Below are 72,089 nucleotides of genomic sequence, written 5' to 3' on the forward strand. Positions count from 1 at the left end.
GGCCAAGAGCAACGTACTTTAATAACATCAAAGAAGATATGGGGATAAAATCGTATGAAGAATTGAAGAGGCTCACAATGGAGAGAGGGGCGTGGCTAAATCGACAAGGCACAGCCTTTAGTTTGTGATGAGATAAACATTTGCTTCATACCCGCCTAACAGACAGTACCCGCTCCCTCCAATCTACGTAAGCGTAGATCAGATGCGGTTTAAATTCAAAGAAATAGTGTCGACGGCAACTGAGAAATATTTACCGAAAGATTGATAAGAGATGGTACTGATCCCCCATGGTTCATAAAACAGATCAGAATACTGCAGCAGAAACAACGAAAAAAGTACGCCAAATTTAGAAGAACCTAAAATCCCCAACATTGGCGATGTTTTACAGACGCTCGGAATTTAGTGCGAACTTCAAAGCGAGACGCTTTTAATAGTTTCCACAACGACACTCTACCTCGAACTCTGGCAGTAAACCAAAGATATTCTGGTTGTAAACTCCCCCTCACTTATCGACCTTCATGACAGTAAAAATTAAACCGCGTGTACCTAATGGAAATCTGGGAAAAGCAATCGTCACCTAAGTTAATCTGTCGGTAAAGAGGGAGGAAAGGGTTACATCTAAATGAAAGGAAAAATGCAAATGAAACTGGTGGAAATTAATTTTGAAAAAGGGTAAAGATAATAAAGAAAGTAAATGTGCGGTCGCTACGTTAACAATTAACTGGCGTTAATTAGATATTTGAGATTTCCGGAAAATTACGGTCGCCAGTCCGATGGACAACTACTATGATAACAGAAAAAGAAAGGTTATTGCACATATAATTAGCACTAAAAGCGTGGCAACTGAAGGTTGACACGTGTTGTGTGAAAACTGAATGTTTGTCAGAAGTAATAAATTTCGCTACACTCTGACTTAATTTAGCAAAAGGATTAATAAAACCGGAAAATTGAAAGTTAATTTAGTGACTGAAATTAATAGTGAACTTTGTTTCTGAAGCACTACGAAATTCAATAAAATAAGGTTAGTCTTGGGCTACCTCAACAATCATTTCAAGAGCTACTTCAATCTACGCAATTTAGAAATAAGAGATTTAACTTTGAACTTGAATTAAATGATACTGAACAATTAACAATATTAAAATTTAGTACGTACCAAGCTGAGCTGCAGTCACAGGTAAGCTAAAATATGGTAACAAAACTCGCACTTTTAATTTGTGCTTGTGTAATCTAAATATTCTAGCCAGCTATGAATACCTTAACTGAACTTTGAAATTAAAGCAGTGATATCGAATGATATTACTTTAATGCTGGCGTTTGAATTTCAACGACACTCGAGTTCATTTCGGAAAAGGAAGGGGTCCTGCTTGGTAATGCAATTGGGACAATGAGCAACAAAGGTTCATGTTAAGTTGCTGTATTTTAGTGATGCTAATGGAATAGTTTGAAAAGCTGAGGTCTGCCATTCAGTTCTAAGACTTCACGTGCTTTCAGTCTTCCTTGTTGGTTGATTGAAGGTTTGAAGTCGTCGATCGAGGAGGTGGCGACAATCACTCATTGTCGGCCGTAGCTGTTGCAGAAGCTGGATGTTGAAGCGTCTTCTTCTCGACACGGTCACCAGGCGAAACGGGCTCTTGATGTGTGCCTGCTAATATATATATATATATATATATATATATATATATATATATATATATATATATACAAATAGTAAAACAATTACAATATATAAAGACACAGAAATGTCATATCTTCAGGTAACAAAATAAGGAAAAAATTTATAGTACAATAGATGGAAATAGGAGGATATGCATTTCCGGCATTACATGGTCGTAGGTAAAGTACGGCAGTGGCAAGACGCAGTCAATAGACTATCTCGAAGACAATGACTTATTGACAGATAGCCAACAAGGATTCAGGAAAAAATCATTCTTGGCGAAACACAACTAGCTCTTTATTCTCACGAAATAATGTGTGCTATCGACAGGGGACGATTTCATATTTTTAGATTTCCAGAAGTCTTTTGACAGCGTTCCTCATAAGCGACTTCTAATTACATTGTGTGCCTGTGGAGTGTCGTCTCAGTTGTGAGACTGAATTCGTGACTTCCTATCAGAGAGGTCACATTTCGTAATAACTGACCGAAAATCATCGAGTACAACAGAAGTAATATCTGGCGTTCCCCAAGGAAGTGTTATAGGACTTCTTTGTTCCTGATCTACATACACGATAAGAGAAATCAGAGCTCGCACGGAAAGATTTAAGTGTTCGTTCCTCCCGCATGCTGTTCGACAGTGGAATGGTAGAGAAGCAGCCTAAAGGTTGTTCGATGAACCCTTTGCGGGGCAGTTAATAGTGAATTGCAGAGTAATCATCTAGATGCAGGCGTAGATCTGTCTGGTGCCTCGTTACTAGGTGATAATGCACTTATGATTTATTAGGTGTTACCCAAATTACCTTTGTTTCTTGAATATGCCTTCAGAAGAGTGAGAAAGTCTGCAATATCCACCCATCACAACGTGAACACAAAACACGGAGTAACACAACAACCTTCAGATAAAACACGTTCACTTTTCACCCAGTCTGTTCAGTACGTTCTGTCAGTGTTCAGTACAGTATGTAACATATACAAAACTGCTCCCTTACGCCGATACTGTTCAGAATGTCGACCGGTATAATGACGGTCGAGTTCACAGCGACACACGGTTGACCATCTTACAGACTCTAAGAATCGCAAGACTTTGGCGCACTACTTCCTCTGCTGCGGCAATCCTAGGAATAAGGTGCTTGTGAGTATGAACTGTAGTCTCGCAAACTAGTTTCTCCTTGAGCCCCAAGCAGAGTAAATATACAGGTGTCATCTCTGGTGAACGAGGTGGCCATGGAACAAATTGGAAATTCGTGGTAAGTTCCTATGGGACCAAACTGCTGAGGTCATCGGTCCCTAGGCTTACACACTATCTAATCTAACTTAAACTAACTTACGCTAAGGACAACACACACACCCTTACCCGAGGGAGGACTCAAACCTTCGATGGGGGGAGCCGCTCGAACCGTGGCAAGGCGCCTAGACCGCGCGGCTACCCCGCGCGGCGCCATGGAACAGAACCATTACGATCAGTCCCATGCTGTCCAAATCGTACAACCAGTTTGACCCCTAACATCAAGTGCAAAGTGTGCTGGGCCCTCTAGTGTTGAAACCACGTAACCTGATGAATTATCAGTGGCACATCTTCTAGGAATTGTGACTGGACACACTGTACATGTCATCGAGAAGTACATCAGGTTCACTCAGATAATCGTTAATAATACCAGCCCACACATTCACAGCGAAGACGTATTGGTAACATGGACGCAACAGTACGCGTGAGTTTTCGTCATCTCATACTATTTAAAACGTGGCTTCGTCTGTAAACAATATGACGGTAGGAATACTGTGTATTGTTCCGGACATATATATAGGAACCTATTTGCACATTGCACTCAACATGGGAAAACTGTTTGCAACAATGACTGCACCTTCTGTGGATGATACGAGTGCAGTTTCTATTAATGTAAGATACTCAGAACCATGGCTTGGCTTCTGGTCAGGGCTCTTGCGACGCACGTTCTACTGGTTATTTGACTGTTAACGACGGCATTCTCTTCCAGTTCGGACGTTATAGCGTACCTCGCACTGCTCATATCTTCGGTTTTAACATGTAAAAGTATGGTTTCTTCTAGGTGCATATGCGCAGATGTCAGAGTACTGTGATGTTCCCGACGTCACTGCCGAAGCAGCTCAACATAGGTCATTGTGACTGTCTTCCTTTCTCTTCATTGAGCCTATACGAGAGGTGAACATCGACCGTCAGTAAACATATCCATAGTGTTTTGTATGACTGCTAACGTACAACTATTAGTGCTAGAGAAACAAATATGATACAGAAATGAGAAGTACTTTAATCTTGTTAGCGAAGAATTATGTGGGAATGCTGGACCACCACTTAGGCTGAATACACAACTGCAGTCTATATGAGGGTATCAGCTTTACTTAATTCACTACAGAAATGAAAAAAAGTATTTCCTCTCGATGCAAAAAGAAACTCGTAGATTCAATAATGCTCCCCACAATTGATATGGTGATGCTATGCTTTTGTGTGAAAACTCAAGCTGGCTAGAACTGACGTTGAAGGGCTGAGTGCTATTCATGTGTGTCGTTTGCTGTTTCGATCATATCGCTCTGCCTACAAACGTGACTGCGTGCCATTAAGCGAAGAGACTATCATACCCTGTAATTTACTCTATCGTGTTCTGAATCATTGCACTCTTACAATACTATCTGAATAGTACAGAACAAGTACCCCATCCCATAAAAGTAAAATCCTCACTATACCACCATATAACACATAAATTTTCTGAAAATCATTTCTCGTATCATGAACCTGAATTTGAAATAATTTTACTCAATGTATCACAGAAAGAAAATTCGTTTCAAACTTCAAAAAATAACTAATGCTTCACATGTCCACCTTTTATCAAAATATACTCGTCCACAGCTTGCTCTTGTAACACCTTCTCTTTCTCCACTTTTCCCTCCTACATGTCTCACAGTCCTCTATCCTTTCTTAACAGTCATAGCCACTGTCACTATTTTCGTGTCCTCTTTATTATCCCCCCTGATTTTGATAATTCTGAGGACTGCTTCAAATTTGCTGAACTAATCAATATATTGTTAATCTTAATAACCGTTATTGTTATTACCATTATCGTCAACACCATTATAATAATAATAATTATTATTATATTCTTATTAATACCATGTGTTATCGTACGTGTATGTATTCATACGCATTAATCCTGGTCCGATGTAAGGGAGAGCTTAATAAATAAATATATGTATGATGTCTGTTGCCGGCCGGCGTGGCCGTGCGGTTCTAGGCGCTACAGCCTGGAGCCGAGCGACCGCTACGGTCGCAGGTGCGAATCCTGCCTCGGGCATGGATGTGTGTGATGTCCTTAGGTTAGTTAGGTTTAATTAGTTCTAAGTTCTAGGCGACTGATGACCTCAGAAGTTAAGTCGCATAGTGCTCAGAGCCATTTGAACCATTTTTGATGTCTGTTGTTTCGGCGATATCCGAAAAAGTAGATACTATTTCGATTCTACACCCACTATGAATCAAGACACAAAGGAATTAAACACATTAGCTATCAATGAGCTTTGATTTATATTAGTGGGGAAAGCTGAAGATTTGTGCTGGACTGGGATTCGAAGTCAGGTCCCTGCTTACTAGGCAGATGCTGTGACATTGCGTCATCTGGACACAGTGGTCCCACAGCCACACAAGCACACCGCCTGTCGGATGACCCAAATTCTCAACTTATACCACACACTACGTGTTGAAACCTTCCCGTCGCCTCTATATCTCTTTTGTTACGCAACCTTCCCATTTACAATAACCTATGAAACCTTCCCTTAGGATTTCTACCTCTTGCTTAATAATAACAAATGAAATCTTCCCTTTGAAATAAATTCTCTTTCTCAATCTTCACATACAAATTTAAATGCTGCTTATTAAAAGTGATTTTCAGATTATTTCGACGATACATAGAATGTGTCGTCGTCGTGGCCCTCAGTCATTACCTGTATAAGAGAGCAAGTTGTGATGAATTGGAAGAAATGCATTGAGAATCTATAAGAAAATGGTATGGCCAAAAAAAGTATTTTGAAAGAGGATATGAACCAAAAAAGTAGGGTTTAGGGACAACAGGTTTAGGTAGGATTTTCTTGGAAATAAATGATGAGGTAAGATAATGGAAAATAAATAATGAGGTAAGAAATGTGTGAACATATAAATACAGAAAGCACGCTTAGATAGAATTTTTTGGGTGGAAACAAATGTTGAAATAAGAGGAAAGATATATGGAATGAAGTTTTGGGCTGGACTGAAGTACCAAATGTCACACTGAAAACAAACCCTGTCCTGTATTTTTGTGTTATTACACTATGTGAATTTGTGTTTTCCTGTCTTAATGTGTTTAGCTAATAAGAGTTATGTTGTAGAATTTTTCTGATAATATGTTATTTTCTTTGTAAAGATGTTTAGACATTATTTATTCTGTTCTGTTTTAATGCTCATGTGTGAAGTTGATGTTTCGAAAGTTATTCTGATCTTTTATGTATGTACTCATGTCATAATTCCTGTAACACTGATGTATATGTTATTTCGATTCTTTTGTAAAGCCTGTACTACAAATGTTATCTGTATTGTTTTGTACCTTTGTAATTGTATTTTTATGTTATAAAATTGTAATTGACACCAGTTCATCATATTATTAACTTGTAAGTTCCATTTTACTGCACACGTTTCTGTTGGTCATAGTATATGGGCAATATGTGAGAAGTAGGGACTGTTAGTGTTTGCACGTGTGATAGTAATTCAGCAAGGGACTGAATAACAGCGTTGCTGGTTCTAAGGACAATTCCAAAAACTTTGTGAGTGCACAAGTGGTGGTTATGGACTTGCTATATTATCCGCAAGACTCTCCAATGGTGATTGTGCACTTGCACAGTCACAACAGATGGCTGCTGGCCATCTCTACAAGGACTACAGTGGGTCTGCATCTTTGATGACCCACCAATACCATTATTTCTACAAGGACTGCAGTGGGTCTGCACCTCTGGTGGCCCACCAATACCGTAATCTCTAACAAGACTACAGTGGGTCTGCTCTGTGATGACCTACCTACCAAGATTCTTCAAAACTTCGACTGACTCTGCGGTGGGTTTGTTCTGTTGTGGCCCATTACCTGTCAGCATGTCAAGAGTCAGCACTGTCTTTCCGTTGGAAGGACAACACTACCTCTTCAAGACTGCATGGAAATCCACTACTTCCGTGTGCATTGTCTTTTACTGCTCAGACTTTGAGAAAACAAACTGCAGTTTTACTGTTATGAATGATCAGGACTGTCTTTATGGACTGTGAGAAAATTTTAGCTTTTGACCAACATTGTATCAATAAGTGTGTGCATTTGATATCTTTGTTATTGTAATTATGAAAATTTTTATCAAATCATTATTGGCCACTGCCCAAACAATTTGTAAATTTTTTTGTGGGGAGCGTGGGGGCTATGTAAGTAGGCTGTTTAGGTTCTTATATTGGTAACGCCGCCGCCACGTAGCGCTCTGTATGAAAATCACTGGCTGTGCTGTGTGCAGTTTGTGGCTGGTTGGCATTGTTGTAATACTCGCCATTGTAGCGTTGGGCGGTTGGCTGTTAACAGTGCGTAGCGTTGTGCAGTTGGAGGTGAGCGCCAGCAGTGGTGGATGTGGGGAGAGAAATGGCGGAGTTTTGAAATTTGTAAGACTGGATGTCATGAACTGCTATGTAGATTATGATTTTTCAATACTATTAAGGTAAATACATTGTTTATTCTCTATTAAAATCTTTCATTTGCTAACTATCCCTATCAGTAGTTAGTGCCTTCCGTAGTTTGAATCTTTTATTTAGCTGGCAGTAGTGGCGCTCGCTGTATTGCAGTAGTTCTAGTAACGAAGGTTTTTGTGCGGTAAGTGATTTGTGAAAGGTATAGGTTAATCTTAGTCAGGGCCATTCTTTTGTAGGGATTATTGAAAGTCAGATTGCGTTGCGCTAAAAAATATTGTGTGTCTGTTTAAGCACAGTCTTGTTTAATTTTTCTAAGGGGACGTTTCACCTGCAATAACCTAAAACTGTTCCTTACCTTATTTACTATTACTGGATGCCATCTGACTGCTACATCGAACTGCGACATGAATATACTTACTCTGTTTTAGTATACTCTATTAGCTGCTGGTGGGCTGTCATAATAAGTGGCTGTATTTATTACGAAAGCCGACGTTATTCTTTAATAGCAAAGCTGACGTTATTCTTTAATTAATTTGACTGAAGTTACGCAATTCATAGTTACACTTTTTCTTGACAACAACAAAATTTTGCAAAGTTTTACGTTGATGGTTTTTGGGATGGATTATAATCAGTAATGCAACATTGCTGGCAAAAACTAATTGTATTCTGAAAACGCTCCTAATATTACCGTTGGTAATGAAATGGGGCACTCGCTGCAGCAGGCGCCGCGTCAGGCTCGACCTTCCCCCCCCCCCCCCCCCACCCCCCACCCCCCCCCACCATTCTCAACGACGGGCAATGCCTATGAAGCCGTCTTTCGTTTCGCATTGAGATGTTCTTTCCACGTCCGTGCCTCGGGGCTTTGGTAGCGTCGGGCAAAGACCCCTTCGCGTTCGTGACCAGAATCAAGCCACTAGGGTGTCGCTTATTTTCTGACTTCTATATTTTTGAGCGCTCACCCTCCAGTATTGTTTGAATGACTGTACAAAATTTTGTTTGCGATCGAAGCACTGCCGACTTGAGAGCGAGCTTGCATGAGGAATGTCATCTCTCACATTGTTCGCAGACGTCGCGCTGACGTCACCTCAGCTTCTCAGTACGCGCACGTCCAGTGCAGTCAGTTGTTTATTGGGAAGAGGAATTCCGCCTTATGCAAGACACCTTTTTTCTGTTTAGTTTCTCACAGTCATGTTTCAGCACATTTTGTGGTATCTTCAGTGCGTTCTTTTTTTATTTTTCAATTTACATGATACTTGGCAGTTTTTTCAAAGAAAATGCCTTTTCCATGCTGCACATAAAATTTGTGTTTTAATTTATTCGCCCAGACGCGTTTCGCCTTTTTTACAAGGCATCTTCAGTGGGTGTCCTGAAATATTACATGATTTGTCCTTTTTACACATAGGTTATGGTTTCAAAAAGGACAAATCATGTAATATTTCAGGAAAACCACTGAAGATGCCTTGTAAAAAAGGCGAAACGCGTCTGGGCGAATAAATTAAGATACAAATTTTACGTGCAGCATGCAAAAAGGTATTTTCTTTGAAAAAACTGCTATTTATATACAGCTGCTGCGAAAATGGCCACTACAAGAAACATGTTACATGATACTGTTGAACATTTATTTTGGTAGCTATTCTGCAGCACAGTCGACAATTTCTCATGGTTTTGATATTGTGGTGCTTTCTCACATGTTGTTGGCGAAGTTAATAGGCGGATTTCGTGACCTATGGTCGCTTGACATTGCACCTTCTCTGATTTTTTTAAACAAAGGTCCGTGTTTTGAAAATTGGAGAAAGTGGAGTGTCAAGCGACCATGGGTCACGAAATCTGCCTATTCACTTCGCCAACAACATGTGAGAAATCAGCACAATATCAAAACCATGAGAAGTTGTCGCTTGCGCAGCAAAAAAATGGCTCTGAGCACTATGGGACTTAACATCTGTGGTCATCAGTCCCGTAGAACATAGAACTACTTAAACCTAACTAACCTAAGGACATCACACACAGCCATGCCCGAGGCAGGATTCGAACCTGCGACCGTAGCAGCCTCGCGGTTCCGGACTGCAGCGCCAGAACCGCACGGCCACCACGGCCGGCTTTTACAGTCGCTATCTGTGATATCACATCAATTACGCAGTGCCAAGGAATGCGTGCTTTTTGACGGGAGATATAAAACACCAAATAACTGGAAACAGATAACTATCGAATAGGCTAGTTCTGAAAGTTTTATTTTTTTAATACACAGGAAATGAAATTAACCGTTAGTGAAATAGCTTATCTCGCGGTTCGCGAGTGCGTTATACTACTCGAGAAAGCAAGAATACGGAAAAGAGCTATTCAGATTTGTTCATGACAACTTATCAATTTGTATTCGAAGTGGATAAAATTGCAAAAAATTCGCAAGGAAGTGCCAAGATGTGTTTAAGCGGCGCGAAGAGAACTTTATAAATAATTTGAACAATTTATTTGATATCGTACATGCCAATGTTCTACAAAAATTCAAGTGGAAAGAAAACAGGCTGCTCTTTCTTCAACAGAGAGAGCCAGGGCGTAAAGGATACCTTGCAGCAGTAGTCCGAATACTTGCAGATGAAGAAAAATGGGCTAGACGACAAATCTGGAAGAAGAGAGGCTACAGAAACAAAAGTGCACACCGTCTACTTCTACATCTTCTGCTGCACGTCCTTCTTTGCCATCTGAAGAATCAGATATGGGATTTACAGGTTCCGATGAAACTGACCTTGGAGACGGTGAGTTTTTAGAACATACTTCTTAAAGTAGTTGATTGCAGAACGCTGCAAGATAAGCTACTTATTGCTGAAAAATTAGCGGTTGAGTTGGGTAGACGTCAGTTGAGTGTGAGAAATTTTGTAGATAATTTTGAGACGACGGCCGAGGCGCTTGGGAACAGTACTCAGGAACTCTGTATTACTGAATCTTCTGCACACAGAATAAGACAGAAGAAGAGAATGGTCCGAAACAATAACAATCACCTTTCAAGAATAATATCCTTGCTCTTCTCACTGTTCGTTGGGATGGTAATCTGTTGATAGCATTAGATATCTAGGACCCAGAAGAAGAAAGACTTCCAACCATTGTTTTATTTGGGGACAATGAACAGCTCATTGGTGTCCCAAAATTACAGAATGATTCTGGTAAAGAACAAGCGAACGCTCTGTAGAATGCATTAACATATTGGCATATTGTCGACAATATACAAATTCTCTGCAGCGACATATCTACCTCAAACATTAGCCATCTTAGTTGGATATGCCTCTACTTGAACACAAACTGGACAGGGAGTTGTATTTCCCATGCCATCAACGTATGCATGAACTTATTTTAGAAAGTATATTTGAATGTAAAGTACATGGTGTATCAGATGTCCTGACGTACAAGTTTCTCAACATCTGAGGGCAAACTTGGAAAGTACCTATGTCCGTAATTTTCACACTGGCAAAAAGGTTGTGGGTTTGATTTTTAATGAATCTGAAATGAAGAAGATGTTAGACTTTTATGAAAATGATTACCGTGAAGTCACAGAGCTTTGCGCAATATTTTTGGGAGGAGACTTTAGAAAAAAACTGAAAATATACACTCCTGGAGCAACACATCAAGCAAGATGCATGACAAGAGCTGTTTATTACTTAACAATGTTGCTGCTAAGATGACGTCCGCCCTCCGGAAGCTGAGTGGTCAGCGCGACAGAATGTCAATCCTAAGGGCCCGGGTTCGATTCCCGGCTGGGTCGGAGATTTTCTTCGCTCAGGGAGGGACTGGGTGTTGCGTTGTCCTAATCATCATCATTTCACCCCCAACGACGCACAAGTCGCCGAAGTGGCCTCAAATCGAAAGACTTGCACCCAGCGAACGGTCTAGACGACGGGAGGCCCTAGTCAGACGACATTTACATTTACATTTGCTAAGATCACACCTTAAAATATACGTTGAAAATAAAAACGCTTTGAAAGCTGTTTCTCTTTCCATTGCAAGCGTTTGTCAAACCATGCTTTCAGTACAACGGGGCTCTAAAAGCTACTTCTCTGAATCCTTGCTTCTTAAAAGACCTGAAATCATATGAAAGCAGAGATTCCAAGATTTCGAAAGCAGCTATAAGGAAATTTAGTCATCATTCGTGGTACATATCACAACAGTTGTCTCTCTTACCGCTCTTTTACGATGAGGTAGACGTAAAAATAGAAATGTTTAATTCTGATTACAATTTATTATCGGTTTTAATTCGTCAGTTTACATCTCCTAATTCAATCTCATCTTCATTTCGGAGGAAACATTAGCCGACTATGTCAAGCAAATGCACACATCTCTTCTCTTGCCTGAAGATTTGGGCACTAGTTTTATTCAAGAATGCACTTCGACATAGACGAACAGCAGTTTATATTTAGACATAAATGAGATAAAAACTGTTAACGACAGTGCTGAAAGGTGTGTTACAAAGACGCAAGATTTTCACGGACTATTGACCGTAGAAGAGGAGCGAAAGGACCTTCTTTTGCGTTGTGTTCAAGAAATGAGCGCAAATTGCAAGAAAGAAACAATGAAGGAAATACCCTCAAGAATACTAAATGCATAAAAAAAGCTATTAAGTTTTTATTTTAAGCAGCAGTCAGTAAGTTTTACGCTGACTAAAAATTACACAACTTAAAATTCCCAATATTAAAATTTGCCGCCCTAGTCAGCACCGGCGATTGTCATCCTAATGAGATAAAATTCTTTTGCAGAGTAAATGTAACCAAATAGAAAGCACTTAATAGGTGACCATAAAATTTTTCAGAAAATAATTTTTTGGGGCGAAATAAGGGACACCGTAAGACCGGCGTTCGTGGGGCGAATTACGCGACTTACTGTTGCAGAAATTTACTCGGAAACGTTGGTTGGCGACCCGGGTTAATTCTCTGCAGTGATACAATATGAAATCAGTGTAAATACAATGAGGTGACAAAAGTACAGGGCTATTACAAATGATTGAAGCGATTTCATAAATTCACTGTAGCTCCATTCATTGACATATCGCCACGACACACTACAGAAAGGTAGAAAACTCATAAAGTTTTGTTCGGCTGAAGCCGCACTTCGGGTTTCTGCCGCCAGAGCGCTCGAGAGCGCAGTGAGACAAAATGGCGACAGGAGCCGAGAAAGCGTATGTCGCGCTTGAAATGCACTCACATCAGTCAGTCATAACAGTGCAACGACACTTCAGGACGAAGTTCAACAAAGATCCACCAACTGCTAACTCCATTCGGCGATGGTATGCGCAGTTTAAAGCTTCTGGATGCCTCTCTAATGGGAAATCAACGGGTCGGCCTGCAGTGAGCGAAGAAACGGTTGAACGCGTGCGGGCAAGTTTCACGCGTAGCCCGCGGAAGTCGACGAATAAAGCAAGCAGGGAGCTAAACGTACCGCAGCCGACGGTTTGGAAAATCTTACGGAAAAGGCTAAAGCAGAAGCCTTACCGTTTACAATTGCTACAAGCCCTGAATTTTCGGCGCGGTTGCAACAGCTCATGGAAGACGATGCGTTCAGTGCGAAACTTGTTTTCAGTGATGAAGCAAGATTTTTTCTTAATGGTGAAGTGAACAGACACAATGTGCGAATCTGGGCGGTAGAGAATCCTCACGCATTCGTGCAGCAAATTCGCAATTCACCAAAAGTTAACGTATTTTGTGCAATCTCACGGTTTAAAGTTTACGGCCCCTTTTGCTTCTGCAAAAAAAACGTTACAAGGCACGTGTATCTGGATATGCTGGAAAATTGGCTCGTGCCACAACTGGAGACCGACAGCGCCGACTTCATCTTTCAACAGGATGGTGTTCCACCGCACTTCCATCACGATGTTCGGCATTTCTTAAACAGGAGATTGGAAAACCGATGGATCGGTCATGGTGGAGATCACAATCAGCAATTCATGTCATGGCCTCCACGCTCTCCCGACTTAACCCCATGCGATTTCTTTCTGTGGGGTTATGTGAAAGGATTCAGTGTTTAAACCTGCTCTACCAAGAAACGTGCCAGAACTGCGAGCTCGCATCAACGATGCTTTCGAACTCATTGATGGGGACATGCTGCGCCGAGTGTGGGAGGAACTTGATTATCGGCTTGATGTCTGCCGAATCACTAAAGGGGCACATATCGAACATTTGTGAATGCCTAAAAAAACTTTTTGAGTTTTTGTATGTGTGTGCAAAGCATTGTGAAAATATATCAAATAATAAATTTATTGTAGAGCTGTGAAATCGCTTCAATCATTTGTAATAACCCTGTATAAGATAGCGATGTGCACCCATACAGATGGCGGCAGTATCGCATACACAAGGTATGAAAGGGCAGTACAATAACGGAGCTGTCATTCATAATCAGGTGATTCACGTGAAAAATGTCCGATGTGATTATGGCCGCACGATGGAAATTAGCAGACTCTGAACGTGGAATGGTAGTTGGAGCTAGACGCATGAGACATTCCATTTCGGAAATCGTTAGGGAATTCAATATTACGAGGCATACACTGTCAAGAGTGTGCCGAGAATACCAAATTTCTGGTATTACTCCTCAGCAATGACAACGCAATTAGCGACGGGCTTCACTTAACGATCGAGGGCAGAGCGTTTAGGTAGAGTTACCAGTGCTGGCAGACAAGCAATACTGAGTGAAATAACAGCAGAAGTCAATGTGCGACGAACGTATCTGTTAGGAGAGGGTGGCGAAATGTGGCGTTAATGGGCTGTGGCAGCAGACAAACGACATGAGCGCCTTTGCTAACAGAACGACACTGCCTGCAGCGCCGGCCGAAGTGGCTGTGCGGTTAAAGGCGCTGCAGTCTGGAACCGCAAGACCGCTACGGTCGCAGGTTCGAATCCTGCCTCGGGCATGGATGTTTGTGATGTCCTTAGGTTAGTTAGGTTTAAGTAGTTCTAAGCTCTAGGGGACTGATGACCTCAGCAGTTGAGTCCCATAGTGCTCAGAGCCATTTGAACCATTTGAACTACCTGCAGCGCCTCTCCTGGGCTTGTGACCGTATCATTTGGACCCTAGACGGCTGCCTCGTGAGAAGAGTCCCGATTTCAGCTGGCAAGAGGTGATGGTAGCGTTTGAGCTTGGCGCAGACCCCACGAAGCCATGGATCTAAGTTGTCAACATGGCAGTGTGCAAGCTGTACTGGCTCCATAACAGTGTGGGCGTTGTTTACATTGAATGGACTGGGTCCTCAGCTGCAACTGAACCGATCATTAACTGGAAATGATTATTTTCGGCTACTTGAAGACCATTTTCAGAAACTGATGGACGTCATGTCCCCAAACAACGATGGAATTTTTATGGATGCCAATGCGCCATTGAGGACATTTCGAGCGAATTATTTCGCCACCCGTATCACCCAACTTGAATCCCAGCGGACATTTATGGGACGTAATCGAGAGGTCAGTTCGTGCACAAAATCCTGCACTGGCAACAATTTTGCAATTATGGACGGCTATAGAGCCACCATGCCTCAATATCTCTTGTCGTGTCCCGAGAGGGAGTGAGATTGACACAAATTGTATTCAGGGGTCTTACCTCATTCAATCTTCTCGAAGAGTAGAAGTAGGTGTGGGCAACTTCTGCATCTCTGACAGCTAGAAGGAGCAAGGTAATGCTAAGTTGCAGGATACGGACCTCGGTGGGCAGTGGTTACTGCTGCAGAGTAGAATTCATAAGATCCCTTATAGTTTGACAACTGAGAATACCTATTGGCACTATCTTGCACTACTTTCTGTCAGTTGAATCTCTTAGTCTGGAATCTATCTCCCTGGTTGTTGTGGAGCCGCGGCTAGCGAATCGTACTAAGTGCCCCACGTCTGCCGTAGAATGGCACAGGGTCCGTTTCGGTATGCTCAGCAGATCTCTACTGACTATAGGGTCCTCCTGACACCCTATTTATACTATCTTTGTGCATCACGGAAAGCTTCTAGAAGGTCCTATATCTCATCCCTAGAGGCTGACCACGTACTTGGTATATTTCCATCATCATGTGATGTGAGAAAGCTACTTTGATCCCTGTTATGCATCCGGCTACAGCGTCCAACTAGTCACGTACTGCTATTTGTCTCCTGGCGCCGGTTCGTCGGCGCTGGCCCGTACCATCGACAAATACTGTCGCACTGCTTCCGTCCTGGAGCTTACGCCTAGCTGCCTTTCCCGCTGAACAAGTCCTAATACGTTTAACTTGTACTCGTCGCTGATTGAGATTCACAACATTCTTCAGTGGACTTCCAATGACTTACTGAGTCCATGCCACGTCGAGTTGCTGCACTACACCGCGCAAATTGAGGTCCGCCACGATATTCGGAGGTAATTCCTTCACTTTCGTCACCTCAGTATAATTTTTGCCAGTCTCGTACTGACCCACTAGCAAGGCAAAGCTCCACCTGACGACGCTGACTGGCCAGTGGGAACCGACCGCCGTGTCATCCTCTGCCACTGGTGTCACTGCATGTGGTATGAAGAGGCTGGTGCGAGCACATCGCTCTCCCGGCAGGTGCCGTCTTTCTTGACATTGGAGCCTCTACTTCTCACTAGGTATCTTCTCAAGGCTGGGTACTCCCCGTTCCAGTCCTCCCTCCAAGGAAAAATCCCTGGCAGTACCCGGAATTGAAACCGGGTCCTCCACGTACCAACCACACATGCCGGCCACTGTGCTACGGAGGCCGTCTTGACCCACTAGACAGCATTACAGATGTCACCACTAGCGCACCACTCACAACTGTCCAGAGTTACAATCGCAAGAAGACTCACTAAAAAATACGCTTACACCCTTTCGTTGTAAACAGTGATAATCTTCGCCGAGAACACGTCACGTTGCATGTCGAGGTAGCACTACGAAGGGAGCTGTTGGCTTTCAAAGGTAAACAGTTTGCAAAGGCTTGTTACAAGTACATTCCTCTTCAAGTCCCCTTGTCGTCTGCAACATTCATTTCCGACCACTGCATCCACACTTGAGTATAATCAGTGTAGCATCCTCTGGCATCGTCTAGCACCACGCCGCAAGAGTGCGTTAGCTGTCTCGGCTACTAAAGCTGATCGTGCACCGATATTCTGTTCGAAATTAATTCGGAATTTTCAGCTATGAAGGAATCATTATGCTGCAGTTTGCCGTCTTGTGGTACTTCCGTTGCGCACTGATTTTTTGTTTGTGTTCATTTATTATAGTGGCGGGGCTAATATTTTATCGGTTATTACTGTGTTGTCATGTGTGTCACATGATATGAACAGTATCAGAAGCAAGCCCGCCAAATACTATTCGGTGAAAAGTTCGGTGTCGCTTTCTTGACCAGAGGATTCAAAAAATGATCAAATGTGTGTAAAATCTTATGGGACTTAATTGCTAAGGTCATCAGTCCCTAAGCTTACACACTACTTAACCTAACTTATCCTAAGGACAAACACACACACCCATGCCCGAGGGAGGACTCGAACCTCCGCCGGGAGCAGCCGCACAGTCCTTGACTGCAGCGCCCAGACCGCTCGGCTAATCCCGCGCGGCTGACCAGAGGATTGCCGTACTAGATCAGTCGAGAGAAATGATGCGCGCGTTACGTGCTTACTCTGTCAACAATTGTACTTGATAATGCCCCAAATTTATGTTGTTATTGGCGAGACGGCTACCATGGCGAATGAAGGAAATGATTAGCTCCAGTGACGAAACGTCGAAGTGAGTGATAAGCTTAAAAAGGTGAAGCTTACCGATCAAATGGGTCGAATACCGCTCCATAACGCACGGTACCCCACACACAAAATCGACGACGTGGTGTAAACAGGCGGGCGCACAGCCATTAGGCTGTCACCTCGTCATTGCCACTTGAACCTAAGAAAACTGGGACGGACCGAAATTAAAGGTTACATTTCCAGCAAGAATAAAAGCAAATTACGCTGCATGCAATCGAGCCACTCAACCAACGAAGCTGAAGAGTGGAAGAAATCCCGCCAAACATACGCAGCACATCGTGGAAAAAACGTGGGCGAATGAAAACGTTTCTTTAAAAAAATTCGTTCTAGGGAATGATCGTTGTTGTTGTTGTGGTCTTCAGTCCTGAGACTGGTTTGATGCAGCTCTCCATGCTACTCTATCATGTGCAAGCTTCTTCATCTCCCAGTACCTACTACAACCTACATCCTTCTGTATCTGCTTAGTGTATTCATCTCTTGGTCTCCCTCTACGATTTTTACCCTCCACGCTGCCCTCCAATGCTAAATTTGTGATCCCTTGATGCCTCAAAACATGTCCTACCAACCGATCCCTTCTTCTAGTCAAGTTGTGACACAACCTTCTCTTTTCCCCAATCCTATTCAGTACCTCCTCATTAGTTACGTGATCTACCCACCTTATCTTCAGCATTCTTCTGTAGCACCACATTTCGAAAGCTTCTATTCTCTTCTTGTCCAAACTAGTTATCGTCCATGTTTCACTTCCATACATGGCTACACTCCATACAAATACTTTCAGAAACGACTTCCTGACACTTAAATCTATACTCGATGTTAACAAATTTCTCTTCTTCAGAAACGATTTCCTTGCCATTGCCAGTCTACATTTTATATCCTCTCTACTTCGACCATCATCAGTTATTTTACTCCCTAAATAGCAAAACTACTTTACTACTGTGTCTCATTTCCTAATCTAATTCCCTCAGCATCACCAGATATAATTTGACTACATTCCATTATCCTCGTTTTGCTTTTGTTGATGTTCATCTTATATCCTCCTTTCAGGACACTGTCCATTCCGTTCAACTGCTCTTCCAAGTCCTTTGCTGTCTCTGATAGAATTACAATGTCATCGGCGAACCTCAAAGTTTTTACTTCTTCTCCATGAATTTTAATACCTACTCCGAATTTTTCTTTTGTTTCCTTTACTGCTTGCTCAATATACAGATTGAATAACATCGGGGACAGGCTACAGCCCTGTCTCACTCCTTTCCCAACCACTGCTTCCCTTTCATGCCCCTCGACTCTTATAACTGCCATCTGGTATTAAAAAACGACACTCAAACCACCTGTGATAGCGGTGACAGTAATGTCAGTAGAGTTTTTGCATTACCATCAGAAAAAGTACACACAGAGCTGATTGTTCGGTGTGCGTCTCGATATTTGATAAGCAAAATTATATTGTCGTAAGTTTGGATTACTAATAAGAAGACTGTTTTCAGCGTCTGAGTCGGACTTCGAATTTCATTTCAGAAACTCAGTATTAGTAACACAATTCCTATCCCTTTCTCTGTTTGCATCACACTGAGGTGACAAAAGTCATGGGTTAGCGATATGCACATATACAGATGGCGGTAGCATCACGTATACGAGGTAGAGAAGGGACTTTGGCGGAACCGTCATTTGTACTCAAGTGATTCATGCATAAAGGTTTCCAATGTGATTGTCGCCGTGCGACGGGAATTAACAGGCTTCGAACGTGGAATAGTAGTTGGCGCTACTCGCATGGGACATTCCATTTTGTAAATCGTTAGGTAATTCGATATTCCGAGATGCAGTAACAAGAGTGTGCCGAGAATACCAATTTTCGGGTATTACCACTCACCACCGAGAACGCAGTGCCCTACTACCTTCAGGTAACGTCGGGGAGAAGTGGCGTTTGCATTAAGTTGTTAGTGCAAACGGACTAGCAACAAAATCGGTGAAACAACCAGAGAAATCAATATGGGACGTATAAAGAACGTATTCATTATGACAGTGCTGCGAAATTTGGCGTTAATGGGCAAATGGCAGCAGACGACCGCCACGAGTGCCTTCCCTAACTGCACGACATCGTCTGCAGCGCCTCTCTTGGGCTGGTGACCGTATCGGTTGCACCCTAGACGGCTAAAAAACAGTAGCCTGTTCCGATGAGTCCCAGTTTGAGTTGGTAAGAGCTGATCGTAGGCTTCGAGTGTGCCGCAGACTCGACGAAATCATGGACCCATGTTGTCAACAAGCCACTGTGCAAGCTGGTAGGGGCTCTTTAATGGTGTGGACCGTGTTTACATGGAACGAACAGGGTCCTCTGGTCCAACTGAACCGATCATTGCCATTTTGGCTACCCACATCACCTGACACGAAAACATCTAAAATTTATGGGGCATTATCGAGAGATCAGCTCGTGCACAAAATCCTGCACCGGCAACAATTCCTCAGTTATGGGCGGCTATAGGGGCAGCTCGACTCAGTAGCTATCCAGGGGACTTCCAACGACTTGTTGATTCCATGCCACGCCGAGGTGCTGCACTACACCGGGCAGAAGGTGATTCGACACGATATTAGGAGGTATCCCATGACTTTTGTCACCTCAGTGTAAACCCAGCGGTGTGTTTATAGGAATGAAACCAAATAGGCGACCGCTGAGTTTTCCACGCTCGAGAGTGCAGCATCGTAATGAGGCGCACTCTTTTTTATTTGTTTATTTTGTTCTCCCCGGTAGGTGTGGGGTCAGGGTGAGACCGAAGGGGCCCGGATTCGATTCCGTGCCGCGTCGGGGATTTTATCCGCCAGGGATTGGGTGTTCTGTTGTCTTTGTATTCCTACAGTCATAACTGACACGAATATCGCGTGCATGGCGTCACATGATAAGTCTAAACCTATGTAACTTCGTACCAGGTTGTGGCTTGGTCCTAAAGAATGTTCTGAGTTGACGAAATACCCTGCCGTTCTTTATGTTGTTGAGATGGCTGTACAGCACGTCCTGGAAGCCAGTTTAAAAAAAAAATCGGTGTTCTTGGAGCAGACAAAAGTATGGTATATTCGTAAGATTTCGTTGACGTAAGATGCTCACCTAAGATCCGTAAATCGAAAAATCACATCTTCGTAAACTTACCGCATATCGGCAAAATTGTTTACTTCAGTGTTTGTAATTATTATTATTCTGGTGAACGACGGATGTAAATATGTAAAACTCCATCTCTGACAATATTAGTATTCTGAGTGTGAATATAAAAAAAGAAAAAAAAATACTTTTCCTATAAATCATGGAAAATGAGATTCTCTTGTATCTGTCTGCTGCTATAAAAATATTGTTTAACATCTCCTAAGAATTAATGCAACGATGGCCCTGCACGCAACAGACAGCTTACCTCCTCTTGCCGCTGCAGTTGCGCGAATAATCTGCATCCAGCAACATGCTAAAGTAATTGTAAAGAGATACTGCGATTTATGCGATTGCAATGCATTGTCACAGCTACTGGTACAATTACTGCAATCTTTTTTATATATAGAAACTGAACGCTCAGGAGATGTTTGGTCAATAAGCCTTAAGCGGTGTAAAAAAATGAGAGAAACCACTAAAAACTTCTAATTTACTATATTCTGAAAATTGACGATTTAAACACTGATGAACATTACTCGGGCCTATCCTTTTCTTATACAGTTTGATTAGCAACAACTTTAATTATTCCACAATATCTGTAATCAGTGATCAGGATCTGGTCACAATAAAGATACGAATATCACTCTCAATGTATGCGTACACAAATCTGACGAAGTCCCTCCAGTGCGCAAGCAAACAACGACTACGTGCAGCAAAAAGGTAGGCCAACAAAAATCGTCAGTTAATACAAAAAAATATGGTTCAAATGGCTCTAAGCACTATGGGACTTACCATCTGAAGTTTAGAACTACTCAAACCTAACTAACCTGCCCGAGGCAAGATTCGAACTTGCGGCCGTAGCAGCAACCCGGTTCCGGACTGAAGCGCCTAGAACCGCTCGGCCACAGCGGCCTGTTCAGTTAATACCAAAGCCTCCTCCGGCGCTACTGGCACGGTTGCGATACGCTGCGCCTTTATATGCCGCGCGTCTTTTCTCCACCGCAGGCTGCGTCCGACAGCTCTCGACAACTGTTCGCTCGCTACCAATCGCGACATTAATATCTCACATTCAGAGTTTGCGTATGCACGCCACAGCAGAGTCAGTGGCTAACTTCCCAAAGAAATATTAACGTCTATCTTTCAATCATCTTAAAAATTTGTTCACTAATTAAACTAAAATGAAAACATAATGCAGCTCTTCCAGAATACCACCAGCTCCATCTTTGTTTATCTAACAGTTTGCGAGCTTGGGCGAATTGAATGGCTTGTGAGGTTACGCGTATTTTCAGTGTGGTATGCGGCAGCTCCGCCTCAGGCCTCCACCTTTTCCTACCGAAATGTGAATCCCAAAGTCAATCTGAAAAGACTACCGTGCATCCTACTTCTACACTACTGGCCATTAAAATTGCTGTACCACGAAGATGACGTGCTACAGACGCGAAATTTAACCGACAGGAAGAAGATGCTGTGATATGCAAATGATTAGCTTTTCAGAGCATTCACACAAGGTTGGCGCCGGTGGCGAAACCTACAACGTGCTGACATGAGGAAAGTTTCCAACCGATTTCTCATACACAAACAGCAGTTGACCGGCGTTGCCTGGTGAAACGTTGTTGTGATGCCTCGTGTAAGGAGGAGAAATACGTACCGTCACGATCCCGCCTTTGATAAAGGTCGGATTGTAGCCTATCGCGATTGCGGTTTATCGTATCGCGACATTGCTGCTCGCGTTGGTCGAGATCCAATGACTGTTAGCAGAATATCGAATCGGTGGGTTCAGGAGGGTAATACGGAACGCCGTGCTGGATCCCAACGGCCTCGTATCACTAGCAGTCGAGATGAAGGCATCTTATCCGCATGGTTGTAACGGATCGTGCAGCCACGTCTCGATCCCTGAGTCAACAGATGGGTACGTTTGCAAGACAACAACCATCTGCACGAACAGTTCGACGACGTTTGCAGCAGCATGGACCATCAGCTCGGAGATCGTGGCTGCGGTTACCCTTGACGCTGCATCACAGACGCCTGCGATGGTGTACTCAACGACGAACCTGAGTGCACGAATGGCAAAACGTCATTTTTTTCGGATGAATCAAGGTTCTGTTTACAGCATCATGATGGTCGCATCCGTGTTTGGCGACATCGCGGTGAACGCACATTGGAAGCGTGTATTCGTCGTCACCATACTGGCGTATCACCCGGAGAGATGGTATGGGGTGCCATTGCTTACACGTCTCGGTCACCTCTTGTTCGCATTGGCGGCGCTTTGAACAGTGGACGTTACATTTCAGGTGTATTACGACCCGTGGCTCTACCCTTCATTCGATCCCTGCGAAACCCTACATTTCAGCGGGACAATGCACGACCGCATGTTGCAGGTCCTGTACGGGCCTTTCTGGATACAGAAAATGTTCGACTGTTGCCCTGACCAGCACATTGTCCAGATCTCTCACCAACTGAAAACGTCTGGTCAATGGTGGCCGAGCAACTGGCTCGTCACAATACGCCAGTCACTACTGTTGATGAACTGTGGTATCGTGTTGAAGCTGCATGGGCAGCTGTACCTGTACACGCCATCCAAGCTCTGTTTGACTCAATGCCCAGTCGTATCGAGGCCGTTATTACGGCCAGAGGTGGTTGTTCTGGTTACTGATTTCTCAGGATCTATGCACCCAAATTGCGTGAAATTCTGATCACATGTCGGTTCTAGTATAATATATTTGTCCAATGAATACCCGTCTATCACATACATTTCTTCTTGGTGTAGCAATTTTAATGGCCAGTAGTGTATTTTCGAAGGCGTCCTACTCTAAGTATGTGGATCCCTGTTATTCCTCTGTTCACTCTCGGACCAAATGACGGTCGCCTGGAGTGTGCGGCTACGAGGTTACGGAGAGTGTGAGATACAATTTTGGGGACTGCTGGCGACGTAAGCAGCCGTTCTTCAGAGCCGCCGCGGCCGGCCGATTTCGCCCTCCTGACACGACGCGAGGCTGCGCAATGCACGGCGCGGCCGGCTCCCCACACTCCACCTGTTCGCGCCGCCGCGTCGTGGAACCTGTTCTTCCAGAGTGAGGTGTCCCGCCATTTATCTTCGCTGCGTTTAAGCTTACACAGCCCCGTCTCTTCACTTCATTATTGACGTCGGAGGGGCCTGCAAGAACATTCCCAGCGCCTTCGAACACCTGCCGCTTAAGCACACGCCTAGTGGTGCCAGAAACTTACGACGTCGTCTGTTTTTAAGTATCAAGTCACAAATATTGGGGAAAATAAGTAATCTTATAGTGAACAGTGTTCATCTTCTAATTGCATCGGATATCACTTAATCTACTGCCGTTACCCAACTTTAGACTGTGCGCCCCATGTAGTCCTGACTACCGCTGACTAGCGTCACATTCCTTTCTCTTAATCTTGTAATTGCACGTGCATAGCGTGCAATGAGCAGCGTTCTAAAGCTTACGCCAGATAATGAGCTACAACGATGTGCTGGCGCACGCCTTCATCACCATACCTGTCGGCACTAGGAAACATTGTATAGCAGACACTGAACGAGGCGCGCCTATGGCAAGAGAAGACCAAGACACGGCCCCAGGCTACGCGCCGTTACGCCCCATGGGCAGCATGCGTAACAGGCCGCCGCCGCCAACCGAGCTGCCTCACTCTCTCAATCTCCGTACCTCAGTACGTCACACTGTGCTCTAGTCTTCCGCAGTGATAGCCGTCGCCTCGCACTTTAGCTAGCTGTGAGATAACGTTAGTCATTGTACACAGTTGCGATACGCACACGGACAAGATGCATTGGATATCATTCAAGTTAAGTGCTCAATTGGTTCCTCTAATGAAGTATATTTCAGCCACGTGAGAATTCTGTGTTGTAGTGAAAGGAAACGGTCATGTACCTATCATACCACTCTATCCTCATCCAGCCAGGAAACACAAAACATTACAGGTGGGGACAGCCACAACAAATGGTACACAGACATACACGAGAAAAATTATCGAATACATCTACAGCCACATCCACATCTAAGTGATACTCTGCAAGCCATCTAATGGTGTGTGGTGGAGGGTACTTCTGGTACCACTGACAGATCCCCTCCATCCTGTTCCATTCGCGAATGGCGCGAGGGAAGAATCACTGTCAGTAGCCCTCTGCATTGGCTCTGATCTGTCGAAATTTGCCGCCTGGTCGTTACTGGAAACGTACGTGGGAGAAAGAAACATGCTGTCCGACTCTTTCTGGAAAGTTCTCTCTCGAAGTTTCAGTAGTAGACTTCTAACTAATGCGAAACACCTCTTTTGTAATGACTACCACTGGAGTTTGTTGAGAACCTCGGTAATGCCCTCGTGTCGACCAAACGATCCCGTACCGAAACCAGCCGCTCTTAGTTGGATCTTCTCTATCTCTTCTGTCAGTCTTACCTCGTAAGCAGCCCATATTGATCAACAGAATTCGAGAATCGGTCGAACAAACGCCTTATAAATCACTTGCTTAGTGGATGAGTTACATTTCCTTCAGATTCTTCCTATGAATCTCACCTTGGAGTCTGCTTTTCCCACTACTTGCTTTATGTGGTCATTCTAGTTACGGTCGTTTTGGATAGCTACTCCTAGATACTTTACGGCAGATGCTGTTTCCAACAGTATCTCATCAATTCTGCAGTTGTACCTTCTGGCTTTCTTTCACAATATATGCGGAATATGTTACATTTATTTACCGTCACTGTCAGCTGAAGGAGCCTGCGCCATTCATTAATTCTCTGCAGGCCATACTGCAAATCGATACTGTCTTCCGGCGTTGCTACTTTGTTATAGACAACCACATCACATGTAAACAGTCTTAAAGGGCGTTCGACACTTTCTACTTGATAACTGATATACATTGTGAACAATAACTGTTCTATCACACTTACTCTGGGTACTCCGGAAATGAGATTTACGTCTGTGGATTGTGTTCCGATAACAGCGACGTTTGAATTGTATCTGCAAGGAAGTCTCGAATCGAGTCGCAAATCTGAACCGATACTCGATGAGCTCGACTTATTTCACTAAACGGCAATGCGGGAGGGTTCAAACGCCTTCCTGAAGTCAAGTAACATGGCGTCGACCTGAGCGCCGTTGTCTGCGGCGCTGTGGATCTCATGGCGGAACAGAGCGAGCTGAGTTTCACAGGATCTCTGATCTCGGAATCAATGTTGATGTTTATACAGGATCTACATCTGCATCTACGTGATTACTCTGCTATTCACTATAAAGTGCCTGGCAGAGGGTTCAATGAACCATCTTCAAGCCATCACTCTACCGTTCCGCTCTCGAACGGCACGCGGTAAAACGAGCACGTAAATTTTTCTGTGCGAGCCCTGATTTCTCTTATTTTATCACGATGATCATTTCTCCCTATGTAAGTGGGTGCTAACAGAATGTTTTCGCAATTGGAGTAGAAAACTGGTGATTGAAGTCTCATGAGAAGATCCCGTCGCAACGAGAAACGCCTTTGTTTTAATGATTGCCATTCCATTTCACGTATCATGTCTGTGACACTATCTCCCCTATTTCGCGATAATACAAAACGAGCTGCCCTTCTTTGTACTTTTTCGATGTCATCAATCAGTCCCACGTGATGCGGATCCCACGCCGCGCAGCAGTACTCCAGAATAGGGCGGACAAGCGTGGTGTAAGCAGTCTCTTTAGTAGACCTGTTGCATCTTCTAAGTGTTCTGCCAATGATTTGATTTGCTCTATCCACAATATTATCTATGTGATCGTTCCAATTTAGGTTATTTGTAATTGTAATCCCTAAGTATTTAGTTGAAGTTGCAGCCCTCAGATTTGTGTGACTTACCGCGTAATCGAAATTTAGCTGATTTCTTTTAGTACTCATGTGAATAACTTCACACTTTTCCTTATCCAGTGTCAATTGCCACTTTTCGTACCATGCAGTTATCTTATCTAAATCATTTTGCAAGTCGTTTTGATCATCTGATGACTTTACAAGACGGTAAAACTCAGATTGTCTCCTACGTCGTTAATATAGATCAGGAAGAATAGAGGGCGTATAACACTTCCTTGGGGAACGCCGGGTATTACTTCTGTTTTACTCGATGACTTTCCGTCTACTACTAGGAACTGTGACCTTTCTGATAGGAAATCACGAATCCAGTCGCACAACTGAGGCGATACTCCGCACGCACGCAGTTTGGTTAGAAGACGCTTGTGAGGAACGGTGTCGAAAGTCTTCTGGAATTCTAAAAATATGGAATCAATTTGACATCCCCTGTCGACAGCACTTATTAGTTCATGAGTATAAAGAGCTAGTTGTGTTTTACAAGAACGATATTTTCTGAAACCGTGCTGTGTGTCAATAAACCGTTTTCTTCGAGGTACTTCATAATGTTCGAATACAGTATATGTTCCAAAACCGTACTGCAAATCGACGTTAGTGATATAGGCCTGTAAATCAGTCGATTTCCCCTACTTCCCTTTTTGGGTATTGGTGTGACTTGAGCAATTTTCCAGTCTTTCGGTACGGATCTTTCGTTTTCCAAAAACGTCGTAATTCTTGAGCACAAAAACAAGTTCCATAGTTCTACAACAGACTGCTGTCAGCGAAATGTGTTTCGAAGAAGAATTCTGCCTTGAGCAACCACAGACAGCTTCTTCCTTCAGTGAAGTTTCATTATCGTCAATGGCTTTCCTTTATCTTCCGTCAAAAAACATTGAAATTTGCATGATAAAGCGGGGAGGGGGGCAAGATCAAAGTGGCTCCACGTTACACTGGTCGTGATATTTGAAACTACCCGAGTGTTGTTATTTCTAAACGCCAGGGCGACCCTCGAGTGGGGTCGCGTGATGTAACGTGATTTCGAGCAGCGATTTAGTGTTCAGTGCTGCGTTGTCAGTATTCAGTTCGAAGCTTGTTGTGAATACAGTCCTGTCGTATGCTTTTTGCAATCGAACAAAGAGTGTTTATCGTTGAAAGTTTTTATGGTGTAAATCGTTTAAAGCGTTGATTCAGTCCCTAAAGCCGAGAGTAAAGAAAGTATGATCGCCGGAAAATATTGAACGTGTTTATGAAGGTGTGATTACCATGGAACTCAACTAGCCGTCAATCCTCCCAACTAAACATTAAACAAATGGCTCAAATGGCTCTGAGCACTGTGTGACTTAACATCTGAGGTCATCAGTCCCCTAGAACTTGGAACTACTTAAACCTAACTAACTTTAAGGACATCACACACAGCCATGCCCGAGGCAGGATTCGAACCTGCGACCGTAGCGGTCGCGCGGTTCCAGACTGAAGCGTCTAGAATCGCTCGGCCACAACGACCGGCAAACATTAAACGAACATCATGCCAGAACATGTTGCAACCGTCACATGTGCTAGTATACAAAATAAAAGTGATACAAGGACGATACTTACGGTTTACGCACATTGAAAACACTATTGCGAATGGTTTCTGACGCCTGTCAGTGACGGTTATGTGGATCCAAATCTTTTCCTGCAATTCAGACGAAGCGTAGTCTCACCTTAGTGGGCACCTGAACTCTCAAATCACACGCTGTTAGTGAACAGACAACCCCATGGAACCCTTTCAGGTAAGAGGACCTCTGTATGATTTTAAAGTGGGCGTTTGGTATGCAGTTTCAGGCCAACGGATTGTAGGCACCACTTTCTTTAACACCATGAGGTCTCAAGTTTATGTAACAGGATTGTTGCCACCATTCATAGCACAGTTAACGGAGGACGTACGAGAGACGAGAGTGTGTTTTTCCAGTAAGATGGTGCTACGGCGCATACTTCTCGGTTTTCAGTCTCATGTGACCATGAAGCTTTCGAAGAAGTACGTACAGTTACCGCAAATTTATGGCCTCCAAGATCGCCCGATCCGTCTACCTGTGATTTTTATTTGTGGATTAATTTAAAGGGGAAAGTCTACAGCAACAACACGCATACAATTGAAGAGCTGAAAACAAACGTTCGCAATGCGATTGCGGAAGTCTACACCTACATATATACTCCGCTAGCCACCAAGCGGTGTGTGACGGAGGGCACAATTCGCGCCAAAGTCATATTGCCCCCCCCCCCTCCCCCCTCTGTGCCACTCGCGGATCGCGCGAGGGAAAACGACTGTCTGAACGCCTCAGTACGAGCTCTTATTTCCCCTATCTTAGAATGGTGATCATTGCGCGATTTGAAAGTTGGTGGTAATAATATATGCTCTACATCCTCGGTGAAGATCGGATATCGGAATTTACTGAGCAGCCCTTCTGTTTAGCGCGTCGTCTATCTGCAAGTGTGTCCCACTTCAAACTTTCTATGAGATTTGTAACGCTCTCGCGATGGCTAAACGAACCAGTCACGAATCTTTCCGCTCTTCTTTGGACCTTCTAAATCTCTTGAATCAGACCCAAGTGCTAAGGGTCCCATACTGACAAACAATACTCCAAGACTGGACGAACTAACGTATTGTAAGCTACTCGTATTTCCTTTGTTGAAGGACCGCATTGCTTTAGGATTCTACCAATAAACCGCAAACTAGAGTTCGCTATACCCGTTACTTGTGTAATCTGATCATTCCATTTGAGATCATTTCGAATAGTCACACCCACATACTTGACGGACGTTACCGCTTCCAAAGACTGGGCATTTATTTTGTACTCGTACCTTAATGGGGATTTTCGCCTTGTTATACGCAGTAGGTTACACTTACTAATATTGAGAGATTACTGCCAGTCATTACACCACTCATTTATTTTCTGCAAATCCTCAATGATTTGTTCACAACTTTCGTGTGATACTACTTTCCTGTAGACTACAGCATCATCGGCAAACAGTCTAAGGCCGCTGTCAGTACTATAAACCAGATCGTTTATGTAAATCGTAAAAAGCAGAGGACCTATTACACTGCCCTGGGGCACACCTGAAGTTACGCTTGTTTCTGTTGAAGTCACCCCGTTCAGGACGACATACTGCTCCCTGTCTGTTAGAAAACTTTCTATCCAACCGCATATGTGATCGGATAGACCGTAAGCGCGCACTTTTTGTAGCAAGCGACAGTGCGGAACTGAGTCGAACGCCATTAGAAAGTCGAGAAATATGGCATCAACTTGGGCGCCGGTATGTAGAGCCTGTTGTATATCATACACAAAGAGGGCCGGCTGTGTCTCGCATGACCGCTGTTTCCTAAAACCGTGCTGGTCCCTCCAGATGAGCTTGTCAGAGTCTAGAAAGGTCATTATGTCTGAACACAAAATATGTTCCATGATTCTACAACAAATCGATGTCAGTGAAATTGGCCGGTAATTATGTGTATCCGATTTTCTACCCTTTCTATGGATTGCTATGACCTGGGCCTTCTTCCAGTCCCGTGGAACTTTCTGCCATTCCTATGATCTCCGATAGATGACGGATAAGAATGGTGCTATATTTGTAGCATAATCAACATAAAATCTTACGGGGATACCGTCTGGGCCAGATGCCTTCCTGACGTCTAAGGATCTTAACTGTTTTACAATCCCAAATACACTAAACACTATGTCAGCCATCCTTTCGTTTGTTCGACAATTGAAAGGGGGAATGGTGCTGCTGTCCTCTATCGTAAAGGAGTTTTTGAAAGTTAGGTTTAGAATTTCGGCCTTCTGTTTATCATCATCAGTTACATTACCCGTACTGTCAGCAAGAGAAGGCATTGAATTATTTGTAGCGTTCATAGATTTTACGTACGACCAAATTTTTTTTGGGTTATTTTTAGTATCTGCAGATAAAATATTGCTTTCAAATTTGTTAAAAGAATCTCTCATTGTCCTCCTGACAGCTGCTTTCATTTCGCATAATTTCTGTTTGTCAGCGGGGCAGTGAGTACGCTTAAAACGACTCTGCAAAATTCTCTGCTTTCTCAGCAACTTCCTAATATGTTTGTTGTACCAAGATGGATCCTTTCCCTCCCCTATACTTTTGCTAGGCACATACTTCTCTAGCACATTGTGGACAATACCTTTAAATTCCGACGAAAGATGCTCAATATCTTTGTGTCTCGCAGTGAATGGTTGGAGCTGACTATGAAGATATTCATTAATGACACCAAACTAACTGGAAAAGTTTCCAGAAACATGTTAAAAAGTGCTGAGTTGTGTATCGAAGTTTATGGAGGACATTTTCAGCACCTCCTATGAACTATTGAGCTACTGAATGTCCAGTACATTGTTTTTCACAGTAATAATCTAGTATTCTGTATCCTATATTTACAATGTACGAGTTGATTGTATGTTTTTTGTAAGATATTGGTCATCTTTTATTCTGGCCAGACTGTACTTACAGCTTAACACTGTGGCCAATATATTCATAACATTTTGACAAAATATACCCCTCAATAGCACATATTGGTTCTCGTATAGAAGTTACACGAAGTAATGTTACAGTATGTCGTCACATACTGCATGCTTTTCTAATTTTGTTATATACTTCATTTATCAGTTGTACCTGCTCGCACAATGTAATGCACAGCGCACTGGCTCATGAGACAGGAAGGTGTGCGACATACGGATTGAATTCACTCGACGCATTAACGTCCGTAGTTCGCGCAAGGGCCAACTTGAGAGATGTTTTTACGCCCTTTCCGACGCTCGTTTAGGCAAATGCCGGGTTGTTTCCCAGTTTCCTCCTCAGATAACACGATACACGAACAGGTAAAATACGATCACACACGGAACAAGGTTTACACGATTTACAGACACGTGGAGCACACGACTTCCCTCCATCAGGTAACTGTCGGCCGTAGCAACTGGAATGGCTCCCAGCTGTAAAGTTAAATAAAATAAAATTTGCCATATCTTGAGTACAGTGGAGACCATAAATAACAAAGAAGGAGGGAGTCTCATTGATCGAATGAACGTTAATTGACTTTAATGTTTAAACATTTCGAAGCAGTACACTTGTCTGTGTGATAAGTGTTTCATTCCGTATTTTCGTCTATATATATGATAAAATACCCCTGCCACGTTTTTCTGTCTGCATGTGAAGGCTAATCCCAGGAACTACTGCAGAGATTTTGATATGGTTTTCACTAATAATGGACTGATCCACGAGGAAAGTTTATGTGTAAAATCTGTTACTGCTAAGCTCACAGAGCATAGAAGTAAACGGAGTCGCCCTCCGGACGCGCGAGGAGTGTAAGTTATTAATTCTTCTCTCGTTCGCATAGCATACACCACTGATTGCGAGGAAATATTTTAGTTAACAGTTTTTTCTTACGCTGTTGTCTCGTTGCTATGGAATTGTTGTGCTGGTATGTAGCGAGATCCAGAGATACTCTTTGATTCAGTCTTTGTAAGATTGCGTCGTAATACGAAAATATTTTAAAGTTCACTTCTCAACTAATGACATGAATATTTGCACTTCAACGAAATAGTCTTTCATGAGTAGTCGTTGATTTAGTTACTTATCAAACTATTTAATGATGTAGTCCACACCGGGTATTTAACTGGTAACGAACAGTTTATTTTTTATCACTAAATACTTATAACTCCCGCACCACACGCACACGGAATAGTTTAGTTAAGTCAGTCCCATTGAGTTATAGTTTCTTGGCAATTACCACAACCCACCACTTTAGCGTAATTGTTTTATGTTCATGATGTCGTGTACTTGGGTCCTACTCAAGACTAATTGCGTGTATTCTTTCATAGAATGTTCACTTCTCCTTAAGGTCCAACTAATTTAAAGTCAAGTCCGATGTTCACTAATTCCGTTATTAGATTTCAATTAACCCGTAGTGCACGGTTAAATGAGTCTATCTGTTCCTGTCTCAGTTCACAACATCAGTTTCTTAAGCTGTGAATCCCGTCACGCAACAAACACTTCTAAACTCGAAAACAATCTCGTCACGATGCGCAATGTCAATAATTCAGATCAGAACTGCTCTCGTACGTCTGCACTGGATGAGTTCTAGCAAGCGACTTCTTCTGTGGAAGAGCATTGTAGGCGCATTGGATTTCTTCGTTGCGCTTACAACTCTCTTCCACATAAAAATTATCTCTGATGACATTACTTTGGACTTAACTTTTGAGATATTAATTTCACATTTGTCACATGGATATTTGTCCATTGCTGAAATACGATGTTTCGTCTTTCTCTTTCGCTAACAAATATGCTCAGTGGTGTACAATGTAGTTGTTGACAAAACTCTTTGGTGTTAGCTCATCGGCAAAGATGTCGTAACTGCCAAGATAACTTTCCCTACCTCATGTTCTTTCTTAATTGACTTTAAGGTGGTCGTTGGGGCGTTACACTTGCCCCCCGGATGATGAAGTGGGTATTTCATTCCTACTTCGAAGTCCTTACTTAGCTTGGGTCCTTATTTTGGGGCCGTGCGGTTCTAGGCGCTCCAGTCTGGAACCGACCGAGCGCTACGATCGCAGGTTCGAATCCTGCCTCGGGCATGGATGTGTGTGATGTCCTTAGGTTAGTTAGGTTTAATTAGTTCTAAGTTCTAGGCGACTGATGACCTCGGAAGTTAAGTCACATAGTCCTCAGAGCCATTTGAGCCATTTGAACCTTATTTTGGGTTGGGTTTCATTCTCACACACATGTTTACAAATTGACTGTACACCACTCATACAAATACATCGATCTTTACAAAATGAACTTAAGGTTCGTAACTTAAATAATTCATTTCATTTTCTAGAGGACGTCGCATTGTCGCACTGACGCTGCGACAGCACTGGACCATCTGGGCTGCGAGACATGGGCCAGTTCGAAGTCTGGTTCTTCTGCTCCGGACGCTGGCGACGCTGCTACTGCATCAGATCGTACAATGCAGCGATTACGATCCGATTGTCGCCGGTCGAGGGATGATCTCGTGGTCCGGTAGTGATGTCAGCAACAGACTGCACCACAGCTAGTACAGCCTACTGCTTGGGTGTCAGGTACGTCATCGTCGTACATCTGAAACACTTATTCACTTCCTTTCGTCTCGCACACACATACAACACTAATAGGTCATTGTCCACTAACGACAGTATTTTTGTTTTTGCCTAATATTGTCACTTAATGGTTTGAAAAGCATTTGCTCATTCCATAGAACCTTTTCAGTACATTATCCATGAACCGTTCTTATTATTGTCACTTAACTGTTTCGTTTATGTTATTTAAAATAGTCCTCACTATCTGGTACCCTCATGGTTACTGAGTTTCTTTGACACAACTTGGTTCGCTTTCCCAAAATAAGTGATCTGATTTTCAAATTAATCACCTATCCATATTACTACTGATTGTACCTTTCATTGTGCTTGTGTGTACATGTCGTGCCGTTATAATTACAAAACATGCGAATAATATTTCAAACAAACATTAAGCTTACTCTGAAATAACATATAATTAATCCACTAATATCCCAATATATATTAATTATTTTTTTATGGTCTGATCATTCAACAACGCAATTGACACTATAACCATCAGGTAATTCCTCTTGATTCAATTAAACTTAATCAAGAAAACACTAATAACTAGAAACTATTAATCTACTAATCTAAATAAGAAATACAAACAATCTTGGTCTTCTCTTGCTTGACAAATCTCTTGAGGTAAAATTCTTTCTTATTAACTAAAATATCTCTTTAATTCAAAATGAGGGTAAACCCCTTATACTTTTCTACGTTCTTCGTCTCTGAGAAGATAACTTCCAGCATGAGGAATCTGAATGATTTTGTAAGGTCCATTATAAAGATTACACCACTTCCTGTTCAGTCTTTTTCTCTTTGATGACTTAGGATAATTTCTTAGTAATACAGCATCACCTATTTTTATCAAATTAATTTTATGTATCTTAGCTTTATGTCTTAATCTTAAATATGTCTTTCTTAACACTTCTTGGTGATTTATTTGCCTCTGGTTTATAGATGGTAACGTACCAAGCCAATTACCGTTACTCTGTTTATTAAATAAGATTTCATTTGGCGAATAACCAGTCGATAGGTGTGGTAGCTCGTTGTGCATTGTTTCAAAACTATCTATTAGCCCCACCCATCGATGGTGTTGTTTGCCTACATACGTCCTTACAAATCTATTGAGTTCTCGGAATATTCTTTCTATTGGGTTCCCCGACGGGTTGAAGCGAGAGATGAACACATGAGGCACCCTCATGTCTTCATAGCCTCACGCCACATCTTACTATTAAAGTAAGAGGTATTATCGGAAATCAACCTCGTCGGTTTACCTACGTTTACCAAATAGTCGTCTTGGATTTTCCTTAACATCGGTTTGACATTAGTTGATCGTAAAGCATGCAAGCCGGCCGAAGTGGCCGTGCGGTTCTAGGCGCTGCAGTCTGGAACCGCGAGACCGCTACGGTCGCAGGTTCGAATCCTGCCTCGGGCATGGATGTGTGTGATGTCCTTAGGTTAGTTAGGTTTAAGTAGTTCTAAGTTCTAGGGGACTGATAACCACAGAAGTTGAGTCGCATAGTGCTCAGAGCCATTAGAACCATTTTTAAAGCATGCAAAAATAGGGCCATTTATGTCACATATTTTGACACTCGCAACCTCACTCATCAAAACCTATAGGGTACTTCCCGTTAATCTAGAATCATGAGTTTGGCAAAAGCAAGGCTGTTAAGCACAAGTAAAGGAAAAAAATCCGAACATTGTTACTTGTCATGTTTCTCTGTCCGTCTGTTGACACCGTTTTCTCAGGAACGGGTAGATGTGGCAAGTTGAATTGCATGTCAAACACTAATGTCTATAGTCCCTGGGTCTTGTAAGAAATGTAAGATTCTACGTCAATGCAATCAAAAGGTACTGCCATTTATGATACACGTTTTGGTATCTTGCCATATTTTTATATCTTGTTGGTAACAGACAAAAATCGTCGAAATACTCATTCCCGTCATGGATGAACTGTCTGTATACATAATTAAGTTTTTATGGAAACCTCGGCGTATGCTGCGTGGTTTAAGAAAACTATACTACCTATACTACGTTTTTCACTACGTTACTTATAATAAATTTGGAAACTAGAAGATCTAAAGCAAACCAAATAAAAAGGGTAGTCGAGGCTGTCAGCAAAAAGAGCAGACACACGAGAAAGTACGCGCCGTGGAGCTGGCGGTTTCGGACACGCGCCCTCCGGTCTTTCGCAGAGGGAAGGGTCCCAATACTTACTACTGTGCTCTGTGGCTGCGCCAGACGTCATCCGGGCGTAGATACTTGTTGCTACGCTTGGGAAGCCAGGGCGGGTCGATAGTGTAAATATATTTGAAACCTCGACAGTTTCACCGATTTTCTTTTACACCGAACATTATTTGTGACGTATTGAAACGTTCCCTTTGAAAAATTATGAATGACAGTGCTGGAAAAACTCTTACGTTGTTTGATACAGAAACAGCTGAGTAAAACTGAACGTACTCAGACATTTCTCTCTTTACTTATTCTGATCATCACTTTTAACTGACACACAATACTTTTAGCGCAACGCAGTCTGACTTTCATTAATCCCTACAAAAGAATGGCCCTAACAATAACCTGTACCTTTCATGAATCACTTTCCTCACAAAAATCTTCGTCACTCGAACTACTGCAATGCAGCGAGCGCCAATACTGCCAGCTAAATGAAAGATTATAACTACTGAAGGCACTAACTACTGATAGGCATAGTTAGCAAATGAAAGATTTTAATAGAGAACAAACAATGTATTTACCTTAATAGTCATCAAAAGTCATAATATATATAGCAGTTCATGACATCCAGTCTTACAAATTTCAAAACTCCGCCATTTCTCTCCCCACATCCACCACTGCTGGCGGCTCACCTCCAACTACGCAACGCTACGCGCTGTTCACATCCAGCTGCCGCTGCCCAACACTACAATGGCAGACAACAATGCAAACTAGCCACAGACTGCACACAGCACAGCCAGTGATTTTTATACAAAGGTGGCGCTACCAATAAAAAAACCTAAACAGCCTACTTACAAAATGATCTTTTGGATAGGGTGGATAGCAATGTGCGGCTGTTTGCTGATGATGCTGTGGTGTACGGGAAGGTGTCGTCGTTGAGTGACTGTAGGAGGATACAAGATGACTTGGACAGGATTTGTGATTGGTCTAAAGAATGGCAGCTAACTCTAAATGTAGATAAATGTAAATTAATGCAGATGAATGGGAAAAAGAATCCAGTAATGTTTGAATACTCCATTGGTAGTGTAGCGCTTGACACAGTCACGTCGATTAAATATTTGGGCGTAACATTGCAGAGCGATATGATGTGGGACAAGCATGTAATGGCAGTTGTGGGGAAGGCGGATAGTCGTCTTCGGTTCATTTGCAGAATTTTGGGAAGATGTGTTTCATCTGTAAAGGAGACCGCTTATAAAACACTAATACTACCTATTCTTGAGTACTGCTCGAGCGTTTGGGATCCCTATCAGGTCGGATTGAGGGAGGACATAGAAGAAATTCAGAGGCGGGGTGCTAGATGTGTTACTGGTAGGTTTGATCGTCACGCGAGTGTTACGGAAATGCTTCAGGAACTCGGGTGGGAGTCTCTAGAGGAAAGGAGGCGTTCTTTTCGTGAATCGCTACTGAGGAAATTTAGAGAACCAGCATTTGAGGCTCACTGCAGTTCAGTTTTACTGCCGCCAACTTACATTTCGCGGAAAGACCACAAAGATAAGATAAGAGAGATTATGGCTTGTACAGAGGCATATAGGCAGTCATTTTTCCCTCGTTCTGTTTGGGAGTGGAACAGGGAGAGAAGATGGTAGTTGTGGTGCTAGGTACCCTCCGCCACGCACCGTATGGTGGATTGCGGAGTATGTATATAGATGTAGATGTAGACATAGAAAGCTCGTTCTGCACCTGAACTCGCCATGTTTGCGACTAGCGCTGACTATCTGCAAATTACCAAACTATGCTGTGGCGGTGTACACGAAAAAAAAGTTTCAGGGTTTCTCTTCAAAATGACGTATGTAAGATAACTGTACAATGTATGGTTCTTGTGCAATAAATAATTGAAAGTGTTCCCGGAACTTATATATATATATATATATAAAGAATATGTTAGAAGACTGGTTCGTTTGTTTCCAAGATTAGCAGCTACACAAAGAGCCAAAGTGGCTGAAATGGTTTGAGCTTCTCAGTAACACCTTTTCTCACTTCAATTCCTCATCAGCTTGCACACAAAAATCACTCACATGTGCTACATCAATTGTTGATATGATTATTTGTAGCGCTAAACTGAATATACTGTGTTTCCACAAAAGTATGGGCGAGTCCATCTTCAGAAAACCACTTAATAATTCTTTCAAAAACATCATTAACAATTGCTTCTGTTGCTTTCTCTCAAGTTGGATTTATTATAACAGTAGTATCGTCTGCAAAAAGTTCCAGTTCTGTTATTTTCATATATGTACCTATAAGAAATAGGACTGGACCAAAAGTTGAACCCTGCGGTACTCCCTTTGTGATTGCTCCCCAGTCAGTAAAATTTGCTCCTCCTCCAAAATTATTTGAATTACTCTGCACAAATTTTTGCATTCTGTTTGTTAAGTTTGATTCAGATCAGTTACTTGTAAAATCATCAGTTCTATAAGACTGAAGTTTTTCAAGAAAGTAACTTGATCTACGCAATGGAAAGCCTTGGAAAGATAAATTCGGATTGGCGCAGGCTTTTTTCGCAAGGTAGTTGTCACTGCATGTGTCCACATCCGAGGACGCCTCTACCTGTCTGGCATACATGGCGTCAGCGACTAATCACGGCTGTAAACAGAGCTCTTCAGAAGGGTAAGAGTGCGTGCTACTTCACTGTGCCAGCGTCTGAGTGTCTGTGCTATTCTCGAGACGGTCGAGTGGTGCCGAGATGGCGGCGTAGTGCCACAGCTGCCGTGTTTCTCCTGAGATCGCCGCTTTGTTCCTCAGGACACGCGCGACTGCGTCTCCGCACTCTTCCGATAGCCGGCCGTGAAAGCCGCTTCAGGGAAGGCGCCTCGCATGAGCGCCCCTCTTCTCGCCACATCCGCTTACGTGGGTGGACAGGCCATCCAGCCATCCAGCGTCTTCATTGAAGAGGAGAAGCTATGACTCGAGAATGGCGTGCAGTTTCCCTCTGCCACGACGATTACCAGCACAGCTCCAAGACTCCAAATAGTGATTAACATTGCTCTTTGTGTCCGCCCCCGGTAGCTGAGTGGTCAGCGTGACAGAATGTCAGTCCTAAGGGCCCGGGTTCGATTCCCGGCTGGGTCGGAGATTTTCAGGGACTGGGTGTTGTGTTTTCCTAATCATCATCATTCATCCCCATCGACGCGCAAGTCACCGGAGTGGCGTCAAATCGAAAGGCTTGCACCAGGCGGAAGGTCTGCCCGACGGGAGGCCAAAGTCACACGACATTATTATTATTGCTCTTTGCACCCTTTATTTCAATATCTAGAGATATTCTGAACGACAACTGTCCACTGCACTGGCTGTCGGCCCTCGGATTAAAATGGCCTCTCATTTTGAAATCTAAAGCCCGTTTTATACTAGCGACTTTCCGGCCAAAATCGATTACTTGTAGGTGCGCGTCACGCGCGTGCTTGTAAATCAGCCGCCAACAATGTCGCGAGTGATTCACTGATGTCAGTGACCAATTGACTGTGCCGAGTGTCGATTTAAGGAATCTTGAATACGCTGCAGACTGCGCATTCGCGGAAACAGGGGGCTCTATCGTTGTCTGCTAACACAGAAAGTTAACCTGCTCTCGCCGAGCTCTCTCCTTTTATAGTAAAGTATTTTGTTCTTTTGTATCTTCTTAATTTTTACTTCGTTGCTTGCTTTGCTTTCGTGACACACTGTAGAGGTCGCACGATGGCCTGGTATTTTTCCCGCCACTGTTCTCCCACAACACAGACGAACTAGTTGAAAGCAGAAGGGTATTTACATTTTACAATATCTGGACAAAGGAAAAACCTGCACTACAAGAAAATAATGAAGTTAACAGACAAAAATGTTTAATGAAAAATTGAGATATGTTTAACGAGAAAAATGGATCAACGAAGAAAAATATTTGTCGATGTTACCTTCCATTTGTAAACAAGATAAAATACAAGGAGGGTCAAGTAAAAAGGCGCTGTTTACTGCCTTCTAAACATGTGTTGATGAACATACAGGGCGTCCAAGAATAGATGGTCAATATTCAAGGATATGACGGGAATGATCATTGGAAACAAAAACGTCTCTACAGTGCATACCTTGAGAGCTATGGGCACTTCTTCAGCAGAAGAGACATACGACGGTCACTCCAAAAGAAATGCATACTATTTTTTTTTTAATCCATCTTTTATTCTACATGTTTGAAAGTTTTACAGTGTGTAGATACATCCTTTAGGAACAATATTTTCATTTCTCCACATAATTTACATCCCTCTCAACTGCCTTACGCCATCTTGGAACCAGCGCCTGTATACCCGCACGGTAAAATTATGGACCAACCTGTTGGAGCCACTGTTTGGCAGCGTGCACAAGGGAGTCATCTTCAAACCTTGTTCCACGAAGAAGGTCTTTCAGTTTCTCAAAGAGATGATAGTCACATGGAACCAGGTCAGGACTGTAAGGCGGGTGTTTCAGTGTTGTCCATCCGAGATTTGTGATCGCTTCCATGGTTTTTTGACTGACATGTGGCCGTGCATTGTCCTGCAACAGTAAACCATCCTGCTTTTACCGCTGTGGTCGAGTACGACTCACTTGTCAGTCGAGCTTGAAGTTTCTTCGGTGTTGTCACATATGCATCAGAATTTATGGTGCTTCCACTTGGCATGATGTCCACAAGCAAGAGTCCTTCGGAATCGAAAAACACCGTAGCCGTAACTTTTCCAGCAGAAGATGTGGTTTTGAATTTTTTCTCCTTGGGTGAATCTGCATGATGCCACTCCATTGATTGCCTCTTCGACTCTGGTGAAAAATGATGGAGCCATGTTTCATCACCTGTCACAATTCTTCTAAGAAATACGTCTCAACCATTCTCGTATTGTTCCAAAATTTCGCTGCAAACTGTTTTTCTTGTTTCTCTGTGAGCCACTGTCAACATCCTGAGAACCCACCTGGCACAAACCTTTTTTTAACGCCAACACTTTCAATATTCTGCAAACACGTCCTTCCCCTATCCCAACGTAGCGTGACAATTCGTTCACTGTGATGCGTCTGTCAGCAGTCACCAATTCGTTAACTCTCTGCACATTGTCTGGAGTGTGTGCTGCTGCGAGGACAATCCTCTCAATATTGCCGTACCCGCTTTCATCACATAACCTGCTTGGCCACCGACTAACTGTACTGCGATCGACAGCAGCATCTCCATACACCTTTTTCAACCTCTTGTGGATATTTCCCACTGTCTCGTTTTCACAGCACAGGAATTCTATGACAGCACGTTGCTTCTGACGAACGTCAAGTGTAGCAGCCATCTTGAAGACATGCTGTGACGGCGCCACTCACGGGAACGGGTTGAACTAAGTTTGAAAACAAGTGGGAAGGATGTATCTACACAATGTAAAACTTTCACAATTGCAGAATGAAAACTGTATTTTTACAAAAATAGTGTGCATTTCTTTTGGAGTGACACCCGTATTTCACAGTATCGAAGATGAACAAGTGCTCAGCACTTAAGATTTGGTTTTAGAGTCCATTTTTACTAAACGTTTTTTCTTCGAATGATCATTCCTGTGATATGCCTTAAATTGACCGTTCCTCCTGGGACACGCTGTACTCATACACTCCTGGAAATGGAAAAAAGAACACATTGACACCGGTGTGTCAGACCCACCATACTTGCTCCGGACACTGCGAGAGGGCTGTACAAGCAATGATCACACGCACGGCACAGCGGACACACCAGGAACCGCGGTGTTGGCCGTCGAATTGCGCTAGCTGCGCAGCATTTGTGCACCGCCGCCGTCAGTGTCAGCCAGTTTGCCGTGGCATACGGAGCTCCATCGCAGTCTTTAACACTGGTAGCATGCCGCGACAGCGTGGACGTGAACCGTATGTGCAGTTGACGGACTTTGAGCGAGGGCGTATAGTGGGCATGCGGGAGGCCGGGTGGACGTACCGCCGAATTGCTCAACACGTGGGGCGTGAGGTCTCCACAGTACATCGATGTTGTCGCCAGTGGTCGGCGGAAGGTGCACGTGCCCGTCGACCTGGGACCGGACCGCAGCGACGCACGGATGCACGCCAAGACCGTAGGATCCTACGCAGTGCCGTAGGGGACCGCACCGCCACTTCCCAGCAAATTAGGGACACTGTTGCTCCTGGGGTATCGGCGAGGACCATTCGCAACCGTCTCCATGAAGCTGGGCTACGGTCCCGCACACCGTTAGGCCGTCTTCCGCTCACGCCCCAACATCGTGCAGCCCGCCTCCAGTGGTGTCGCGACAGGCGTGAATGGAGGGACGAATGGAGACGTGTCGTCTTCAGCGATGAGAGTCGCTTCTGCCTTGGTGCCAATGATGGTCGTATGCGTGTTTGGCGCCGTGCAGGTGAGCGCCACAATCAGGACTGCATGCGACCGAGGCACACAGGGCCTACACCGGCATCATGGTGTGGGGAGCTATCTCCTACACTGGCCGTACACCACTGGTGATCGTCGAGGGGACACTGAATAGTGCACGGTACATCCAAACCGTCATCGAACCCATCGTTCTACCATTCCTAGACCGGCAAGGGAACTTGCTGTTCCAACAGGACAATGCACGTCCGCATGTATCCCGTGCCACCCAACGTGCTCTAGAAGGTGTAAGTCAACTACCCTGGCCAGCAAGATCTCCGGATCTGTCCCCCATTGAGCATATTTGGGACTGGATGAAGCGTCGTCTCACGCGGTCTGCACGTCCAGCACGAACGCTGGTCCAACTGAGGCGCCAGGTGGAAATGGCATGGCAAGCCGTTCCACAGGACTACATCCAGCATCTCTACGATCGTCTCCATGGGAGAATAGCAGCCTGCATTGCTGCGAAAGGTGGATATACACTGTACTAGTGCCGACATTGTGCATGCTCTGTTGCCTGTGTCTATGTGCCTGTGGTTCTGTCAGTGTGATCATGTGATGTATCTGACCTCAGGAATGTGTCAATAAAGTTTCCCCTTCCTGGGACAATGAATTCACGGTGTTCTTATTTCAATTTCCAGGAGTGTATATTCTCTCGAGCACGTAAATGTAGATATTTTGAAAGATTTAGACGACACTTTGCCTGTTCTTCCGTTCTCATCGCAGGAGTCTAAAGAATTCAACATATGACTTTTGTCAAGAATATCCACTGAGTTCGTTTTATCCATTATGGATATGGAACACTCTGATTGTAAAAAAATGAAGTTTATCAGCAATGACTACAAAAAGTCTCCTTTTGTGCTGGCAGAATTTTTTTATTTTACCATTACAGCTTTCGAGTCGTCTAGCGACTAATCATCCGATAGTGTACGGTTATTAATATTAATATCTAGCATTGTGGAGATCGATGTGAGGCTGTAGCGAGACGAAAAGTTCAGTGCTAAGTTGTTCGGTTGTTTCGATTTTTTCTGTGTGTTCACAGCCCTCACAATACCACAGACATATTAATTAAGAACTGTATATTACCTGATGATGAGTATCTAGACAACTTGACAGTGATAATGGTAAAAATAATTCTACCTGCACAAAAGGCAACTGATTGCGATCGTTTCTGATAAACTTTGCGACTGTGAATTTTGCTTTGGTCATTAATAAACTCTATAATTACTGCTTGTTCCAACAATCAATGTGTTAAATCCAGCCTAGTCGTCAAATATGGGGTGTCTAGGAAACCTACTTTCTTGGATCGCTAGGAAGCATTCAAACAAATCGTATTAATGAGTTTTATTATGAAAGGAGTCCGTCCGCTTAGATGGGTGGTAACGTGCTCGCCTCTCATGCAAGCGGGCCCGGGTTCGATTACCGGCCGGGTTGAAAGTTTTCTCCGCTCAGGGACTAGGTGTTGTGCTGTCTTCATCATGATTTCATCCTTATCACCGGCGCGCAAGTCGCCCAATGTGGCGTCGAATGAAATAAGACTTGCACTTGGCGAGCGAAGCTCCCTGAATGGGGCCTCCCGGCCAATGATGCCATATGCTCATTCCCATTTTTATTACAAAAGGAAAAGATTACTGTTGTGTCACCGCCAGACACCACACTTGCTAGGTGGTAGCTTTAAATCGGCCGCGGTCCATTAGTACATGTCGGACCCGCGTGTCGCCACTGTCAGTGATCGCAGACCGAGCGTCACCACACGGGAGGTCTCGAGAGACTTCCTAGCACTCGCCCCAGTTCTACGGACGACTTAGCTAGCGATGCAACACTGACGAAGCCTCGTTTATTTGCAGAGAAGATAGTTAGAATAGCCTTCAGCTAAGTCAATGGCTACGACCTAGCAAGGCGCCATAGCAAGTGATAGTTATCGTATGAAGCATGTCTCATCAAGAACGATGTATACAAATTATGGATTAAAGTTAAGTATTCCCGCAGCTACGTACTTTTCTTTATAGCATTCATTACGTATCCTGTTTCAGACCTCACGCCATCCTGCGTGAGCTTATAGCGTGCATTTCGGCCTTCTCTAGTGATATAACAATTACAATACTTAATTTTGACTATTACAAAGAAGTGTCGCAAGCGAAAGGCGATATGCAAAATAAGCAATGTTCTTCAGTATAAAAAATCCTAAGTCGCTGTTACACAAGTGCCTAATCTTGAAGCTACTCTTCAACTGGGCCGCGACCAATAGGACGCGGCGCTTACGTGCTCTTCGCATAGGGGCCACGGCTGTCGTGTTGTCTTGCTGGAGAGGGGTCGGTCAGGGTGTGATTGGCTGACGTCTTCTCACAGCCACCCCTTCTCCATCGTTTCCGACTGGTGTGCCGGCGCTAGACTTTACGCTGCAACACAATGCATTTCGATATTTTCGCAAAATGGGTGGCCCTCATAAACTCACTTTGCCGTTCAGGTGCCAAATTTCACAACAGATAGCAGTCACAATATCCGTAGTTTTGGAGCGGATGTGTAAAAGAAAACGACCACTCGTGACAGACGAGACTCTATCCAGGAATAAATCGCCAGTATCGCCGCAATAGTCTCGCTTGTCAGGAGTAGACAATAAAGACAAGGAAGTCACTAGTGAAAAGTAGTTTTACAACCAAATGTGGTGACTGTAGTTTGTTTGGTGTTGTAGTAGACACTCGACTGCAGGATTCTGATCGAATGCCACTATTAGCAATTACTTTTCGTTTTATTGCGTTTATTTGTTTAATATACAGGAAACCTAAAATTAACTGAATCGTTCACAATTCTTAATAAGACTTTTTCGACTCTCAGCATATGGTTTCCGTAAATGACCATCAGCCTTCTGGGATTCTATGAGGCGATTGATAAATCCTTCACTATTTGCCACCTCCTCCCAGACAGGTAGGTCGAATGGCCTAGTCCCTAGCGAGCTCTCTGTCCCGATCAGGCCAGGTTTTTTGCATCATCCGTTTCTTCTCGGCCCATAAGTTTTGCAAAGGGGTGACTCTGGCGCAGAACGAAGCCGTACTTAACAGAAACGTCATTCTGTTCTGTAAGCTAGTCCTGCATCATACCTAGCAAACTGGCACATAAAAGGTGTTGGAAGTAGAAACGCAGATATTGCTACTGATGAGCGAGAACGATGTACTGAAGAACATTTCATCGGTATTTACTTCGTTTGCAGACTAATAATTAAATATACCTGTTATGTATCGTGGTTCAAATGGCTCTGAGGACTATGGTACTTAACATCTGAGGTCATCAGTCCCCTGGACTTAGAACTACTTAAACCTAACTAACCTAAGGACCTCACACACATCCACGCCCGAGGCAGGATTCGAACCTGCGAGCGTAGCGGTCGCATGGTTCCAGACTGAAGCGTCTAGAACCGCTCGGCCACACCAGCCGGCTACGTATCATGGGTAGCATGTTTTTAGGTTGGTTAGTTCCTCCAAGTACACAAAGTACTAGCAAGCTATTAATGTTTATTTTCCCTTGGGCAGTAGGTCACGTACTGAATTGAAGATGTGTCGGTACAAAACAGTTTGGCTACGCTGACACGCGTAGTCCAATTAGTAGCGTGGTTACGGCCATGCAAAAAACATCAGGTAATAAGTTATGTTATGTGTTTGTAAGAAGACAGATGCAGAGAAAACACAACTAACACACTGAAATGGGAACACATTAAGCTACCAATGATCACAATATCTCTACCTCTACCCCTAACAGTTTGTATATTGTAGACTGTTCCGCCGGCCGGGGTGGCCGAGCGGTTCTAGGCGCTACAGTCTGGAACCGCTCGACCGCTACGGTCGCAGGTTCGAATCCTGCCTCGAGGATGCATATGTGTGATGTCCTTAGTTAGGTGTAAGTAGTTCTAAGTACTAGGGGACTGATGACCTCAGAAGTAAAGTCCCATAATGCTCAGAGCCATTTGAACCATTTTTGAGACTGTTCCTACCACAAATCGATATCTCTCAGGATGTAGTTGTTGTACTGAGGGATCATAACATTACCCATAATATTAGTATACATAAAGTCAACTATCTATCCGACGGAGCATCTCAAGTCCACAGGAACCCGTGCAGCCCCAAACGGCACATGGTCACTGCGATGATGTACACTGATGGCTCAAAACATTGTGACCAAGATCACTGAGAGACTGAATGCTGCCTGGTGCCGTTTCGGCGACGTGAGGCAGTACGGAAAGTAATAAGCGGAGCAGAAGAGACGAATGGGGAGTTATTCCAAGGACGAAATAGGCTGAAAAAAAGAAATCCAGTGATATAAATGACTTGCAGAAAGTTGTAGATGATCTACCGCTGAAGTGAACGTGGGACTGCGGCTGGTCATAAACTTGTAGAAAAAAGGATTAGCAACACCCGTAGTTTCTGTAAAATGTATGAATTGCGCGAGCAGTTTCTGCACTAAATTATCACCATCTTCAGATCCCTGCGCAAACTGAACGGTTATATACAATCCTCTGTGCATTAGGAAAGGTAACATGTGTATTCACTGGTCTCATGGATTTCTATTTACACGTTATGTGCACTCCAGCCATCTAACAACATTCATTTTGCACTAAAGATGACACTAAAGTAGTGTCATTAATATACAGGGTGGTCCAGTGATCGTGACCGGGCCAAATATCTCACGAAATAAGCATCACACGAAAAAACTACAAAGAACGAAACTCGTCTAGCTTGAAGGGGGAAACCAGATGGTGCTATGGTTGGCCCGCTAGATGGCACTGCCATAGGTCAAACGGAAATCAACTGCGTTTTTTTTTAAATAGGAATCTCCATTTTTTATTACATATTCGTGCAGTACGTAAGGAAATATGAATGTTTTAGTTGGACCACTTTTTTCGCTTTGTGATAGATGGCGCTGTAATAGTCACAAACATATGGGTCACAATTTTAGACGAACAGTTGGTAACAGGTAGGTTTCTTAAATTAAAATACAGAACGTAGGTACGTTTGAACGTTTTATTTCGGTTGTTCCAATGTGATACATGTACCTTTGTGAACTTATTATTTCTGAGAACGCATGCTATTACAGCGTGAGTATCTGTAAATACCACATTAATGCAATAAATGCATCAAAATTATGTCCGTCAACCTCAATGCATCTGGCAATACATTCCTCCCAACAGCGAGTAGTTCGCCTTCCGTAATGTTCGCACATGCTTTGACAATGCGCTGACGCATGTTGTCAGGCGTTGTCGGTGGATCACGATAGCAAATATCCTTCAACTTTCCCTACAGAAAGAAACACCGGGGACGTCAGATCCGATGAAAGTGCGGGCCATGATATGGTGCTTCGACGACCAATCCACCTGTCATGAAATATGCTGCTCAATACCGCTTCAACCGCACGCGAGCTATATGCCGGACATCCATCATGTTGGAAGTACATCGCCATTCTGTCATGCAGTGAAACATCTTGTAATAACATCGGTAGAACATTACGTAGGAAATCAGTATACATTGCACAATTTAGATTGCCATCGATAAAATGGGGCCAATTATCCTGCCTCTTATAATGTCGCACCATACATAACCCGCCAAGGTCGCTGATGTTCCACTTGTCGCAGCCATCGTGGATTTTCCGTTGCCCAATAGTGCATATTAAGCCGGTTTACATTACCACTGTTGGTGAATGACGCTTCGTCGCTAAATAGAACGCGTGCAAAAAAATGTGCCACCGTCTCGTAATTTCTCTTGTGCCCGGTAGTAGAACTGTACACGACGTTCAAAGTCGTCGCCATGCAGTTCCTGATGCATAGAAATATGATACGGGTGCAACCGATATTGATGTAGCATTGTCAACACCGACGTTTTTGAGATTCCCGATTCTCGTGGAATTTGTCTGCATCTGATGTGCGGATTAGCTGCGACAGCAGCTAAAACACCTACTTGGGCATCATAATTTGTTGCAGGTCGTGGTTGACGTTTCACATGTGGCTGAACATTTCCTGTTTCCTTAAACAAAGTAACTATCCGGCGAATGGTCCGGACGCTTAGATGATGTCGTCCAGGATACCGAGCAGCATACATAGTACACGCCCGTTGGGTATTTTGATCACAGTAACCATACATCAACACGATATCGAACTTTTCCGCAATTGGTAAACGATCCATTTTAACACGGGTAATGTATCACGAAGCAAATACCGTCCGCACTGGAGAAATGTTACGTGATACCACGTACTTATACGTTTGTGACTATTACAGCGCCATCTGTCACAAAGCGAAAGAAGTGGTCCACTTAAAACATTCATATTTCTTTACATACTACACGAATATGTAATAATAAATGGGGGTTCCTATTTTAAAAAAACGTAGTTGATATTCGTTTGACCTATGGCAGCGCCATCTAACGGGCCAACCATAGCGCCATCTGGTTTTATATACCTGAACTGCGCCCTCTCTTCAAGGTCAATCCCTCCAAAACCCAGGCGATCATTGTAGGCAAAACCACCCCTTCCTTCCGCCTCTTTGATTTCTATCTCACCATCTATGGTCGTCCTATCGCCCTCATTCCCACCCTTAAGTACCTTGGCGTCATCCTCTATCGTCGACTCTCCTGGACCCCCCATCTCCGGACAATCCAAGCCAGGGCACGCTCCCGACTCCGTCTCCTCACTCCTTTCCGGCCGTAAGTGGGGTCTGGACCCCTCCACTGTACTCCGCACCTATAAATCCCTCATCCACCCTATCCTTTGTTACGTCCATCCGGCCTGGATCTCCGCCCCCCCTACCTTTTATAAATCCCTTAAAATCCTTTAACGCCATGCTCTCCGCCTCGCCTATCGCATTCGTCTCCCTCCCCCACGCGGATCCTGTACGATCTCATTCCGTTTCCCCACCTCCTCCTTTTCCTTGAAAGGATACTGATCCTGTACACCTCCCGCAAACTCGATCCTCCTCACCTGCTTGTCTCGCTCATCCTCTCCCACCCTCGCCCGCTGCCGTGCCTGTATTCCCACGTCCCACCCGGTCTCTATCTCTCCACCCTCCTTACCTTCTCCCAAGGTGGCTTCCGCCAGCTCCCCCTCCCTGAGGATGCCCTCCTCCCCTCCATCTACCCATCCTACCAACTTTGATCCTCCCTCCCTCTTCCTGTTTTTGCTCCTTTGAGCACCCTCCCCCCCTTCTCTCCCTCTTCCCTCCCTCTGCCATTTCTCCCCACTCCTCCCCCGGGCTTCCCCTCCCCTGTCCCTCCCCTCTTCCCCCCATCTCCTCAGCCATTGGCATCTTTGTTCTCCCCTCTCCCCCACCTCACCCTTCTTCCCCTCTTGGCAGGTCCCCGGACTCACACACGCTCAGTGGACATTCGCGTGCCGGAGATCATCGCCATCAGTGTCTCGTGTGTGCCGCCGTGTTTAGTGTTCAGTGTTCACCGTCACACTCCATCGTTCACTTGTGCCATCGCCATCTTCAGTGTTACTGCATCGTGAGAACAGTTTGTAGTGTGGATTATCGTCGAGTGTGAACGGCTCCGTGTTTGTCTTTATGTGTCTACCGTTTTATTGCCCACCGTTATGTCACATCTGTGTATTGTTTCTGTTGTTTATTTATCTACTCTATAGCTGAAGAGCGGCGTAACGTGCTGCTGACAGCCTGCCTGTTTGTACGGGTTTGAAAATAACAATAAAGGAAAACAAAAAACGAAAAAACCCTCTCTTTCCATTTCTGCCTTCAAAATGACGGGAGCTTCACTTGTGGAAAAATCGACAGTTGTCGAAGTTTCCAGTGCCACATCGAAATATGTCGCTAGAAACTGCTCAGTTTCCTAATTCTCAGATCGGAGAATGGTAGAGACATACTCCACGAACAGAGCTTTATCCTGCAAAACGTTGTCGTTTTCAAACTAATCTCAGAGCTGATGATTGCTGTATTTTTATGTTAACTGTTCATTTTGCAAAGTTTATTACTGTCTGCATTTCGATGCATCCTATGATCTGATGGTAAATTAAACAGCAACGTATGATGCAGAGGAAAACTTGGTCGTGGCAGGTGTGAAGACTCCACTTCCTATTAAGAGAGATAGGAGTGTGTTTGAAATGGCTGCGTAAGTATTGTATGCGTGATGTAATCAAGTAAGTTCAGCTGGTGTTATTAGACATCACTGAGTTTCAATTCACACTATTTTTGAAAAGGTTAAACTAAAACGTCATATTCAGCAGTGTTAAGACTGAAGTGATTTGTGGTAGAAACGTAATGACACAGTTAACATACACAAAAAAGATAATATTTATTGTCATTAATAAGAGGACGACTATTTTTCACTTACATATCGTAGATATTTTGAATAATAATGTTTTCATTGCATCGCTCTTCTCTGATTTAAGCTGACAATATCACATAATCCAGTACAATAATGATTTGAAGCAACTTCGTTAATGTAAGCATGAAATTTTTTGTGATTAGAAATCGAGAATAAAAAAATAATAGCCGCTGCATGGTTTGTGGTATGATGCTTAACAGGTTTGCTAGGTTTGAAATACTGTGACAGTTTGCAGCAATTCTAGTGTGCGAGACTTCAGCTCTCTTGGTGGTAGGCAACCCAGCGAACACTTGAGTAGTGCTGGCTGCCGCCTGAGCTTGCGCTTCTTCGCTCTGCGACGGAGCGAGGCGAGTGTTGTACTTTAGTAGAAGTGTAGGAGCATAGTCGATCTCTCACATTGCGCTTATATGGAGATGACCTAAATAGTTTTCAAAAGAACGGAATGAAGTGTGTAGAGATCGCAATCGATGTAGTATTCCGTTTGGGAATAGATATTTGAAAACAAAATTCTCTTTACACTTACGTACGTCTTGGTCTACATGACTGCTGTGCAGTTGACATTTAGTGTTTGGCAGAGGGTCCATAGAAACATTCTGAGAATATTTTTCAACCATTCCACTCTCCCACAACACAGAGGAAAAAGGAACACCTAAATATTTTCGTGCGAAATATGATTTCTCCCATTTTTTTACGATGATCATTTGTATCTACGTAGGTTGGAGTTATCAAAATAGTTTCACATTCGTAGGAGAGAGCTGGTGACTGGCATTTCGTGAAAATATCTCTCCGTAATGGAAGACGCCTTTGTTTTAATAACTGTCATCCCAACTCACTAACCATATCCGTTACACGCTCTCCCCCCGTACCACGATAACATAAAATGAACTGCCATTCTGAGAACTTTTTGTCGTTCTTCAATCTTATCTGGTAGGGATTCCATACTCCTCAGCATTACTCCATAAGAGAATGTCCTATCATCCTACCCCTTCTACTTGTCAGTGGCCTGCCGAAGTGGCCGTGCGGTTCTAGGCGCTGCAGTCTGGAACCGCGAGACCGCTACGGTCGCAGGTTCGAATCCTGCCTCGGACATGGATGTGTGTGATGACCTTAGGTTAGTTAGGTTTAACTAGTTCTAAGTTCTAGGGGACTAATGACCTCAGAAGTTGAGTCCCATAGTGCTCAGAGCCATTTGAACTTGTCAGTGTTTTCCATATATTTCCTTTCCTCTCCGATTCTGCGCAGAACCTCCTCATTCCTTACCTAATCAGTCCACCTAATTTCCAACATTCGTCTGTAGTCTGTAGTACCACATCTCAGACTTCGATTCTCTTCTGCTCCGATTTTACCACAGTCCATGCTGTGCCCCAAACGTAAAGTCTCAGAAATTTCTTCCTCAAATTAAGGCCTATGTTTCGTACTAGTAGACTTTTCTTGGCCATGAATGCCCTTTTTGCCAGTGCTAGTCTGTTTTTGATGTCCTCCTTGCTCCGACTGTCATTGGTTGTTTTGCTGCCTAGGTAGTAGAATTCGTTAACTTCAGCTATTTTGTGACCATTAATCTTGATATTAAGTTTCTCGCTGTTCTCATTTCTGTTACTTCTCATTACTTTCATCTTTCTTCGATTTGCTCTCAATCTATATTCTGTACTCATTAGACTTCTGTGGTCATTAGACTGCTTATTCCTTTCAGTAGATCATGTAATCCTTCTTCACTTTCACTCATGATGGCAATGTCATCAGCGGATCGTATCACTGATATCCTTTCACCTTGACTTTTAATCCCACTCCTGAACCTTTCTTATATTTTCATCATTGCTTCTTCGATGTACAGATTGAACAGTATAGGCGAAAGACTACATCCCTCTCTTCACCCTTTTTTATCCGAGTACTATCATTCTTGGTCCTCCACTGTTATTATTCCCTCTTCACTCTTGTGCATATTGCATATTACCGCCTCTCACTATAGCATGGTGACGATACGGGCCGCAAATGGGGAAATCCACTGATATAAGTGGCTTTAACAAAGGGCAGATCTGTGCAACAATTTCTGCGGCTTCAATCACATGTTACTAATATTTAATTAGCACGACGGGTTTCGACAACATGCTGCCATCATCAAGTACACTCCATTTACATGTACATGACATTAATCTGAAGTGAGATTATAATCATTTGCTGTACGTGTCAGGCTGGTTATGCATCGACATAAAATCATTTTTGTTGGAAATTCAGCTGTCTGGCACAGTGACAAACAACTGTAATTGAGACTCTTTGGAATGATGTAAACATATGTATGTTTGTCACTGTTTTCTATGTGCCAGACAACTAAATTTCCGATGAAAATTATTTTACGTTGATACATAGCCCGGTTCTAGGCGCTGCAGTCCGGAACCGCAGGACTACTACGGTCGCAGGTTCGAATCCTGCCTCGGGCATGGATGTGTGTGATGTCCTTAGGTTAGTTAGGTTTACGTAGTTCTAAGTTCTAGGGGACTGATGACCTAAGATGTTGAGTCCCATAGTGCTCAGAGCCATTTGAACCATTTTTGATTCATAGCCTCCCTGGCACACATAGCAAATGAACGTAATCATACTTCATATTAATAAAAGGTACATGTAACTGGAATGTATCTGATGATGGCAGCATGCTGTCGAAACGCGACATGCTAATTAAACATTAGTGAAAAGTGGCTGAAACGGTAGAAAATACGAGTATTTCTCAAATTTTCAGTGCTGTCGCAATCCTCAAAACATTCCACATAATGCGGATACATTTAAGTAAAAGGACCAAATGTTGTGTCCTGGTGCCAAGGATGCAGTTTTGCCGGCCGCTGTGGCCGAGCGGTTCTAGGCGCTTCAGTCTGGAACCGCGCGACCGCTACGGTCGCAGGTTCGAATCATGCCTTGGACATGGATGTGTGTGATGTCCTTAGGTTAGTTAGGTTTAAGTAGTTTTAAGTTCTAGGGTACTGATGACTTCAGATGTTAAGTCCCATAGTGCTCGGAGCCATTTGAACTATTTTTGAAGCAGTTTCACGGAAACGGCGAAGGAGTCACACTGTTCGCTTGCTGCTTTCGTGAGCATCTACAGAAAGTGATCGAAGGATGGCGAACCTACGAACTGGCGACAAGGAATTAGATGTCTTCGCTTCATCATAAAACGTGGATATCAGCTCTTGCCCGTACGATAAGCAGCGATCTGTGGCACAATTGGCGACAGTACAATGCTGTTGCAGGCACAGGTATTCCTGAGCATGAGCGCACCTTTCAGAGTACATTAATGAGCATAGGACTCTGCAGCAGGTCACACTCCATGTTCCCAGGTCGAGCCAAAGATTATAGTGGGCACGGGAACTTCGAGATAAACCGAGGATCAACGGAAACGTGTCGCCTGGTCGCAAGTCACATTTCTTGTCGGTTTAGGTCCATGGTTACGTCCAAAATTGCCTTCGTCCGAGTAGCTGGCTGCTCGAAACTTGCAGCGCGCCATGCATGTAGGCCTGTTCTATTTTGGGGACATCCACCTGGACTACCATGGAACCAGTGACTGACGGTGATGACATCATGAAGCACGAAACTGTCCGTGTCAAAAGGACAGAATCGTACCACCCTGATTTGAGGAGAAAGATGGCTGTTGTGACCAAACGAAACTAGTAGCGTTTGACCATGACTGTGGGTTCTCTGAATGCTCTGGGAGAATGCTCATCAAACTAGGACATGTAAGATATTAGTTCACTTTATAGCATAAATGAATAAAAGATTTACGTAATTTTAACATAGTCCTCTGCCACATGATTGCTTGATAATTTACAGCTGTCAGTGACTATGAAACTATCGACCAGAGTAGCTGAGAGCGCTAACGCGTTGCATCCTGGACTCGGGTAGGCGCGCTGTCCCCGTATCGAATCCGCCCGGCGGATTAACGACGAGGGCCGCTGTGCTGGCCAGCCTGGATGTGGTTTTTAGGCGGTTTTCCACATCCTGCTAGGTGAATACCGGGCTGGTCCCCACGTTCCACCTCAGTTACATGGCTCACAGACATCTGAACATGTTCGCACTATTCCATGGATTACACTAGACGCAGACAGTTGGGGTACACTAATTCCTTCCCTGGGGTAGAGGATGGCGACAGGAAGGGCATCCAGCCCCCCTTAACATTAACATGCCAGCAGACCCCGGACGACGGGATTAATGCTTGGAAAGAGATTGACTATGAAAATCATTTGATGCAAAGTTAACAAACTGTTCTCTTGCAGTACAAAATGCAACATTTACGAAAGTAAATTTCATCAGAAACTTTAACTGTTCAGTCCTACACGATGGTGTTGACTGCTGTCGCTGAAGTCTGGAATTGGACAGAAATCTTACATGCTTGGTTCTGTATTGACCTCAGCGTAAACGCAATGCTATGTTGAGAGAGAGCCATGGTCGTCTGCAGCGCCTCCCATTGGTTTTTGCGGATTGCTGCCAGGCCTCGCTAATACCTGTGGTATCGATTCGCGTTGCCGACTTTGGCCTGGCACCGCAGTTCTGTGGACGATAGCACAAGGGTGAACTCACGTTGATGGGTTGGTCAGCAAATTCGCCTTATCAGAAATCGATAACACTTCTGGGACGCTATTGGGTGCACACGAACTACCGGTCCGTAGTTTACGGGAGCTGCGTGTCCTGAGCATTGAAATCTGGTGGCACATACCTCCGATATCCTACCAAAGACTTGTGGGAACCATGCCAGGCATAATCGCTGCTGAATTGCGATCTAAATGTGGAGTATGGACCATGCCACGGTGGCAGTCATTGGCGAGGCTAAGCATTTCCAAGTAGCTGAGTTAGTGAGACATCTTGACTGTCTCAAGAGTCGAACAGAACAGCTCTCGTTCCAAGCGTTCTCCTCCAAGGCTTGAAGTTGACTGTGCTGCGTCAAGAAGTTCTTAAAAAATAGCTCTGTGCACTATGGGACTCAACTTCTGAGGTCATCAGTCCCCTATAACTTAGAACTACTTAAACCTAACTAACCTAAGGACATCACAAACATCCATGCGCGAGTCAGGATTCGAACCTGCGACCGTAGTGGTCGCGTAGTTCGAGACTGTGGCGCCTAGAATCGTTCGGCCACCCCGGCCAGCATGAAGTTCTTGCCAGGCGCGGATTCAAGAGGGCATTAGCAGAAACGTTCATATTGGTACCTATCTGTCTGGCTCTCCAGATTTCACAGGTAACTTTCGGACATTGAATTAACGGGAAGATTAAGAGCTTTAGAAGTGGCGAGGAAGTCTATACATTACAGAATGTAACTCAGAACACGATTCAAATGTTTGCGTGAAAGGCAGACCACGTGGATGGGCTTGCAGCCTGATCGCTAACGTTCCAGCCCTGTACAGGCACACATACCCAGGCTGAGCGCACCTGATTTCAATAGCAATTTCGTCACGGTTCATAGGTCCACAGAGAGAACTGGTGAACCATAAAATTCTGAGTAAGCTGAGACGGTGGGTTGCGGAGAGCGTATGTAGTGCAGCTGCAAATGTAGAAAGGGGAGACCCTCCCCCAAGAAAAAACAATAAATAACAGAAGACTAACTTCCGAAACGTAGGCAGAATGAATGAAGCAGCATTGCCCTCATTTAGACAGTCGCATAATCGTTATACAGAGCTCTGTATTCACATTCGTTGTACTTGCTGAAATACTGCACGATGCTGAGTGTGAATTACGACTGTGTGAGAAATCGTTGATATTACAGTTCTTAAATTAATTACGACGGGGTTATATAAGCAATGTGACACTTTTTTCTGCAAGCAGGTTTGTTCTATTCAGGATTCCAGTACACCATATTATTTCCCATTCTTCCGGCCTACGCCACCTTACTGGGACGGCCTGTATGACCTCATGGCGCCACTCTGCAGGTACGGGTCGACGGTTTGCTGTATCTTAACATCCCCGTCCTCCAGTTACTGGCTCCCGCAGAGTTCATCCTTCATTGTACCAGACAGATGGAAGTCGGAAGGTGCCAGATCCGGGCTGTAGGGTGGATGAGGATAAACAAACAGTCCAATGAAGTTTTATGAGCTCCTGTCGGGTGTGCAGACCTGTGTGACGCCCTGAGTTGGCGTGGAGAATTTCGTTTGCATTTTTGTAGCAACTGTGAGCGTGGGGTTTCTATTCTGTTATTTTGCGCAACGGATTAATCTGAGATGTACCCTTTACCCTGTGGCTCCTGCAAGATGCAATTTCCACCCCTACACCACTACAGAAGTCAGACAGACGCTCCTAACGTTCTAAAGAGAAATGCCTGAAAAAATTTCAGCAATAAATATCTTCTGGAGTCGTCTGCTCTAAGGAAACGACACAAAAATTCACAACATTTCTTACGTAACTAGTGGGATACTAGGGTACTGGAGAAGTGCTGAAACAGAGGATGACAGACTAAAGGCCGAAATACTAAATGTCTTTTTCCAAAGCTGTTTCACAGAGGAAGACTGCACTGTGGTTCCTTCTCTAGATTGTCGCACAGATGACAAAATGGTAGGTATCGAAATAGACGACAGAGGGATAGAGAAACAATTAAAATCGCTCAAAAGAGGAAAGGCCGCTGGACCTGATGGGATACCAGTTAGATTTTACACAGAGTACGCGAAGGAACTTGGCCCCCTTCTTGCAGCGGTGTACCGTAGGTCTCTAGAAGAGCGTAGCGTTCCAAAGGATTGGAAAGGGCACAGGTCATCCCCGTTTTCAAGAAGGGACGTCGAACAGATGTGCAGAACTGTCTGTAACGTCGATCAGTTGTAGAATTTTGGAACACGTATTATGTTCGAGTATAATGACTTTTCTGGAGACTAGAAATCTACTTTGTAGGAATCAACAGGGGTTTCGAAAAAGACGATCGTGTGACAGGTAGATGCCGTGTTTCTTGACTTCCGCAAGGCGTTCGATACAGTTCCCCACAGTCGTTTAATGAACAAAGTAAGAGCATATGGACTATCAGACCAATTGTGTGATTGGATTGAAGAGTTCCTAGATAACAGAACGCAGCATGTCATTCTCAATGGAGAGAAGTCTTCCGAAGTAAGAGTGATTTCAGGTGTGCCGCTGGGGAGTGTCATAGGACCGTTGCTATTCACAATATACATAAATGACCGACCTTGTGGATGACAGTGGAAGTTCACTGAGGCTTTTTGCAGATGATGCTGTGGTGTGTCGAGGGGTTGTAACAATGGTAAATTGTACTGAAATGCAGGAGGATCTGCAGCGAATTCACGCATGGTGCAGGGAATGGCAATTGAATCTCAATGTAGACAAGTGAAATGTGCTGTGAATACATAGAAAGATAGATCCCTTATCATTTAGCTACAAAATAGCAGGTCAGCAACTGGAAGCAGTTAATTCCATAAATTATCTGGGAGTATGCATTAGGAGTGATTTAAAATGGAATGATCACATAAAGTTGATCGTCGGTAAAGCAGATGCCAGACTAAGATTCATTGGAAGAATCTTAAGGAAATGCAATCCGAAAACAAAGGAAGTAGGTTACAGTACGCTTGTTCGCCCACTGCTTGAATACTGCTCAGCATGTGGGATCCGTACCAGATAGGGTTGACAGAAGAGATAGAGAAGATCCAACGGAGAGCAGCGCGCTTCGTTACAGGATCATTTAATAATCGCGAAAGCGTTACGGAGATGATAGATAAACTCCAGTGGAAGACTCTGCAGGAGAGACGCTCAGTAGCTCACTACGGGCTTTTGGTAAAGTTTCGAGAACATACGTTCACCGAAGAGTCAAGCAGTATATTGCTCCCTCCTACGTATATCTCGCGAAGAGACCATGAGGATAAAATCAGAGAGATTAGAGCCCACACAGAAGCATACCGACAATACTTCTTCCCACGAACAATACGGAAGTGGAATAGAAGGGAGAACCGATGAGGTACTCAAGGTACCCACGGCCACACACCGTCAGCTGACTTGCGGAGTATGGATGTAGATGTAGACATTGCAAGCCACTTACATACATCGATGGCCTTGCCACGGTTCGTGTGTTCTCCTTAAAGTTAGTTTAAGTTAGATTAAGTAGTGTGTAAGCCTAGGGACCGATGACCTCAGCAGTTTGGTCCCACAGAACTTACCACAAATTTCCAAAATTACATAGGTAAATGGAATAATTATGAATGGATACACATGCGCACGTAGATTCGAATGGGTCACAAAAGAAAGTTGAAGTCTTCTTGCAAACTGAGCAAAGACGCAGGACAAGAAGCAATCCTGAATAAACATGACTTGAAAATGTAATTGAAACGCAAGAAACGTACGTGGAACACGGACGAAATGCACGGCTGAAGTCTACAGCTGGCAGCAGTCTCATCCATTTGTTTCAAACAGTCCGTAGAAACACCGAAACTGTAAGGAATTTCCTTACGAGACCAATGCAGGAACCAGAATTGAGTGTAAAGCTTCATCTTTCAGAGCGTTTCAGTACAACAACACTTTTATGGGCTGCGCTCTCGTTAGCTCGCGCCGATCAAAGTTCCTGAAGTGACTAAGGTAAGATCACCGGACAATAAATTAGTGTCCCCAGGGCACACGCACAGATGAATCGTCTAGACTTTACAGATGGCGCTGCGATCAAGTCACGCGCTCAATCGCGCACGCTCTGCCTCTACGTGAGCGTAAGGTAACAGTGATCCGTCAGACATCTGATTTTAAGCGGTCGTTGTACGTAAACAGACGTAGATGTAAAGATGTGACGAAGTGGCGAGAGGGGCAGTTGTGTTTGCCTTGCCCATGAGCATACACTGTGTGGGGTTGCTGGATTTGTTGGTGTTTTGCGGTGGACTGTCCTACGTGTCTACAAGCATTGGTGCAACACATGTGGCCACGAAACACCACGTCAGAATTATGATCAGGAAAACATCCTGACTGAGAGGGACCAGACAACGTTTGACGGGTTATGAATCAAAATCGCTTCCAAACCCGACCGAAATTGCTCCAGGTAGTGAATGAGGGGCCATCCCAACCTGGTAGCGACAGAACATTGCGATGGGAAATGCATGCAATTAACATTTGGAATCCGTCATCTTGTAAGAGGCCATTGCTCACAGTGGCAGATGAAGCTCCTCTTCATTGGGCTAGAAATCATCGAACGTGGACAGTAGCTGAGGTGAAACGTAATGTGGTCTGACCAATCACGTTTTCCTTCTTGTATTCAAATAACGCACGTTGTCCAGTACGCCGAAGACTAATAAGGAATTGCACCCTGAATGTGCGCAAGGCCAGTTTCAAGCTGGAGGTGCCCTTGTTATGGTTCATATGGTTCAAATGGCTCTAAGCATTATGGGACAACACCTGAGGTCATCAGTTCCCTAGATTTAGAACTACTTAAACCCGACTAACCTAAGGACATCCATGCCCGAGGCAGGATTCGAACCTGCGACCGTAGCAGCAGCGCGATTCCGGACTGAAGCGCCTAGAACAGCTCAGTCACAACGGCCGGCTGCCTCTGTTATGCTTTGGATTGTTTCCTATTATCATGTATCGGGTCCGCTCACTGAGGTGACCACTAAAAAGTATCAGCACGTATATTTAAGCATGCTGAATGATCAGCTGTTACTTTCCTGCCAACATCTGCGTGATGAGTAAGCTATTGATACCCCTGTTTTTCAAGACGACAACACCAAATGTCATCGGATTGGAAGAATACGTGGCCGGTTTCCTTAACACTCAACACCCTGTTACATCTCCATTGGCCCGCAAAATCACCTGACTTGAAGCCGCATAGAAAATCTGTGGGACATGTTGGAACAGCGGGTAAAAGGCAGACGTCATCATCTGCGCAATTTGGTGGAACTGCTCTATCAAATCCTCAGCGAGTAGCTTAACCTGCATGCGACGTATCTGCACATCCTGGGCCCACTTCCTAACCGAATCCTGGCGATTATCAAGTCCAGTAGCGGGATTACGCGGTGTTAAATGACGCTTGTAACGATTTTTCTACGGGTGAAAAATTTTTTGTCCGATGAGCTTATGGTACGCTATGTAGCACCATTGGCCCGTCGAACTCGCTAGGCGGGCGACACTGTGAAAACAAGCGACTCGCACTCTGCCTGCTTTTGTGAAGTTCAGGATGGTTATAATTAAAGAGCAGCTAGTCACAGAGGTCCAGGGTCGGCTGTAATTATTGTATGACAGCGAAACTTGCCAGATATTCTAATGCATTAACGAGGAAGCGATTTACGCGAGAAAAATAATTTAGTTTTGATTTCGGCCACCAGTCGCAAATCTGGCGCTGTGAATGGAAGCAAGACGTATAGAAATGTTTCCATATGTAGTGGATGGGGCACAGTACGTGGGCAGGAAAGGTTGAGCAAGGCGTTACGATGATTTTATTATTAATCACTGCTTACGGAGTTTGCTCAGTATGAGTACCGGAGACGTCGACGAGATGCTGTACAGCACATATCTACCAAGTTTCGTTGCCATACGATAAGTACAGTCAATACTGGACCTCCGTGATTAGCTGCACTTCAGTTACAACTGCCCAGTATATAAAACTTAATAATCGGATGGCGAAAACGGCGAAGACGCCATGTAGTAAGCACTGTTCTAACACAATATTATTACTTGTGAATACTTTTTTATTTTATTGTAACTAAACATTATTTATATTATCTGATGTTGGAGACGACTTGATACACCATAACAACTAAATCTATGGAAATTGAAAGTTAAAGTTTTGGCGGAGGAAAGTTATATTTGAGTGTGGAGGGTGGCGGGGGGGTTAGGATTGGGCAACAAAATATGAATTACACTCCACCACAGACCCCAGAACCGAGCCCTGAATCCTTGTTTGTCCTTCGTCCTCTTATTTTCCATGCTTTACTTTCAGTGGTTCCTCTGTGTACATTGTGTTAAATCCAGCGTGTTCGTCAAATACGGGGTGTCTAGGAAACCTGCTTCCTTGGGTCGCTAGACAACATTCAAAAAAGTACCGTAGGTTTTACGTTGCAAGAATTCGTACCAATGACACAGTTGTAGCTAGATGCAGTAAGTTTTCATTTTTTTCATTCAATAATAGTTCCATCAACAACGTACGATCGGTCAGATCGTTGACCTCTGCAGAACTTACAAACTTTTCTCTTCGTGTTTAAAATTTTCCATTGTAATTTTCCGTTCATTTACACATAAATGATTCATTTATTGTTATCGCGTGGACTATTATTATCAATTTTATGTCCCACAATGATTTTCTACTTACTTACGGCTGTTGATTCCATCCTAAAGAATTGAAATCGATAGATTTTTACAGATTTGGCGTCCTGTTGACTGTAACCCACGAATAGCAATTACCGGAATTTGAACTTTATTTTTCGACTTTTGACAAGCTTTTTGGATTTGGCCCCACTGTGCGTTGTGGGAAAGCTGGACAGGAGCAAATACGATTAGCGAAATCATAAATATATCAAAAATAAGGTTTACTGAATTTATAGCTTTCTCCAAGTGTTGCGAAGAAAGTTTACAGAAGAACAAATAACAATAAAGTCCAGTTATGCCTTTTTATTCCAGTCTCTGCTCACAATTGAATTCTTTAGACGATTACCGGTTTCAGTCTGTAATGACCATCTTCAGATCTAAAATATATAAATATATACATCTAGTGACCAGTGTGTCTTTTAACATGAAACAGCAATATGTATCACAATATACTGTCATACACCAGGGAAAATGTACAGATAAAATATGGTATAACGTACCTTTTTTACAGCATGTCCTAAAGTGATACGGCCATAATGGCATCGTCAAAACATATAAATATAATCAGCATAGCATCGTCACATAGATTTAAAATATGGTGTAGAATAGGCCACAACGTCCACATAGTGATTGTTGCCAACTAGCTACTGAAGTACAGTAGCATCCAGAAACCTGTTTGCCTACACCCTCCGTAGATGTCGCTACTGTGGACTTGCTTATAGGTAGTCATCATTTACGCAAAACACAATCTGATAAAAGCGCATTAGATAAAATGCATGTAGCAGACTTACTAAAATTGATGACTATCATAGAAACCAATTGTGATACATTAAAAGATGAATTCAGTTACCCATGTGAAATTATTAAAATAAAATATATGAGGAGTATAGGTCCGACCCTTTTTTATGGTGAATTTACGGTCAACAATTAATACAGCGTAATACATTGCCTGTGGCAACCTATAAATTGCTTAGGAAAAATAAAATGACTATATGACAGCTGAAAAAAGAGACAGATCAATGAACGGTGGCCTCTGTTGGGTCGGCCGCTAGGATCTTGTGTAGGCGCGCAACGATCGTAAGAACTTAACCAATAGAGGGCTTGACATATATCGTGACATGTCTCTCACAGAAAACTTTTAAACAACATATAAGCATTCAATAAATAAAATTATATAGTTTGGCTATACATTCCATGAGTAGGTAGGAGATAATCAGTTAGAAGATTAGAGCGACTACTGTGCGGAAGTAAGGGAAATGCCTTCTGCTCTCAACATAACTCATCAAATAAGGCTAGGTACAAATACGGGAGGCATTATTTGCTTATCGTGGTATGTTATCAAACAAAGCAAAGTAGGCGTTGGGTACAAAATCGCTTTGCCCATTGATTACCCTAGTAGGCTCTTGCCTTTTGGCTTCGTGAATTTCTAACTCCTCCAACAAGTCGAGAGCACGACCCTTCTCTGCCCTGTGTAGAATACGCATACAACTCTCGATATTGCCTACAGTGTGGCCGGCTTCTGCTAAATGCATTCCTAATGCAGTTTTGTTATGTTCTTGCAAATGCTCCCTGAATCTAATTTTAAAAGAGCGGCCAGTTTGACCGATGTGACAACTACTACAAATGATTTTGTAAACCCCAGAACCGTCAAATTTATCAGAGTCTTTACTCAAACTGCGTTCTAAACCGAGTTTCAGAGTGTTGTTAACTTGAAAATCACATCTAACCTTAGATTTATTCAAACACTTTTCTATTTGTTGGGACATTTATTACAAGTACACGGAAGAGCGTTGTGTAGTGTGAGGCTGCTGCTACTGATGCACGAGCGAACTGCCGAAGGCTGGCTAAGACTGAAGACTCTCCAATGTTACGACTGAGTCTGGGCTCTGCAGCTGCCACCGGCCATGCTGTATCGCACTGACAGACGTCGCTCGTAGTCGCAGCCGCTGAAGGCGCGGCTCAGCGGGCGCGCATCATTGGTTCCGACAAGTGTCTGCGAGACCGCTGTCGGTGCCTGTCGGAAATGTGCGTTTACGTTGCCAACTGTGGGACACGGATGCAGGTTTTATCGATCTATGATACCACCAATACAAAACAAGGAGTAACGCAACAACTCGAAGAAAGATGCAAACGTTCTGCGAAGTGGTTGCCATCGTTGTGGAAACAGCTCAGCATAGCGTTTTTCTGCCACTCGTCCATCATAACCAGTGAACCCACACAAGAAGTTGTAAAATGACCTTTTTTTAAATAATATTTTGAATATTTATATATGTGTTTGGAGAGAGAGAGAGAGATTGATTTTTGAATGAGATTTTTACTTTAAGTAGTAACTGGTACCTGAATTTTGGTTGCTGCCTCCATGAATGATCAGCTTCTGCACCAGTTGTTGACGTATTGAAATTTGGAGGAAGTTATTGTTCAAATGGCTCTGAGCACTATGCGACTTAACTTCTGAGGTCATCAGTCGCCTAGAACTTAGAAATAATTAAACCTAACTAACCTAAGGACATAACACACATCCATGGCCGGGGCAGGATTCGAACCTGCGACCGTAGCGGTCGCTCGGTTCCAGACTGTAGCGCCCAGAACCGCACGGCCACTCCGGCCGGCGAAGTTATTGTTCTTTAAGGTTCAAAATAAGACTCTGTTAGTTACGTGGCCGTATTGCGGTAGCTTTGAGCCCAAGTTTTCGTAGCTTTTCATACCTAAGGGACCACTGTTGTAAGTAAGTAAGATCAAACAGCAATCTGATTTTCGTGAGAAAAGGAGATTGCTTGACACACAAACCTCCTTTTAACTACACGTCCTGCTACATCAAAATTGGTCAGTGGAGTTCAGCACCATACTATTGAACATAAGCCAATTACTGTAATTAAGAAATTATGAGAGGTTGTTACTTATGAATGAAAACTATAGAGAACGCATTTCTTTTCCTGTATTTTAGTGAACATTGTACACTTACAATTCTGTCGATTGATAGACGGCAACGACAATGAAGTTCACCTCCTTTTCCAAAAACAAGATATTTCTATTCTTCACTTCCAAAAAATTTGAACACATAAATGTTTGGCAACTCGTACACATACTTCAATCGGTTTTATCACTAAAATATCAATTTTCATTAAACGTAACAATACGTTCTGAGTGACGGCCTAGCAACACGTCCTCTTACCACAAGATGCAGATGAACAGTCTTTTTTTAATAAAATCAAATGTTTTTTTTTAGAGTCCATACTCAAAGATTCTCTAATACTACCGTTACGGTGATTGCGCGCTAAAGAGTTACTTGCTGTCCAACTGTGCTTCACTTCATTTCAAGTACTTTTTGAATCACATTTACATTCTCGGTATTTACATACATTACTGAGCTTCTCAGAATAAAATCAGGGTCAAATTAGTTAAAGAAAAAAAAAAGGAGTGAGGCACATATAACATTACAAAGTGCATATCAAACGATTCTTCATCAGTTAAGCTATCCGTATTACCGCTGTGTATCACTCTAAATGCACAATTAACACTGCCAGAAAACGAAACCCTAGACAGAACCGGGCGGTATTGAATGCAACTGAGATAAGGAGGACATTACTCTTGTCAACAGTAGGTACTGTGAGTGAATGGAAACAAGACGTCATGCTTACACCGTCGACATTTGCACCGTTGTGCATTGTCTTCATTGCAGTGTAGATACAAAAGCCAACTGGGGCAAGAAACTCAAAGAAAAGTAGTAAACCTGCAACAAGCCGAAGGAGACTGTGGATCCTTTACACCAAAATACACAGAAAATATCCCTGAACAACTTCTGAAAACTTGTCGATAGAGTTCTGATTCACCCTGCATATACAGGGTGGACATTTTAATCCATAATGTGGAATAACTCGGGATGGAGATGAGGTACAGGAAAGTGCTTTAGATAAATGTAGTAGGTGGTAAAGAGAGTTACGCATTGCTACTAATAAAAGTGATCTCGAACGTGATTTTCAATGTCTTTGGAGGTTAAAGTAATTTTTTTTAAATGCGAACTCTGATATTTAATTTAAGATTTTAAAAGAGCGGAAAATTTCACATATAAAATGATCTATTATTCAAAGTCATGGCTATCTCAATGAAGGTCAAATAAAAGAAAGTTTTTATTTCAGTTTTTATTTCTAATAGGGGTTAACTTAGAACTAATATAACCTGTGGTCGAAATTAGACTAGTTGCGTCAGTGGTCCTGGTCTGTGATAGCAAATGTTATGTGTCTTAAAGTGAAATTTTAGCCGCAGAACTAATCTGTGGCAAATGCTGCATTATAGCTACGTGTTTTCTTGAAATACACTCCTGGAAATTGAAATAAGAACACCGTGAATTCATTGTCCCAGGAAGGGGAAACTTTATTGACACATTCCTGGGGTCAGATACATCACATGATCACACTGACAGAACCACAGGCACATAGACACAGGCAACAGAGCATGCACAATGTCGGCACTAGTACAGTGTATATCCACCTTTCGCAGCAATGCAGGCTGCTATTCTCCCATGGAGACGATCGTAGAGATGCTGGATGTAGTCCTGTGTAACGGCTTGCCATGCCATTTCCACCTGGCGCCTCAGTTGGACCAGCGTTCGTGCTGGACGTGCAGACCGCGTGAGACGACGCTTCATCCAGTCCCAAACATGCTCAATGGGGGACAGATCCGGAGATCTTGCTGGCCAGGGTAGTTGACTTACACCTTCTACAGCACGTTGGGTGGCACGGGATACATGCGGACGTGCATTGTCCTGTTGGAACAGCAAGTTCCCTTGCCGGTCTAGGAATGGTAGAACGATGGGTTCGATGACGGTTTGGATGTACCGTGCACTATTCAGTGTCCCCTCGACGATCACCACTGGTGTACGGCCAGTGTAGGAGATCGCTCCCCACACCATGATGCCGGGTGTTGGCCCTGTGTGCCTCGGTCTTATGCAGTCCTGATTGTGGCGCTCACCTGCACGGCGCCAAACACGCATACGACCATCATTGGCACCAAGGCAGAAGCGACTCTCATCGCTGAAGACGACACGTCTCCATTCGTCCCTCCATTCACGCCTGTCGCGACACCACTGGAGGCGGGCTGCACGATGTTGGGGCGTGAGCGGAAGACGGCCTAACGGTGTGCGGGACCGTAGCCCAGCTTCATGGAGACGGTTGCGAATGGTCCTCGCCGATACCCCAGGAGCAACAGTGTCCCTAATTTGCTGGGAAGTGGCGGTGCGGTCCCCTACGGCACTGCGTAGGATCCTACGGTCTTGGCGTGCATCCGTGCGTCGCTGCGGTCCGGTCCCAGGTCGACGGGCAAGTGCACCTTCCGCCGACCACTGGCGACAACATCGATGTACTGTGGAGACCTCACGCCCCACGTGTTGAGCAATTCGGCGGTACGTCCACCCGGCCTCCCGCATGCCCACTATACGCCCTCGCTCAAAGTCCGTCAACTGCACATGCGGTTCACGTCCACGCTGTCGCGGCATGCTACCAGTGTTAAAGACTGCGATGGAGCTCCGTATGCCACGGCAAACTGGCTGACACTGACGGCGGCGGTGCACAAATGCTGCGCAGCTAGCGCCATTCGACGGCCAACACCGCGGTTCCTGGTGTGTCCGCTGTGCCGTGCGTGTGATCATTGCTTGTACAGCCCTCTCGCAGTGTCCGGAGCAAGTATGGTGGGTCTGACACACCGGTGTCAATGTGTTCTTTTTTCCATTTCCAGGAGTGTAATTCTTTGATTTCTCTTTAATTGTTCGATCATTTGAAGGGAGTCTCAGATACACTTCGTTGAAAAATAAATTTTGTGTTAATGGGGAAAATTAACTTTTCCGTTAAGTAATGCCGCTGAATCGCGCAAAGTCATCTCAGACACGAAATGAATTGCATTACAAAATCTGTACTGCAAATTCATCAAACGGCAGTTACAGTTCTCAAAATTGTTTGGGATTATGTATAGTTCACATTTAAATGTATCTTTCAGAATGGCAATAGAATTATCGTTATCAATACCTGCATTACTCCTATTGCTTACTCTATACAAAAATTGTGCCTCTCTAGCTCTTCATCTTTCACTCCGACCCATTAATGTACTTCTTTGAGGCATAGCCTAAAACAAATATAGTTTCCTTATAATAAGGGACGTTGTTACTACTTAAAATGAAGATACTGAAAATTAGGAACACTAAATTTTGTGGTGACGGCGGCAAAGGAACATTGAGTTATATCCGCTTCCTCCTAGACCAAAGTAAGTGAAAAAAACGGAGCTAATAAACAACGGTTGTTGTCCCCGACGGCTTCGTTATTACGTTTCGTTTTTCACCGTCGATATCAACGAAGTACTAGTGGTGGCATTTTAGCTGTCCGGTATGCGAGTGTTACTGCAAATGAGCTACCTGCAACATTTAAACATGAACGTCTCTAGAATGGAACTTCACGAAACGTTGTTACTTTCTTGTGTTGTTTCTAGCATAGCACCCGATCTTTACGCTTGATATAAGTTGGTAACAATGTCAGAGCCGAAGGAAAACGTTTCTCATGTGTGTCTACTTCCTTTTGCCTCTCCTGTGTATACACATGACTTTTTCCTTTTGTGAAAATCTACGGCAAAGTTCCTTTAGAATTGTGTATGCCGGCCGATGTGGCCGAGCGGTTCTAGGCGCTTCAGTCTGGAACCGCGCTTCTGCTGCGGTCACAGGTTCGAATCCAGCCTCGAGCATGGATGTGTGTGATGTCCTTAGGTTAGTTAGGTTTAAGTAATTCTAAGTTCTACGGGACTGATGACCTCAGCTGTTGAGTCCCATAGTGCTCAGAGCCATTTGAACCATTTGAACTGTGTATGTTTCATTGGCCACCTTGCATAATTAATTTTAAAAATCGGTACTTCAATTTTCGATGCTCGCGTACTAATATTACATTCTTTATATAAAACTGATGCATTGTCATTGCGATTGTCCACATTCCTGATACTTTCTCTACGCAAAAATTATGTCTGTCTAGCTCTGCGTTTTTCACTCTGACCTGTTGGCATTCTCGTTCTAGGCATGCACTAAAAATATAGTTTCTACATAATAAGGGAAGTCGGAAGTCGTAGTTATTAAAAATGAAGAAATTAAAAATTAGGAACCTACTTCAAATTTTCTGGTAACCGCAGCAGATAACCACACAGTTACTCTTAGAGAAAATTAAGCGAAAACAAGACGCCAGTGTTCAACGTTATCTACGGATTTAGTTACTACGATATGTCGATATTCACTGCTGACATCATCTAAATAGCAGTTGTCGCATTCTAGCTGTCTGGTATGCATGTTTCACTGCAAACGAACCATGTAAACATGAAAGCACCTAGAATGCAATTTCACGAAATGTTGTTACTTTCGTAGGTCATTTCTACCATAGCACTTGATCTGTGCGCTGGGCACAGGTGGTAGCTCTTCAATTTTCGGTGTTTAGGTATTGAAGATTTTAATGCGTGATAGAGTATGTAACATAAGTGTTACGAATGTGAAAGCTTCTACTTCCTTGTACTACTCTTAACGGCTACACACACACGGTTTTTGTTTTTGCACACCAATAGCAAAGTACCTTTCGAATTACACCAGTATCATTGGCCTTCTTGCACAATTAATATTAAATATCGGTACTTCAGTTTTAGTGCTCACGTATTAATATTATGATAGAGGAGGGATACAGCAAAATACAAAGTTAGACACAAATCGGAAGGGGCATCCTGAGGAATAAAATGCGAGGGGATTCATTCAACGACTTGTAAATCAATGATCTACATTTCATTTATGTTTGTTCTCTCTTGCAAATGCCACAATAACATTTATTCTCTGTGACTATTTAATTTATGAATAAACACGTTAATTAAAACTTAAAGTTCAAATCTCTGTTTGCTCTTTCCAAACCCGACATCACAAACAGGGGCTTCCATGAAACCTTCGAATGACCTTCGATAATTACCTTTAAAATCATGGTTATCGGTAATGATACGTGACCCATTATGCTCACCTATCTCACCTCTATTCCGAGTTAATCCCTGTTAGAACTAAAAACATATTTGCTTATTTGACCTTGACTGAACCTTGCCATGACCTTGAATAGTGTATCACTTTGTACTTACAGTTTGCCGCTCTATTAAAATCTTCAATCAAATATTAGGGTTCCCATTTGAAAGACCACTTTAACCGCCACATCATCTTGAAAATTACGTTCAAATTCACCGCCATTAATAGCAATGTGTGATCCTCTTTTCCACTTTTATCTTAAACATTTTGCTGTATCTCATCTCCACCCTATATCTTCTCCATTAGGAATTAAAATTGTCCACCGTATATTTACAGTATGGTCAGAAACAGTTTGGAAAGCTTGCAAGGATGTTGCATGGTAGGTTCTGCTAAGAAATAATTGTTAAGAAAAAATTCGATACATTTCGCTGTTTCCGAGTGATTTAGCATTGAAATTAACCAATCACGTCGCGCGCAAATTCAAGCAGCCTGCCAGAGACAAGTGTCCCCAAACGTGTTCTTCGTTTGGTTTCCTCAAACCGAACAAACATAGTTTTTGCTCACCTAGCTTAAATTTGTCGCTTCCGACAAAGGTACATTTTAGATGGTAATGAGCATTTGATCAAGTGATAACTCACGGACACACAGATATCTGTGCACTGCCGTCTTTTAGCGCGTGCGAGTCCTCGAATTTACGCGCGCGACGATCTGATCGACTAACTCCAACGCTAATAACTCGGAAACGGTGCAATGTATCGAATTTCTTCTTAACAATTATATCTGAGCACAACCTTTTTTTTTTCGTTATTGTATTTCAATTCCCCAACGGGGCGGGCTGGCAGCAGCATATGCGCTGCTCTTCAGCCGAAAGACATAGAACAAACAATAGAAGACATTTAAAAATAACAAAGGAGAGAATATGGTGAACATATATATAAAAAAGGGGGAACATCATGGAAGGCAATAGACAAAAAACGGGGTGACTGTAAAATGGAGATTAAAAAAACACACAAAAAGCCACACACACCGCGACAGTTAAAAGAACACAAGGCACAGTATTACTTGAGCATAAAAGTTATCGACGGATGGCGTAGCACAGAACAAACACGATGGCGAACCTCAAGGCAGTACACAATTAAAATCACACCTCTTGGCAGACAGGAGAAACAGCACTAAACACAACACTGATGTGGCACACTGACGATGATCGAAACAGAGGATCTGCCAGGCACAAGGAGATGGGGGAGACCGGAAGAAGGGAGGGAGGGGAAGAGATGGGGGAGATGAGCGGGGGGCGGGCTGAAGAGGGCCAGGTAGGGAGGGATGTGGGAAGGAAAGAGGCAAGTATGGGGTGCTGGCTCGTAGGGGAGGGGGAGGGGGAAAGGGGGAAAATCCGCTCTGGGAGAAGGAGGGAAGAGGAAAAAGGGGGCCCTGGGGAGGAAGGGGGGGAACAAGGCCAGGTTATAGTTGGAGGGAAGGGTAGATGTCACAGCGAAGTTCGTCATCCGGGAGGGGGAGGCATTGGAAATTGCCCTGATGAAGGAGATGGAGGGTGTGGAGGTGGAGAGAGGGAGGGATACAGCGATAGAGGCGTGGCAATGGGCGGGGAGGGGAGAGGAAGGAGGAAACCAGGGGGTGGGGGGGGGATCAAGCCTGCAGACAATGTAAAGGATGCGGAGATGTTGGAGGAACAGGAGGAGGTCGGGGAAGGGGATCAGGTCATACAGGAGCCGTGTGGGGGAAGGAAGGTGGATACGGAAGGCAAGGCGGAGCGCATGGCGTTCAAAGATTTGGAGGGCCTTGTGAAAGCGGGCGGGGGCGGAGATCAAGGCAACACTGGCATAGCAGAGGATAGGACGGATGAGGGATTTGTAGGTGTGGAAGATGGTAGAAGAATGCAATTCCCATGTCCAGCCAGACAGGAGTTTCAGAAGGTGGAGGCGGGAATGGGCTTTCTGCTGGATGGTCTGGAGATGAGGGGTCCAGGTGAGGTGTTGGTCGAGGGTGAGGCCAAGGTATTTCAGGGTGGGGGTGAGCTGGATGGGACGACCATAAAGGATGAGGGAGAAATCATGGAGGCGAAAGGAGCGAGTGGTGCGGCCTATGATGATTGCCTGGGTTTTGGAGGGGTTGAGACGGAGGAACCACTGGTTGCACCAAGTGGTGAACTCGTTAAGGTGGGTTTGGATTGTACGTTGAGACTGTTGAAGGGTAGGATAGAGAGCCAGGAAGGCAGTGTCATCAGCATACTGGAGAAGGTGGACTGGTGGGGGTCGCTTGGTCATATCAGCCATATACAAGAGATAAAGGAGAGGGGAGAGGACAGAACCCTGGGGGACGCCAGCTGTGGAATAAAAGATACGGTAGTTGGTGTGGTGGAGGGTGACATAGGAAGGACGGTGCGAGAGGAAGGAAGCGACCAGATGGACAAAATTGATAAGCAGGGCATAGGTTTGGAGTTTAAAGAGGAGACCGGGATGCCATACATGGTCATAGGCGTATTGGAGGTCAAGGGAAACAAAAATGGCGGAGCGACAGGAGTTGAGCTGGAGGGACAGAATGTGAACGAGGTTGAGGAGTTGGTCTTCAGCAGAGAAGGAGGGTTGGAAGCCACACTGGCTAAGGGGGAGGAGGTGGTGTTTATTAAGGTGCTGATGGATACGGTGGGAGAGGATGGATTCAAAGACCTTACTGAAGACAGAGGTGAGGCAGATGGGACGATAGGAAGAGGCGGCAGAAGGGGGTTTATTGGGTTTGAGGAATAAGAGGATGCGGGAGGTCTTCCACAGGTCAGGGTAGAAGCCA

This window comes from Schistocerca piceifrons, chromosome 5, assembly GCF_021461385.2.
Source record: "Schistocerca piceifrons isolate TAMUIC-IGC-003096 chromosome 5, iqSchPice1.1, whole genome shotgun sequence".
In the NCBI taxonomy this organism is placed as follows: Eukaryota; Metazoa; Arthropoda; class Insecta; order Orthoptera; family Acrididae; genus Schistocerca; species Schistocerca piceifrons.